Raw genomic sequence first — 69134 nt, 5'->3', positions numbered from 1 at the left:
TTTTTTGGTAAAGTAGAGAGCTCTGGTAGCATAGTGGTTACGAATCGGGCTACTGACCTCAAGGTCGGCAGTTCGAAACTACCAGCAATTCCGCGGGAGAAAGATGAGGCGTCTGCTCCCGTAAAGATGTACAGCCTCAGAAACCCTGTACAGGATCACTATGAGTCGGAACCGACTCCACGGTACTTAACAACAACATTAGAGGGAAAAGTCTCCGGAGAAAGGTATTTTTTGGGGTAAAGCTGAGGGTCATCTTAAAAGAGGAAGAATCTCAACAAACTGGATTAACAAAGTGGCTTCAATAATGGGCTCAGACATGACAACACAGATGAGGATGGTACAGGAGTAAACAGTGTTTTAGTCTGCTGTACATGGGGTTGCTATAAGTTGGAATTAATTTCATAGCACCTAATGACAACAATACTTCTTAACTGATAACTTTGACTCAATGTATAAACTCTGGAGCAGATTTTGAGATTTTTGTTCCCAAAAAAATAATTTTGTTTGTTGCTTTGTTTTTGGACAAGCATGTTGTTCTTTCAATGAATCCTAAATCCTGTGGCTCCTCCCAACACAGTTCAGGTTTTTTTCTGATTAGATGTATTATTTTTACTGAATATGTACATTACATTTATTGGTGACAAAATTATGGCTGAATTCTCTTCCCTCCCTGACTGTCGCGTTTAATGGAATATTTCTATTTTTATTCTTGCCACTTTTGCTTGTTAATCGATACATAAGCCACAAGTCAAGATCCTTTAGATTCTGAATTTGTAAAAAACTGCACTACAGTTTTTTCTCAAGCTTCAACCATGACATAGATCAAATATTTCCAGAATCCATTCAATACATCAAGGCTTGATGTTTTCTGAATCAATCAGTAGATAAAATAAATGACTCATGTGTCCAATTTGTTTTCCCCCAGTTTCCCTTTGTTATTTAACTCCGTTTTCCTTACTGAAGTCGGTAGGGGCAGAGTTATCTGTCTGTGACTATTTCCCAGTATTCACAGTGTTATTGAGATAGTGAAGGAGGACGCACTGATTGAGGCTCAGAAGTCATATGAAAGCTAGATTAATCTTATAGACTCCAATCTCTCCTTTATCAAATATTAAACTTCTATCATATTTTTACTAAAATAAGTTTGTCATATATATATACAAATTCAGTATATCAAACTAAGATGCAGAAGAGCCTCATTTTTATTTTGCAGCCTACTTCTCCAATATTTTCAGGTAATATGTGTATTACTGTGAAACCTCTCAGGCTTTTAAACTTTCAGCATTGTTCAATCATCAAAATACATCTTTATTTCTCCCCCAAAATATTGTTGTCATTGGTGGTGATGGTGGTGGGTGAGTTGAGTCAATAACTTAAATCATAATAAAACTAATATACAGATTGTATACTAAAGCGTCTTGGTGTGGCATTGTAGGCTAAAGCGCTGGATGACAAATTTGGTTTGAACCACAAGGTTAGCAGTTTATGATCACCAACCGCTCCTCAGAAACCCTATGCATGGTCGCTATAAATCAAAACTGACTCGATGTCACTGTACAACAACAACAACAGCAACAACAAAACAATATTAAAGAGTAACTAACTGATTTCTACTTATTTTCTCTTTCACTCATATGTTCATCATGAAAACAGTGATCTGTAATGAGATGCTGTCACATTAGCCAATATGTTATTATTATTATTTCTTTTTGCTGGGATGGAGTTGAGTACATTGTATACACTCAAAGATACTTTACTATTTTTAATTTTGGTTGAATGCATAGCCAGAGTTCCCCTTGATATTTCTTAAATTAAATTATATGCAAACTTTAATATATTATTCATAAAAACTTCACAAATAATTAAATTTATCTATACAAGAGAAATCCATTCTAAAATGTGACATGTCAGATTTTGTATACATAGAAAAATACAAATTACCCTTAAAATCCATTTTATTTTAGAGAGAAAAATTAGAGGTAAACCTTATCATACTTACTCTTTTGTTAGTAAATCAGAATTTCTGTTGATTAATATTAAGACTGCAATATTGAAAGTGGTATTTTTATAGACATTTATGTCTTTACATTCATTGTCAATTCTGCCAATGTATAGAGCTGTCAGCAATTTTCATCCCCAACAAGTTGCATGGGCTTCCTCACAACAGGCTTAGTGCTATTATCAGCCCTCAAGTATTTTATTACTATCTCCATCATTGAATACAGAATATCAATGACTCTAAGAGATGGGTAACATCAAGAACTCATTCACTGTTAGAGGAAATGATATTCTAAAAACATTATGAGAGTAAGAAGTAATTTAACAATGTCAAGCATAACCCTTAAAAAATAAAGCTAAACTAAACAAGCAGTGAAAAAACAAAAGGTCCCTGTTGGCCTATATTCAAGAGTCATTAATGCATTTTCTGACTCTCAAAAGTTGGCACAAAATAAGTCACACAGGTTTCAGGAGGGACTGTGTCCATGGAGATAGGAGGATAGATAACACAATGGTACTAGACTCATGGAAGGAAAATAAGTGTACTATTTAAAACTCATTGTTAATTTTAAAACAAAAAGAAAAAAAACTATGGTATCTACTAAGGCATTTGGAATATTTTATGTATTTATTATATGATTATATGTATGCAGTTATATGAGTGTAAGGCTTCTGCTTACATTATAGAACTTTCTCTTTCCAACCTTTCAGCTCTTCAGATACACTATAACATAATATAATAGTTATAATAATATATAACTATTATTCATAAATGCACAAATATTAACTACAACTTTTATCTAGGTATAAAAATTGCTTCCATTTATTTAAATCTTAATTTATTCTATAATATAACCTCGAGTTCTTTCTAATATTTAGCTATTAATAAAATAGCCCCTCTGATTGTTTTCCTTTTTATTTAACAAATGCCTAATTTAAACTTGCAATATTTATATTTTTCCATAGTTATCAACTATTCTAACAAGAACATCTTCAAAATAACTATTTTACATACATATGAGAATAATTTATAATTTATAAATATTAAAATTGTTATTTCATGTTTATAAATTTGATATAATGTTATAAAACACCCATAGATTTGTTTATGTAAAAATGTTGATAATTCATTTTTAAACATCATTTTATTTTCACGTCTACAAATTTGATTCTTTAAATATGTTTAATATGAATTTTAACATTATAACTATTTAAATATGACAATGACAGCATTTGGCAAAGTTTCATGACTCTTTACAATCAAATTTTTCAAAATTTTAGATTCTCTTTATTTGGTTGAGAGAAACCCCAGTCTTTTGATTGAGTCCCTTAACTTGATTTGTTCCTAAGAGTATAGATAAATGCGTTCAAGTTAGGAGAAATAGTAGAAATGAACAAGGAAATCACTTTATTAACAGTTACTTCTTCCTTTGCTGTAGGATTGATGTAGATAAAAACGCAGGTGCCATAGGTGATGGAAACCATAATCATGTGGAAAGAACAGGTTGAAAAGGGCTTTTTCCTTTGCAGAGGGGGATCTGAATATGGTTCTGATGATATTACCATATGACACAAGTAAGAGTAATATTTAGGGTCAACATGGAACAGTTGATAACTGTTTGTTCTATAATCCATGTGTCTGAACACGAGATTTTCACAACAGGAAATGCATCACAAGTAAAGTGGTCAAACACGTTAGAGTCACAAATTCCAGATTTAAACCCAGGCTAAGTGGTGGAATAAACATAAACCAGACATCCAACAACAGATCATACAAACAATATACGTAATGACCTTATCACCTGTTGCTATGTTATATAAGTATCTAGGAATACAAGCTGAAGTGAATGAGATCTCTAAAAAGGAAAACATTCTTTAAAATAAAGTACATAGGTGTTTTCAGGTGAGGATCCGCAAAGGTGAGTGTGATACTGGTCAGATTCCCAGTTACACTCAACATGTCAGCCAAGAAAGAGAAAGACAAAAATCAGAACCTGCAGCTGGGGGTCATCAGTCAGTCCCAGCAGAATGAATGCTGTCACTGTTCTGTTTCTCATCGCTGACTTCTGACTTCTTTGTAATCTGTATGTGATATTCAAAGAATTTTTTTTTTTTCAGATTCCTTTAAACATTCAAAAATTTTATAGTCAGGATTTTATTCTTCATTATAGTTGTTTTTTTAATGTTTTATTTTCATCCTCTGCTCAGTATTTTAATATGTGATTTAAATAGATTGCTGACTACGTATAATTTTATGGAGCCAACGGCACTTAACAACAACAACACTATTCTTTAACTCTGAAGAACTCTCTTTTCATAAATTTCACCTCTGCTTTGTAGACCTTTAGGTTTTTATTATTATTTTATTTTATTATTTTTCTTTTCCTTCTATGGTTGCTAAGATTCGGAACTGATTCGACAGCACTGATAAACAATAAGAAGAATCCATAACATGAGTCCTGTAGGATAAGCACTGACTGCAAGGTCGGATTGAATTATCAGATCAGTGGTTCACTATGGGTTGGAACCGACTTGTTATTGTTGTTAAGTGCCATCGAATCCATTATGACTTGTAGTGACCCTGTATAGGGTTCCCAAGAAACATTGGATGAGCTTGAACCAATGACCTTGAAGTTCAGACCTACTGCGCAGTCCAGCGCATCAACCCACAGTGCCACACCTGACTCCTGGAATTGACTGGATGGTATTTAACAGCAACATATAAATTTTATACATTTTATTGAGTCCTGGTGTGATGCTTTAGAATCCGCGCTGGACTCCAAACCACAAGATCAGAGATTCAGACCCACCAGTCCCTCCTAGGAATCCCTATAGGGTTGTAATGATTCTGAAGGAGTCCTGGTGTGGCACTGTGGGTTAATATGTTAAACTGCAAGGTCAGTTTGAACCACAAAGTTGGCAGTTCAAGCTCACCACCCACTCCTTAGAAACCCTATACAGAGTTGCTATGTGTCAGAACCAACTGGAAGGCATTTAACAATGATGTTTCGGAAATGACTTGATGACACAAGTAAAAATAATAATATACAGGCTTTAAGGGAACCTTGTGCCATAGTGTGCTAAGCATCAGGCTACTAATTACAAGGTTAGTGATTCTAACCCACCAGGTGCTCCAAGGAAATAAGAAGAGGCTATCTGCTCCTGTAAAGATCTACATTCTCTGAATCTGAGATTCAGGGTGAATCTGAGATTCAGGGTGAATCTGTAATTCAGAGAATGTAGATCTTGTCCCTACTCTTAGGGTAGTTCTTTTCTGCCTTAGAGGGTTTCTATGAGTTCAAATAGACTTAAAGGCAGTGAATTTTCAGTTGGATATAGACTTTAGAGCAAGGAGCCCTGGTGTGTACAGGTTACAAGTTGGCCTGCTAACTGTAGGGTCAGTTGTTTAAATCTACCTGTGGATCTGTGAAAGAGATGAGGTTGTCTACTCCCCTAAAAATTTACAGCCTTGACAACCATATCCAGGGTCTTTATGTGTCCTAACAGAGTGGCACTCACCTACCACCACCACTTTAGAACACATGCCATTATTTTATGGACAACTAACTGAAAGAGAATGTTGCTTATTAAATTATGAATAATGCCAAATGGTATGCTATGGTGGCATCAATTCACTTCAAAAAAGTTAAATGTGAATAAAAAAATATTTTATGACCACTCTTCACCAGTCCACATTGTTAGGTTTCAAAGACCAGGTCATTAAGTGAAAATCAACATTATGCAAAATGGACGATGAGCCCATCAGATTAAAAAATGGAGGATAACTACATTATTAAGTAACTACCAATTGCAGCACATTTGCTGTTGTTTTTAAGAGTGACCAGGTGGGGAAAAAAAAAAAAGAGTGACCAGGTGGGTTCCAACTCATTGCGACCCTTGATAGGGTTTCTAAGTGGCAGTTGGGACCACTGACCTTGCAGTTCAAATCGACCTTGCAGTCCAGTGCTCAGCCTACAGTGCTATACTAGGACTTCATATACTGCCAAATTGCTGAGTATCATGGGACATACAAGTTTACACATAACTTGAACCAGCATGTTGTTGGTTGTTGGTGGTGGCTTGTGAGTTGCTGTGATTCTGAAACTATGCCACTGGTATTTTACATACCAGCAGGGTCAACTATGATGGCCTGGTTTCAGATGAGCTTCCAGACAAAGACATACTAGGAAGAAAGAATGATGAACTACTTCTGAATATTTAGTCAAAGAAAACCTTATGAATAGCAGAGGAACACTGTCAGATATGGTGCCGGAAAATGAGGCCCTCAGGTCGGAAGGCACTTAAAATGCGACTGGGGAAGAGTTGCCTCCTCAAAGTAGAATTGACTGTGATAATGTGAATGGAGTAAAGCTCTTGGGAGAAAAGCCCATGGGAACTTCATCGGCTGATGGGACACAACTCAAAATGAGGAGAAACAGCTGTAAACATCCATTGAAAATCAGAACATGGAATGTACGAAGTATGAATCTGGGAAAATTGGAAGTTGTTAAAAATTAAATGAAATGGATAAACATCAATATCTTAGGTATTAGTGAGTGGAAATGGACTGGTATAGGCCATTTTGAGTCTGTCAACTACATGATTTACTATGCCAGGAATGACAAAATGAAGAGGAATAGTGTTGCATTCATCATCAAAAGGAACATATCCAGATCAGTCATGAGTTACAATGCTGTCTGTGATAGGATAATATCCATGTGCCTACAGTGAAGCTCAGTTGATACCACTATTATTCAAATTTACGCACCAACCACTAAAGCAGTGGGGATGACATAGAAAAATTCTACCAAGTTCTTCAATCTGAAATTGATCAAATATGCAATCAAGATATATTGATCATTACTGGTGATTTGAATTCAAAGGTTGGGAGCGAAGAGGAAGGATAAGTAGTTGGAAAATATGGCCTTGGTAATAGAAATGATGCTGGAAAATGCATGATAGAATTCTGCAAAATCAATGATTTTTTTCATTTCAAATACCTTCTTTAGACAGCATAACAGATGCCTATACACATGGACCTTGCCTGATGGAATACATAGAAATCAAATTGACTACATCTGCAGAGAGAGATGATGGAAAAGCACCATATCATCAGTAAAAACAAGGCCAGACTCTGGTACAGACCATCATTATTCATATGCAAATTCAAACTGAAGCTGAAGAAAATAAAAACAAGTCCACGAGAGCCAAAATATGACTTGAATATATCCCACCTGAATTTAGAGAGCATCTGAAGAACAGATTTGATACATTAAACCCTAAAGACTGAAGACCAGAAGAGTTGTAGGATGCCATCAAGAACATCATATGTGAAGAAAGAAAAAAGTCATTGAGAAGACAAGAAAGAAGGAAAAGGTCAAAATGGATGTTAGAAGAGACACTGAAACTTGCTAGAGATGCTAAAGCAAATAGAAGAAATGAGGAGGTCCAAGAGCTACACAGAAAATTTCAAAGATCAGCCCGAGAAGATAAAGCCAAATATTATAAAAAGATGTGCAAAGATCTGGAATCAGAAAATCAAAAAGAAGAACATGCTCATCATTTCTCAAACTGCAAGAACTGAAGAAAAAATTGAAACCTCGACTTATGTTATTCAAAGATTCTCAGGGCAAATTATTGTATGATGCATAAAGCATCACGAGAAGATGGAAGGAATACACAGAGTCACGTACCAAAAGGAAATGGTTAATGTTCAACCATTTCAAGAGGTAGCATATGATCAAGAGACAATGATACTGAGGGAGGAAGTTCAGGGTGCATTGAAGGAATTGGCAAAGAATAAGGCACCAGGAATTGATGGAATAAAAATTGAAATCTTTCCAGAAAGTGAGGCGAGGCGGCGCAGGAGACACTCATTCATCTCTGCCAAGAAATTTGGAAGACAACTATCTGGCCGACTGATTGGAAGAGATCCATATTTGTGCCCATTCCAAAGAGAGGTGACCCAATAGAATGTGGAAATCATCGTACAATCTCTTTGATGTCTCATGCGAGTAAAGTTTTGCTAAAAGTAATACAGAAATGGCTACAATCATACATTGACAGAGAATTTTCAGAGGTTCAATCCAGATTCAGAAGAGGCTGTGAATCAAGGGATATCATTGCTGATATGTGATAGATCTTGGCTGAAAGCAGAGAATATCAGAAAGATGTTTACCTGTGCTTTATTAACTACACAAAGCCTTTTTACTGTGTGGATCATGACAATCTATGGACAACATAGAGAAGTACAAGTATTCCGGGACACTCAATTGTGCTCATGAGGAATCTGGACCAACATGCAATTGTTCAAACAGAACACGTGAACACTGAATGGTTTAAAATTAAGAAAGGTGTGTGACTAGGTTGTATTCTTCCACCTGTCTGCTGAGCAAATAATCCAAGAAGCTGGATTATATGAAGAACAACGTGGAATCAAGATTGGAGGAAGACTCATTAAAAACTTGCAATATGCAGATGATACAACCTTTCTTGCTGAAAGTGAAGGGGACTTAAAATATTTATTGATGACGATCAAAGAGCACAGCCTTTGGTACAGATTAAATCTCAATGAAAAGAAAACAAAAATCCTCACCACTGGACCAATAAACAACATTTTTATTAGTGGAAAAAAGATTGAAGTTGTCAAGGACTTCATTCTTCTACGATCCACTATCAACACTCATGGAAGAAGCAGTCAAGAAATCAAACGATGTATTGCATTAGGCAAATCTGCTGCACAAGACTTTTTAAAGTGTTGACAAGCAAAGATGTCAGCTTGAGGACTAAAGTGTGCCTGACCCAAGCCATGGTATTTTCAATAACGTCATATCCATGTGAAAGCAGGACAGAGAATAAGGAAGACCATAGAAAAATGAATGCCTTTGAGTTATGGTGTTGGAAGAGAATATTGAAAGTGCCATGGTCTCCCAAAAGAACCAATAGATCCATTTGGAAGAAGTGCAGCCAGAGTGCTCCTTAGAGGCCAAGATAGCCATACTTTGTCTCTCATACTGTGGGCATATTTTCAGGAGGGACCAGTCGTTGGAGAAGGATATCATGTTTGATAAGATGGAGGGTCAGAGAAAAAGAGGAAGACCCCCCAATGTGATGGATTGGTCAAATGACCAACATCAATGGACTCAAGCATGGCAAGAGTGCCCTTCTGCTGTGCATAAGGTCGCTATGGGTTGGTACCAACTCGATAGCACCTAACAACAACAGCAAGCTTAATTTACACACAGTGAAGTAGAAAACCTGAACAGACCCATAACAAAAGAAGAAATTGGTCTGGTCTTCAAAAACCTCCCAACTAAAAGAAGTCCAGGCCCCGATGGCTTCACTGGTGAGTTCTATCAGACATTCATGGAAGTGATGTCACCAATTCTCTTTAAATTATTCCAGAATATATAGGAGGATGGAAAACTTCCTTATACATTATTTGAAGCAAGCACAAGCCTCATACCAAAACCAGGGAAAGATGCCATTAAGAAAGAAAATTATAGGCCAATATCTACAGGGTTGCTATGGGTTGGAACTGACTCTACGGCACTTAACAACAACATCCCTCATGAACACAGATGCAAAAATTCTCAGCAAAATCCTAGCCAACAGAATCCAGCCACATATCCAAACGATAATACATCATTATCAAGTGGGATTCATATCAAGAATGCAAGGATGGTTCAACATTAGAAAAACAATCAATATAATCCACCATATAAATAAGAACAAAGAAAAGAACCACAGGATCCTATCGATTGATGCAGAAAAGGCATTTGACAAAATCCAGCATCCATTCCTGATAAAAACACTCAATGAAATAGGAAATGAAGGAAAATTCTTCCACATATTTTATAGCATATATACAAAACCAACAGCCTACATTACTTTCAGTGGAGAGAATCTGAAAGCCTTCCCTTTGAACGGGAACCAGACAAGGATGCCCGTTGTCACCACTCCTTTTCAATATTGTTTTGGAAGTATTAGCCAAAGCTATACAGCAAGATAGGGAAATTAAGGGCATCCAAATTGGCAAAGAGGAAATAAAACTCTCTCTATTTGCAGATGATATGATCCTATACATAGAAAGCCCTAAAGATTCAGTAAAAAAGCTACTAGACCATCTGTTTAAGAATCTTCATTGGAAGATTCCGCAAAGTGGCAGGGTATAAGATCAACATACAAAAATCAGTTGGATTCCTCTATACCCAGAACGACAGCACTGAAAAAGGACATTAGGAAAGCAATACCATTTACAATGGCTGCCTAAAGGATGAAATATCTGAGAATAAATGTAACATGAGAAACCAAAACAAAACTACAAAACACTACTACAAGAAACCAAAAGGAGACCTACAAAAATTGAAGAATGTACCATGCTCCTGGATAGGAAAATGTAACATTGTGTAAATGTCTATACTGCCCAAAGCAATTTACACATATAATGCAATCCCAATCCAGATTCCAAAGACATTCTTCGAAGAGATGGAAAAAACAATTACAAACTTTATATGAAAAGGAAAGAGACTCAGCATAAGCAAAGAACTGCTTAAGAAGAAGAATAAGGTTGGAAAACTCTCACTCCCCGACCTAAAAATTTATTACACGGCTACAGTGATCAAAACAACTTTGCACTGGTACAATGAAAGATACATTTATCAATGAACCAGAATCAAGAATCCAGAAATTAACCCATCCACATATAGACAATTGATTTTTGACAAAGAACTTAAATATATCACATGGGGGGTGAAATTCTCTTAAACAGATGGTGCTGGTAGAACTGGAATGTGATATGACAAGGATTGAAACAAGACCTTTACCTCAAGCCTTTATACAAAACCCAACTCAGTATGCATGGATTAAAGACCTGAATGTGAATCCCAGAATTATGAAGGTCATCAATGGAAAAATAGGGACAAATGTGAGGGTATTAATTAAGGAAATACACAGACTACCAAAGATTTTGAAAACTACACAAACAAAAGTAGACAAAATAGATGATTGTAACATACTGAAAATTAAAAACTTATGTGCATCGAAAGACTTCACCAGAAGAGTAAAAAGGGGACCCATAGATTGGGAAAAATTTTTTTGCAACGACACATCAGACAAGGGACTCATTTCTAAAATATATAGGAAAACTACAACACCTCTACAAGAAAAAGACAAATAACCCAATTAAAATATAGGCACAGGATATCAACAGACACTTCACCGAGGAGGAGATTCAGGCAGCCAACAAACATATGAAGAAATATTCACAATCACTAGCTTTTAGAGAGATGCAAATCAAAACAACAATGGATATCATCTCACACCAGCAATGACAGCAGAGATCCAAAGAGTAGAGGACAATAAATGCTGGAGGGGATGTGGAGAGACTGGGATGCTTCTGCATTTCTGTTGGGATTGCAAAATGGTCCAACCTCTCTGGAAAGCAATATGGCATTTCCTCAGACGGTTGGAAATAGAAATACAGTATGATCCAGCAATTCCTCTACTTGGTATTTACCCACAAGAAATACAAGCCATAATATGAGTCGATATATGCACACTAATGTTCATAGAAGCACTATTTAGAATAGCAAAAAGGTAGAGACAGTGTAAGTGCCCATCAGCTGAAGAATGGATAAACAAACTGTGGTACATACACACAATGGAATATTATGCTACCTTGAAGAATAACAAGGAAGCAGAAAGCCACCACATAACATGGATGAACCTTGAGGACATTATGTTGAGTGAAATTTGTCAGTCACAAAAGAAGAAATACTGCATAGGATCACTACTGTAAAAAAAAAACTAAGATAAAGAACACACACTAAAGGGGTGGGGGGATTATTTGCTGGGATGTCCTTGAGGGGAGGGAGGGGAAGTTGGAGCACAGGGTAGGGAATAGACACAGGATAGTTTGGGTGCTAGGGAGCTGGGCAATACACTGAAGGGGGAAGGGAATGGAAGAACCAAGCGGATGGGAAAACAATTAGGCAGGTTTGCATGGGCTAAGTGAGACAGAGATAATTAATGATGTATGTACAACCTTGGAAAAACAGGGCTTGGGATACAGGGATTGAGAAATGGTTATAATGAGCAAAAGGGGGAAAATAATGTTAAGATGCTTGGCTGTCTTTTGAATCTTGGTTTACCTGGCATACCATTATAAAATAGATTATTGAGGGAGAGATAAAGGAACAGCCACAAATACCACCATAGAAAGTTTGTAAGTCCATCTTCTGCCTATAACTGATTGGAATACCTAAAATGGGGCTACAATGGCCCAGTGAAGGAGGCTTCCTGTGGAGCTTCTGCATTCATAAGACTATAGATGGAAACCTGAACCCAATCCAGAATCTTCTGAGGTGGGACATTTCCACTTGAAAGGACAAGCAGACCATCCTGGAACGGCTAGAAGAACAGAAGATACTTCTTGAAAGAAAGACAAACAGGAAAAATACAAAGCAAGATAGGAAGTCTGACTGATTACTACAAGAACAAGCAAGTTGCTCACCCAGGAATCATCAAGGCAAGTGATTGGATCCCCTCAGGGAAAACACCCTTCCAAGACTAAGACTTAATGGGAAAACACACTCTGATTGGTGACCACGTTCGTCACCAATAAGAGGAAGTGAGGGAAAAACAGCATTGAAACTGCAAGCTAAGCCCTAGAATGTTTAATAGATCCCTTTGAACCCGGATGGTGACCTGGTTGGCCAGCAGTGTGGCAAGACCTGGGGACTCTTGGGCCCAGAGTCAGTGACGTAGCCACAGAGGATTAGAGTGGACAGTAAAGTGTCCAGCTGATAAGAAGAGAGGGCATATGCATAAGAACACACACACTTGCAGATAATATCCATTTGACCTGGCTTCAATGACTGGATGATCAGAGCTCAGCTAGAAGAAGAAAGAAGAGGAAAAAAGAATAATCTGATAAAATTTGATGAACTTGACCTACACCTATGTATGCAGTAGCTCAAAAGAGGAAACAAATCTTTACAGTGAGGAACATTCCCACCCCCTCCATACACAAAGTAGACAGGGATGGGCAACTTGTATATTGCCTACCCAAATGGGTGTGGGGGCCTACAAAGGCAAGATGTGACTGGCTTACAAGTTTTCAAAAGGGAACCTAGATCCAGGGGGTGTGGAGGAAGGCAGAATCTTCACTGAGTAGTATCCAATTTGTCAGGGCGGGGCTGATGAAAGGAGATGGGGCTAGGTCTCTTGTGATAAAATAGCGAATAATTGTTTTCAAAACTGAATGTGAGGGCTGGAAATGTAAAGGTAGATGTTTTGTGGCAAAGGGAGGGGAGTGATTAACTTTGTAATCTAGGAGCAGAGGTCCCTGGGACCAGCAAGAGAGAAAACAGAGAACGAGACCCTACCCAGAGAAGCAGTGATGCAAGAGATGGAGTCAGTGACAATGACATAGCAAAATGGAGTGGATGCAGACTTTAGATCCAGAGAGGGAGAGGGGCTGTGTGCTGACAACCGGGGGGGCAGGCTTGCAGGGTATACCCTTTGGTTGGTTGATGATGCATGCAGGGGATTGTAACTATGGCAATGAAACTATATATGCGATAGGATGAATGTAATATTAATGTTCTCCCATGTAAACTATCACATAATTCACAATAAAACATTAAAAAAAAAGAAGTATGATTGCTACTAATTTTGTTATGTTTTATATTCTATTTAAAATGTTTGTTTAATTTTGAATAATTTATTTTGTGACTAATAAATTTTATAAGTTTTGTAACAGAGATAATATTTTTTTCTTTGTTTTTTTGTTCTTTTTTTTTTTTTTTGTTCTTCTTGTGGGTTGTTGGGTTGGTTCTTGGGTTGTTGGCCTTCGGTTGGTTTCAACTTCCCCAGTTGTTCTTTGGATTCTTTTTGTTCTTTGTTTGTTTTGGTTCGGCTTTCTTTTGAGGGCCTTTACCATTATTACCTTTGTTTTTTTTAGGATTCTTATTTTTAAAATTTTTTTCTTTTTTTTCAAGTTCCAAATTTTTTTCTTTTTTTTTCCAGTTTCCTATTTAAGTTTCTTGAGTTTTTTGGATTTGTAAGGATATCCTCAGGGGATAAAGTTATGCCAAAATTAATCAGTTGTAAGGAATCATAAATTATAATACATGCCATTATTTTATGGACAACTAACTGAAAGAGAATGTTGCCTATTAAATTATGAATAATGCCAAATGGTATGCTATGGTGACATCAATTCACTTCAAAAAAGTTAAATGTGAATAAAACAAGATTTTATGATCACTCTTCACCTGTCTACATTGTGAGGTTTCAAAGACCAGGACATTAAGTAAAAATCAACATTATTCAAAATGGAGGATGAGCCTATCAGATCAAAATATGGAGGATAACTACTTTATTAAATAACTAACAGTTACAGCATTGTTGCTGTTGTTATTAAGTGCAGTCAGGTGGGTTCCAACTTATTGGACTCTTGATAGGGTTTCTGAGAGGCCGTTGGAACCACCGGCCTTGCAGCTCAAATTGACCTTGCAGTCCAGTGTTCAGCCTACAGCACTACACCAGACCTCCACATACTGCCAAACTGCTGAGAATCATGGGCCAGACAAGTTGACACATAACTTGAACCATCATGTTGTTGGTAGTTGTTGGAAAGTACTGTGGTGTCATTCCGACCCATAGTGACCCTGCACAGGGTTTCCGATTCTGTAAATCTTCACGGGAGCAGAAGGCCTCATCTTTCTCACTCGGAACCATGGGTAGTTTCGAACTGCTGACCTTGAGGTTGGCAGCAGGCTCGTAACCGCTACGCTAACCATCCTAGCCAACATTATTGTGACCTTGGTACTCAGTGTTCACTATTGCTATAATGTTTCACCACTATTGTGAAAAATAGGCAAACAGTAGATTTTTCGTTATCATAAATGCAAAATGTCAGGTAGCAAATAGTTGATAAGTGAGGAGTAGGTGTAAATTCTTGTGGTAATTGTCATTTTATACTGATTATTTTTCTTATCTTTTTTTATTTGCAGTGAAATACTGAATATTTATCTGTCTTTTTAGTCACATTCATTGGAATGGAACTTATTCTGTCTTGTAGGACTTTTGAAAGAATTGGATATTCAATTCCTTTAATTGATTTAATTAATTTCGTTATTTTACCTCCAGTTCATTAACATTCCCAGTATTACTTTTTATTTTCTTTCACATTTATTAGACTAAGTTACTGTCTTTTGGTCTAGCTAACATTTTTGTAAATAATAATTGCATTTGTTGTTGATGTTACGTGTCCTTGAGTCAGTTCTAACTCACAGCAACCCTACACAGGGCTTCTGAAGCGAGGCTGCGGAGGTTGATCCGACGCTTTTACGGTTCAAACCGACTTTGAAGTAAAACAATTAACCCATACTGCTACATCCGGACTTCTTTAAGATTATCGAAATCTTTCTAATTATAATTTTTTTCCCAGTGCTACAAATACTTCAAATATACCCTATTTTTTACATATAGCACCCACAGCGTGCGTAGGAAACTAGTGTGTGCAATTCACTACGTTATAAATAGCAATTCGTTAGAAGGAAGAATTTAATTTCCAATGATTATATTTGTGCCATTTTTCAACTTTTTACCTCTCTTTATCTTATGATGAGAGAATTCAAATTTCAAAGGGTAACTTATGGTAAATGTATTAAATACACTGGAGAATTCCACCCATGATTTACAAACTTCAAAGCAGCAGACAATATTTTTCAGAAAAATAAATTTAATCTTTCTTTTAAAATGAGATGAGAAATAATCCAAATTTTTATCATGAGTGCAATCATTTGACAGTTTTGACTTTGTGTTCTCCCTACGTTGATCCTGAGAGTTTAATCCAAAATCCCTGGGGACGTAATAGAACCCCTTCACTCCAGTCTTATCCTTCAGTCTATCTTCTTCTGAGAAGCTGCACTCAATTTACAGACCATCACTCTCTTTTTAATTGCTTCATTCTTTCTGACACCTTTATTTACAACTTCCAAATGTTATAGATACAGATGCAAAAGAACACTTTACATTTATTCACCATTTCTATATTATTGTAATAGCAATAGTTCATGTTTCCTTGATTCTCTATGTTCTCAATACTGAATGTACAAATATTCTCTTTTTAAATTCATGTTCATATTTTAACGTTATTCCATTATTCATATTATTTAGAGTCTTTGCATAAAATTATTTTTATTTTATATGCTTGGATGTCATTGGCATTTTTAAAGTAAAACAATTGTTTTACCCTATATTTTCCCAACTAAAGTAATGGTATTATTTTTTCTTAAAATGTACTATTATGAAGTTGATTTAATTCCACAAAATGAGTTTTCAGAAACCTATTTACATATTGCCTTTATAAAGTGCAAATCTGTTTCAGATATTACTTTAGAAAACAAAGAGATTGGGATGATCACAGATCAAAGAAGCTATTTTGAAGAAATTATTGAGAAAATTCATGTACCTGAAGTGCAGATTTTTATTTTTTATTTTTTATGAAAAGGTAAATATAAACTTCAATGATAAAATGTCTGGGACCATTTATCTTTTCTTCTAAAATTAAAAATATATATATACAGCTTTTACTTTGCAGAGATCAATAAAAGTCTTTTAAATGAGTCCCTAAAAGCTTTCTTAACTTGATTGTTCCTGAGAGTATAGATAAATGGGTTCAATGTAGGTGAAACAGAAGAAATAAGCAGTGAAACCATTTTATTGACAGTCACTTCTTCCTTTGCTTTAGGATTCATGTAGATAAAAATACAGGTGCCATAGGTGATGGAAACCACAATCATGTGGGAAGAACAGGTTGAAAAGGCTTTTTTCCTTTGCTGAGCAGAGGGGAATCTGAATATGGTTCTGATGATGTTACCATATGACATAACTACACAAGTAAGAGTAATATTTAGGGTCAACACGGCACAGATATTAACTGTCTGTTCCACAATCCATGTGTCTGAACACGAGATTTTCACAATAGGAAATGCATCACAAATAAAGTGGTCAAGTACGTTAGAGTCACAAAATTCCAGATTTAAAACCAGGATAAGTGGTGGAATGATTACACATAAACCAGACATCCAACAACAGATAATGAGAATCCTACAGACTCCTCTGCTCATGATGGTCACATAATGCAAGGGCTTGCAGATGGCCACGTAGCGGTCATAGGACATGGCAGCCAGGAGGAAAAATTCTGTTACTGCACAGAGGTCAGTAAAAAATGCTTGGATCATACAGGCATTATAGGTAATGACTTTGTCACCTGTTGCTATGTTATACAAGTATCTAGGAATACAAGCTGAAGTGAATGAGATCTCTAAGAAGGAAAAATTCTTTAAGAAAAAGTACATAGGTGTTTTCAGGTGAGAATCCACAATGGTGAGTGTGATAATGGTCAGATTCCCAGTTACACTCAGTGTGTACGTGAGAAAGAGAAAGACAAAAATCAGAACCTGCAGCTGAGGGTCATCAGTCAGTCCCAGCACAATGAATGTTGTCACTGTTCTGTTTCTCATCGCTGACTTCTGACTTCCTTTCAATCTGTATGTGATATTTATAGAATATATATTGTTTTTTAGATTCCTTTAAATATTCAAGTATTTCACATAGTCAGGATTTTATTCTTCATTATTGTTGGTTTCTTAATGTTTTATTTTCATCCTCTGCTCAGTATTTTGACATATGATTTAAATAGATTGCTGACGATGCACTATTTTATGGATGGCAATGATGCTTTTGTCTCTGGAGAATTCTTCTCTACTCACAAACTTTATCAAAAAAATTCACCATTGTTTTCATATCTTTTCTTAACATTTGGCTCTTAAAAAATTTAATATGATATTTTTAGACAATCAGCCATTTTAAAACAAGGAGTAAGGAAGAATAAAGATGAATTGATGCATTTTAATTGTGGTGGTGGTGGTTTTCTGATGTGGAGTTGGTTCTGACTCATAGTGACCCTGCATAGGGTTTCTGAGGCTATAAATCTTTATGGGAGCAGAAATCCTCATTTTTCTCCATGGAATGCCTAGTAATTTGGAACTGCTGAGCTTGCTTGAGGTTAGCAGCCCAAATTGTAACCACTATGCTTCCAGGGTGCCTTTTAAAATTGTGGTGTTGGAGAAAAACATGGACTACCACAGGGATGACCAAAATTGTCTTGCATGAAATACATCCAAAATATTCCTTTTGTGTAAAATATTTGGGACACGCTATTAGGAGCGAAAAGTCCCTGGAGAAGGTTTTTTTTTTGGTAAAGTACAGGGTCATCTCAAAAGAGGAAGAGTCTCCACAGACTGGATTAACAAAGTGGCTTCAACAATGGGCTCAGACATGCCAACACAGATGAGGATGGTACAGGAGTAAACATTGTTTTAGTCTGTTATACATGGGGTTGCTATAAGTTGGAATTAATTTCACAGCACCTAATAACAATCAATAATTCTTAACTGATAACTTTGACTCAATGTATAAACTCTGGAGCAGATTTTGAGATTTTTTTTCCAAAAAATTTTTTTTTTTTTTTGCTTTTTTTTTGGCCAGGCTTTTTTTTTTTTCATTTATTCTTAATTCTTTTGGTTCTCCCCACCCCGTTTCGTTTTTTTTCTGATTAGGTGTATTATTTTTACTGAATATGTACATTACATTTATTGGTGATAAAATTATGACTGAATTCTCTTCCCTCCCTGATTGTCCAGTTTACTGGAATATTTCTATTTTTATTCTTGCCACTTTTGCCTGTTAAATCATACATAAGCCAGAAGTCAAGAGCCTTTAGATTCTGAATTTGTGCTATACTGCACTACAGATTTTTCTCAAGCTTCAACCATGACATAGATCAAATATTTCCAAAATCCATTCAATACATCAAGGCTTTGATTTTTTCTGAATCAGTCTGCAAATAAAATAAATCACTCGTGTGTCCCATTTGTTTTCCTCCCAGTTTCCTTTGATTATTTAACTCTCTGTTGTCCTTACTGAGGTCAGAAGAGGCAGAGTTATCTGTCTGTGACTATTTCCCATATTCACAGTGTTATTGAGATAGTGAAGGAGGACACACTGATTGAGGTTCAGAAGTCATATGAAAGTTACATTAATCATATTGACTCTAGTCTGCCATTTAGAAAATTAAACTTCTATCATATTTTTACCAAGTTTGTCATATATGTATACAAATTCAGTATATCAAACTAATATGCAGAAGAGCCTCATTTTTATTTTGCAGCCTACTTCTCCAATATTTTCAGGTAACATGTCCGTTACTGTGAAACCTCAGGCTTTTAAACTTGAGCATTGTTCAATTATCAAAACATATCTTTATTTCTCTCCCAAAATATTGTTGTCATTGGTGGTGATGGTGGTGGGTGAGTTGAGTGAATAGCTTAAATCAGAATAAAACTAATATACAGATTATATACTAAATAGTCTTGGTGTGGTATTGTAGGCTAAAGTGCTGGATTACAAAGTTGGTTTGAACCACAAGGTTAGCAGTTTAAGCTCACGAACCACTCCTCAGAAACCCTATGCATGGTCGCTATGGATCAAAACTGACTCTATGTCACTTTACAACAACAATGACAACAACAACAAAACAATATTAAAGAGTAACTAACCAGTTTCTACTTAGTCCGTCTTTTACTCAGATGTTCATAATGAAAACAGTAATCTCTAATGAGATGCTCTCACATTAGCCAATATGTTATTATTTATTTTTGCTGGGGTGGAGTTGAGTACATTCTATACATTCAAAGATACTTTACTATTTTTAATTTTGGTTGAATGCATAGCCAGAGTTCCTCTTGATATTTCTTAAATTAAATTATATGCAAACTTTTAATATATTTTTCATAAAAGCTTCACAAATAATTATACTTATCTATACAAGAGAAATCCATTCTAAAATGTGACTTTTCAGATCTTGTGTACATAGAAAAATACAAATTATCCTTAAAATCCGTTTTATTTTAGAGAGAAAAATAAGACATAAACTTTATCATACTTACTCTTTTGTTAGTAAATCAGAATTTCTGTTGATTAATATTAAGACTGCAATATTGAAAGTGGTATTTTTATAAAGATATTTATGTCTTTACATTCATTGTTAAGTCTGCCAATGTGTAGAGCTCTCAGCAATTTTCATCCCCAACAAGTTGCACAGGCTTCCTCACAACAGGCTTAGTGCTATTATCAGCCAAGTATTTTATTACTATCTCCATCATTGAATACAGAATATCAATGACTCTAAGAGATGGGTAACATCAGGAACTCATTCACTGTTAGAGGAAATGATATTCTAAAAACATTATGAGAGTAAGAAGTAATTTAACAATGTCAAGCATACCCCTTAAAAAATAAAACGTAAACTAACAAGAAGTGAAAAAAACAAAAGGTCCCTGATGGCCTATATTCAAGAGTCATTAATGCATTTTCTGACTCACAAAATTTGGCACAAAATAAGTCACACAGGTTTCAGGAGGGACTGTGTCCATGGAGATAGGAGGATAGATAACACAATGGTACTAGACTCATGGCAAGAAAATAAGTGTACTATTTAAAACTCTTTGTTAATTTTAAAACAACAACAACAAAAAACTACGGTATCTACTAAGGCATTTGGAATATTTTATGTATTTATTATATGATTATATGTATGCAGTTATATGAGTATAAAGCTTCTGCTTACATTATAGAACTTTCTCTTTCCAACCTTTCAGCTCTTCAGATATACCCATTGTTTTATAACTATTATTCATAAATGCACAAATATTAACAACTGCAACTTTTAACTAGGTATAAAAATTGCTTCCATTTATTTAAATCTTAATTTATTCTCTAACATAACTTCAAGTTCTTTCTAATATTTCACTATAAATAAAATGGTCCATCTGATTACTTTCCCTTGTATTTAACAAATGCCTAATTTAAACTTGCATTATTTATAGTTTTCCATAGTTATCAACTATTCTAACAAAAACATCTTCATAATAATGGTTTTATATATGTATGAGAATAATTTATAATTTATAAATATTAAAATTGTTATTTCATGTTTATAAATTTGATATAATGTTATAAAACACCCATAGTTTAGTTTATGTAAAAAAGTAGATAATTCATTTTTAAACATCATTTTATTTTCATGTCTTCAAATTTTGTTCTTTAAATACATTTAATATGAAGTTTTACATTATAACTATTTAAATATGACAATGACAGTTTTTGGCAAAGTTTCATGACTCTGTTTATAGTCAAATTTTAGATTCTCTTATTTAGTTGAGAGAAACCCAAGTCTTTTGAGTGAGTCCTTGAAATGTTTCTTAACTTGATTGTTCTTGAGAATATAGATGAATGGGTTCAAGTTAGGAGAAATAGTAGAAATGAACAAGGAAATCTCTTTATTAACAGTTACTTCTTCCTTTGCTGTAGGATTCATGTAGATAAAAACACAGGTGCCATAGGTGATGGAAACCACAATCGTGTGGAAAGAATATGTTGAAAAGGTTTTTTTTCTTTTTCCTTTGCAGAGGGGAATATGAATATGGTTCTGATGATACTACCATATGACACAAGTAATAGTAATATTTAGGGTCAACACAGCACAGATAATAACTGTTTGTTCCATAATCCATGTGTCTGAACATGAGGTTTTCATAATAGGAAATGCATCACAAGTAAAGTGGTCAAACAAATTTAAACCCAGGCTAAGCAGTTGAATGATGACACATAAACCAGACATCCAACAACATATAATGAGAATCCTACAGACTCCACTGCTCACGATGGTCACATAATGCAAGGGCTTGCAGATGGCCACATAGCGGTCATAGGACATGACAGCCAGGAGGAAAAGTTCTGTTACTGCACAGAGATCAATAAAAAACACTTGGATCATACAAACAATATAGATAATGACCTTGTCACCTGTTGCTATACTATGCAAGTATCTAGGAATACAAGCTGAAGTGAATGAGATCTCTAAAAAGGAAAAATTTGTCAAGAAAAAAAAATAATTGTTTTCAGGTGAGAATCTACAATGGTGTGTGTGATAATGGTCAGATTTCCAGTTACACTCAGCGTGTAGGTGAGAAAGAGAAAGACAAAAATCAGAACCTGCAGCTGGGGGTCATCAGTCAGTCCCAGCAGAATGAATGTTGTCACTGTGCTGTTTCTCATCGCTGACTTCTGACTTCTGTGCAATCTGTATGTGATATTCAAAGAATTTTTTTTTTTAAGACTCCTTTAAATACTCAAAAATTTCATACTCAGGATTTTATTCTTCATTATTGTTGGTTTTTCAATGTTTTATTTTCATCCTCTGCTAAGTATTTTAACCTGTGATTTCAATAGATTGCTAATGCTGTACAATTTTATGGAGCCAACGGCACTTAACAACAACAACAACACTGTTCTTTAACTCTGAAGAACTCTCTTTTCACAGATTTCACGTCCACCTATAGACCTTTAGGCTTTTGTTATTATTATTACTATTATTTTTTTTTCTTTTCTTTTCCTTCTATGGTTGTTAAGATTCAGAGCCCATTTGACAGCACTGATCAACAATAAGAAGAATCCATAACATGATCCCTGGTGTGCTGCTGTAGGATAAGCTCTGACAACAAGGTCGGATTGTCTTGTAAGATCGGCTGTTCACTATGGGTTGGAACTGACTTCTTGTTGTTATTCTTAAGTGCAATTGAATCGGTTCCGACCCGTAGCAACCCTGTATAGGGTTCCCAAGAAATAGCGGATGAGCTTGTACCAATGACCTTGAAGTTGAGACCTACTGTGCAGTTCAGTGCATCAACCCACAGTGCCACACCTGGATTCCTGGAATGGACTGAATGGTATTCAACAGTAACATATAGATTTTATGGAGTCCTGGTGTGGTGCTTTAGAATCCGCACTGGACCCAATCCACAAGATCAGAGATTCAGATCCACCAGTCCCTCCTAGGAATCCCTACAGGGTTTTTATGATTCTGAAGGAGTCCTGGTGTGACACTGTGCTAAGCTGCAAGGTCAGTTTGAAACACACAGTTGGCAGTTCAAACTCACCACCCACTCCTTAGAAACCCTATACAGAGTTGTTATGGGTCAGAACCAACTGGAAGACATTTAGCAATGATGATTTGGAAATCACTTGATGACACTTAGCAACAATAACAACATACAGACTTTAAGGGAACCTTGTGCCATAGTGTGCTAAGCATCAGGCTACTAATTACAAGGTTAGTGATTCGAATCCACCAGGTGCTCTAAGGAAGTAAGAAGAGGCTATCTGCTCCGTAAAGATCTACATTCTCTAATGTATTCAGAGAATGTAGATCTTGACCTTACTCTTAGGGTAGTTCTTTTCTGCCTTACAGGGTTTCTATGAGTTCAAATTGACTTGAAGACAGTGAATTTTCAGTTGGGAATAGACTTCAGGGCAAGGAGCCCTGGTGTGTATAGGTTACACATTGGCCTGCTAACTGTAGGGTCAGTTGTTTAAATCTACCTGTGGCTCTGTGAAAAAGATGAGGTTGTCTACTCCTCTAAAAATTTACAGCCTGGCAACCATATCCAGGGTCTTTAATGTCCTAACAGAGTGGCACTCACCTACCACCACTTTAGAACACAGCTTGAGGTCTTTGATTTAAAACAAGGTTTTATATGTTGGTTTGATTTTAGGACAAGTCTGTTTTATTCGTTTGAACAACCCACGTTTTATTTTTAACTTTGTGCATGCATTGTTTGTACTGAGTCTTCATTACATTCAATATTTACATTTAATGACAATTGCCTCGTCTTCTACCCTTAATTTTCTTGTCAAATGAATTATTTTATCTCGATTTTTGCTACTTTTCCTAATAATAAATAGAATCTTGATCTAGAAGACAAAACACTTTACATTCAGTGCTTGTAATAAGCTGCCCTACAAATTTTTCTCTGGCTTTAAACAAAAATTATATTAGTAGAGACATAACTTGTCATCTGTCATGTTTCCTGTATATTACTGTAAAACCTTATCAAGCCTTTTAAATTTTGAGCACTGTTCCACCTTGAAAACATACTTCTTTCTTTCTCCTAAGATATTACAGCTTATTATAGAATCAGCGTTCATAAACTTATTCAGAGCTGCCATTGACCATCCAATGAGGAACAATTGCCTGGTGCAGAGCTGGTGTTCTGTAAGTGCTGTCATAGGGAGGAATGAGAAGTTACACACAAAAATTTACTCATCCCCCCTCCCCCGACACCAACAGGACAACGCCATCTACAACTATAACCTATAACCATAGGAGCCATACCGTCATCCACTCTGACAACTTCTGTCAGGAACAGGTCCCCAAGTCTACAAGTTCTGCTTGTGCATCTGGCTGTCATGTGACATGCTGTACCACTTGCAGTGGTGGTTGAGGTTGTCCAGGACAACTCAGGGTTGATGCAACCTGACCTTTTGAACCATAACCAGTCACACAGAAAGCTGCAACTGTCCGTCTTTCTCATCCACTACTTGATAGCCTTTGATTTCACTTTCACTGTCCTTGGGATGAGTGTAGAAGCAATTACTTTCTAGACCTTCTTGGAAGAGCTTTAAAAGCTTCTTAGCCTCCCCCTGAGCAGCACACATATAGTGTTCTTATTTCACTTAAACTGTCATCTGCCACACTTGAGCTTTGACTCACTGCAGTATCATGAGAAACTACACTCCATGGCACCATTTGTGGCCCTAGCACCTTTCTTCTCAAAAATGTTCCCCAATGAGAGCAAAGCCTCCTCAAGATTCCAAAACATATCCTCTACCACATTTCAGTCATAAGACGGTGTCCAAGTCTTCAACATGGTGGCCACAGCAGCCCTCCACTAGTGGAAGTCTGTTCCTACATTCACTTTGGACTTAGTTGAATCTTGCTGATTATACCAGTTCACAGATCAGCTCCAGGCAAGTTTATTTTGGATTAACAGAGGCCTATAAAAACTATACAGGAATTCACAAAGGGACTCTGATAGTGGCTGGTTGGACAATTGTCTTTCAAGATCCAACCTGAAGGTAATCCACACTTTCATCCAGTCCTGCCTGGGCTAATAGAGGTAGCATGGGAAATAATGCAGTCTACCAACTGTTATATAACTAACTGAAATAAGTGGGTTACATGACGCATGTGGGCCCCAAGATAGATGGGGTAAAGCTTTACACAGGCCGCTTACAAGGCCATTTGCAGAGTAAACAAGGCTACCTACATGGCCATGGGTAACCAATGAGATTATCAAGAGGCTATTAGTAGGCTACTACAAGGCTATGAAGAAGCAGACATCCTGGTATGTGAGGGATGGTTCCAGGAGCATACATACTTCAATGACACTGGCCTATCAGATCCCTTTAAAGTGCTAGTGTGAATATGAGGATAAACACTGTACTAACCACAAGGTTTGTAGTTCAAACCTACCAACCAGCCAGAAACCCTACACAAGGTAACTATGAATCAGAACCCACTGAATGACACTTAACAACAGCAGCAGGTCTCCTTGTGTTGAATTGTGCTTCCTTTCTGAAGACACCCTGAGGAGACTAAGTGAAAAAGTGGAAAACCCCCAGTGAAATGGATTGGTACAGTGAAACCAGCAATGGTTTAAGTGTAGCAATGATTGTGACACTGGTGCTGGACCGGGAAGTGTTTTATTCTGTTGTACATAAAGTCACTATGAGTTAGTACTGACTCCACAGCAGCTAAGGACAACAAATGAGACCAAGACAAGTGTACTACTTAGAGAACTTGTTTTATTGATTTTAAAGACATATTTAAACTTGTTTTGTTTGAAATTACTCATGCATGTATGAATGGGAACTCTAGTATCTGTACCTTTTGACTACTCTTGTATATCTAAAATTAAAATAGCATCTAATGAGCTATATTTTCAATAAGTATTTAATATAATGTTCATATAATTGTAAATATTTCATGTGACATATATGGATGTATTACAGGAAGAAAAGTATAGAAATATATGATCCAGATTATTAGTAATCATTATCTCTTTTTAAGGAGTCCTGGTATAGCGCTATGGGTTAATGTGCTGCACTGCAAAGCCCTTTAGTATCAGAGGCTCTTGATCACATGCTATCTTTTGAAATGGTTGAACATTGACCATTTCTTTTTGTACAGTGTGTATTGTTTCCATCGTCTTTTGATGCTTTCTGCATCATTCAACATTTTGTCCATAAAAACCTTCAATATTGCAAGTTGAGACTTAAATGTTTTCTTAAGTTCTCTCAACTTGAAGAATGCTGAGTATGTTCTTCCCCTTTGGTTTTCTAACTCCAGTCTTTTCACATTTTATTATAATATTTGACATTGTCTTCTTGATCTGCCATTTGAAATTTTCTGTTCAACTTTTTTACCTCCTCATTTCTCCCATTTGCTTTAACATTTCTACAATAAAAAGCAAGTCTTAGAATCTCTTCTGACATTCATTTTAGCCTTTTCCATTTTTCTTGTCTTCTTAATGACCTTTTGCTTTCTTCTTATGTGATGTTCTTGATGTCATCCCACAACTCTTCTGGTCATTAGTATCTAATTCATCAAATCCATTCTTGAGATGATCTCTAAATTCACATATGGTATGTTCAAAGTTGTATTTTGTCTATCATGGACTTTTCACATTTTCAGCTTCAACCTGAACTTGCATATTAGCAAGACAATATGCCCTTGGCCTTGATTTGGCTGCTTATATTGAGCTTTTCCACCATCTTTTCCCACAGATGTAGTCAGTTTCATTTCTGTGTATTCCACCTTAACTTTTAAACAGTGATCTCATACAATATTTTTCCTTTTGTAACTGACTAGTTTCACTCAGTATAATGCCCTCCAGGTTCCCCCATGTTTCACTGATCCAGCATTATTCTTAAACATTGCTTCTTATTCCATTCTGTGTATATACCAAAGTTTGTTTATTCATTCTTTCATTGATGAACATTTAGCCTGCCTCCATCTTTTTGCCATTGTGAATAGTAGCATGATGAACATAGGTTTGTATGTCTCTACTTATGTTATGACTCTCTTATTTCTTGATGATATATACCAAGTAGAGGGATTGCTGGGTCAGATGCTATTTCTATATGCAACTTTTTGAGAAAGTGCCATACTTTTTTTCACAGTGGTTACATGATTTTATAGTCCCACCAACAGTGTATCAGGGTCCCAGTATCTCCACACCTTACTAGCAATTTTTTTTTTAAACTTTGCTATCAGTGCTGGAGTAAGATAATGTCTCATTATGTTTTAATTTGCATCTCTTTGGTGTGACACTGTAGGATAAGCACTAGAACACAAGGTCAGTTTGAACTGCAAACCCTATGTAGGGTCTTTGAGTAAGAACCAATTTGATTACACTTAACAACCTTAACACAATGGCTAATGATCATGATTATTTCTTCATAGTTTTTGGATGCCTGAATGTCTTCTTTGCTGAAGTGTCCATTCATTAAACATTTTTTAGTTGAATTATTTGTTTTCTTATTGTTGTGTTGAAAAGGTGTTTATAAATTTTAGAGAGTTGTCCCAGGTTTGATATGTCACTGTAAAAAAAAAAAAAAAAAATCCAGTCTGTGGATTCTCTTTTCACTCTTCTTATGAAATCTTTTGAAGCACATAGTGTCTAGATTTTAGGAAGACCCAGTCATCTGTTTGTCTTCTGTTGTTTCTCTGTTTGTAGTTATGTTGTATAGTGTATTTATGCCATATATCACAATACCTAAGATTACACTTTTTCATTGATGATCTTTATAGTTTTAGATTTTACATTTAGGTATTTAAACGATGTTGAATTTATTTTGTATATCCATGAGATATTGGACTTGTTTCACTCTTCCACAAATGTATTTACAGTTTTGTTAACATCATGTATTGAAGAGACTATCTCTTCCCATATAAAGTATTCTGGACCTTTGTTAAATAGACCATATATAGATGTATTTAATTTTGGATAATAACTTTGTTCCATTGATCTGTGTGTGTTTCATTATACCTTCTTTTTTTTTTTTTAATGTTTTGTTGTGAATTATGTGATAGTTTAAATGGCAGAACATTAGTTTTATATTCATATATCGTTTCATTGCCATGATTACAATCCCCTCTATACATCATCAATCAACCAAATGGTAGCACACAGCCCCTCTCCCTCTCTGGGTCTAGAGTTCCTAGCCACCCCATCTCTCCACATCATTGTCTCTGCTTCCATCTCTAGCGTCACTATTTCTCTGGGTAGGGTCCCCCTGTCCGCTCTTCTCCCTTGATGGTCCCAAGGACCTTCACTCCTGGACTGCAAAGTCAATCACTCCCCTCCTTTTGCTACAAAATGTCTATCTTTACATTTCCAACCCTCACAGTCAGTCCTGATAACAATTATTCACTATTGTACCACAACAGACCTATCCCCATCTCCTTTCCTCAGCATTGCCCAAACAGATTGGATACTGCTCAGTGGAGATTCTACCTTCCTCCGCGCCTTCTGGATCTAGGCTCCCTCTTGAAAGCTTGTAAACCAGTCACTTCTTGTCTTTGTCGGCCACCCCCACCCCATTTTGGGTAGCCAATGTCCAAGTTGCCCATTCCTGTTTACTCTGTGTATGGAGGGGGTGGGAATGATCCTTGTTGTAAAGATTTATTCTTTCTTTTGAGCTGCTGGATCCATAGGTGTAGGTCAAGTTCATCAAATTGTATCAGATTATTCTTTTTTTCCTTTTCTTTCTTCTTCTGGTTGAGCTCTGATCATCCAGTCATTGAAGCCAGGTCAAGTGGGTATTATCTGCAAGTGTGGGTGTTCTTATGCATATGCCCTCTCTTCTTATCAGCTGGACGCTTCACTCTCCACTTTAGTCCTCTGTGGCTATGTCACTGACTCTGGGCCCAAGAGTCCCCAGGGCTTTTTCCCATTCTGTGGGTTTTTTGCTCTTTTGGTGAAGTCTTTTGATGCACATAAGTTTTTAATTTTTAGTATGTCCCAGAGTCCTGCTGTGGTGCTATGGGTTAATGAGCCAGACTGCAAAGCCATTTGAACTGTAAGGTCAGCAGTTCAAGCTCACCAGCTGCTTCTTGGAAAACTTATACAGGGTCACTTCCTTTCAAAGAACCAGCTTCTTGTCCTGTTGATGCTTTCTATAGTTTTCCATCTCATTTATTTCTGCTCTTATCTTTATTATTTATTTCCTTTTAGTGACTTTAGATTCCCTCTATTGGTCTGTTTCTAATTGTTGGGGATGCTGTGCTAATGTGTTAATTTTGGTTCTTTCTTCTTTCTGGATATGCACTTTTATCGCAATAAATTGTCCTCCCAGCACAACTTTCACTGTGTCCCAAAGATTTTGGTATGTTGTGTGTTCATTTTCCTTTGTTTCTAGGAACTTTGTGAATTCACATTTAATTTCTTCTTTTATCCAGTCACTTTTCAGTAAGGTGTTGTTCAGTTTCCAAGTATTCGACTTTGTTTCCTTGGTCTTCTTATTGTTGAGTTCTACTGTTATAGCACTGTGATCTGAAAAGATGTTCTGTAGTATTTAGATGTTTGTAAATTTATGGAGGCTTGCTTTGTGACCCACATGGTCAATTCTGGAGAATGTTCCATGCGCACTGGAGAAGAATGTATATTGTGCTGTTGTTGGATTGAATACTCTACACATCTATGAGCTTAAGTTGGTTGATTGTGTTGTTTAGTTCCTCTGTAACTTTGTTGAGTGTCTATCTGGTTGTTCTGTCCCTTTTTGAAAGTGGCATATTAAAATCTCCCACTATAATTGTAGATTTATCTATTGTTTTCTTCAATTCTAGTAACATTTTCTTCATATATCTTGATGCTCTTTCATTGGGAGCGTAAATATTTATCATGGTTATTTCTTCTTGCTCAGTTGACCGTTTGATCATGAGATAGTGGTTTTTTTTTTTTTTTTTTTTTGTCTCTTATACTGGTTTTTGTCTTAAAGTTTACTTTATCTGAGATTAGTGTTGCCACTCCTGCTTGTTTATTGTTGCAGTTAGGTTGGTATATTTTTTTCCATCCCTTAACTTTTGGTCAGGTTTTGTCTTTCTGTGTAAGGTGTGTCTCTTGCAGGCAGCATATTGAAGGGTCTTCTTTTCTTATCCATTCTGCTAATCTCTGTCTCTTCATTGGCACATTTAATCCATTGACATTCAATGTAATCATTGATAGGTAGGAATTAATTGCTGCCATTATGGTAATGTTTTGGTAGTGCTGTTCATTGTTTTGGTCTGAGTTTGTGGGTTTTATTGTTGTTGTTGTGCTATTTCTTGTTGGTTTCTTCTTAGTTTTCATGTTTTGCTTGGAAGTTCATTTTCATGGTAAATTGTGAAGTATTAACTTTCTTTGGGGTTACCTTATTGTCTATTAACTTTTCTTTCCATTTGAAATAATCCATTGCACCCTGTAATCTACCTGGCATCCTTACCACCTGGATCTCTGTGCCTATATTTATCCCTTCTTTGACACTGATATTATTTTGATCTTTGGTTCACCTCCCAGCTCCTTTGAATTTGTTGTTGAATTTTTGCTCTGTCCTGGGTTCTGTTATCTGTCAACTGAGTTCCAGTTGTGTCAATCTCTTGTTTGTTGTCTGTTTTTGTTGGTCTTCAGGCCAAAGAACTCCCTTTAGGATGCTTTGAAGTGCTGGATTGGTTTTGATAAAATCTCTTAGATTCTGTTTATCCTGGAATGTTTTGATTGCACCATCATATTTGATTTATAGTTTTACTGGATAGACAATTCTTGATTCACATTTTTTTTCTTGTAAGTTTTGTATGTGTCTCCTCACTGCCTTCTGCCTGCATGGTTTGTGCTGAATAGTCAGAGCTTAATCTGATTTCCTTGCCTTTGTAAGTGACATTTCTCGTCTCCCTGGCCACCTTTAGGATTTTCTCCTTGTCTTTGATTTTGGAGTGCTTCATTATTATATGTCTTGGTGACTTTCTTTTGGGGTTGATCCTTCCTAGGGTACATTAGGCTTCTTGAATGTTTATCTTCTCATCTTTCAAGATGAATGCCAATAATTCTTAAGTTGTTCCTCTTCATGTTATCCAGCATGAATCTTAGACTCTCTTCAGATTTTTTAAATCTGTTTTTCAGCTTGCTCTTCTATCTTAGCAATATTGAGAGATTTGTCTTCCAGTTACTCTTTTTTTTTTTTTTGGTCTCAGTTATTCTTGTCTTTTTTTGGACATGTTTTGAGATAGTTTGTTGTGTTTTAGATCTTTTTTTTTTTTTCAGTCATTTCCAGTAGTTATGTCCTTTTTTAAACGCTTAAATGGATGTTTGTTGTTATATTATTGAGCTTAATTGGTGTCTCCTGGTGGATATGATCAGGAGATTGTGTTCCCTTTTCTCATGTAATGTTTAGCAGCTGTTATTGACTCTTGTGTCAATGGTGGAAACTTATGGGGTATGCTTATTTCTTGGCTACATGATTGTTGTCTCTTTTTGTGTAATGTAGGGAGAAAAAGCTCTTATGTCATTGTCTCTGCCTCCATCCTTGGCATCACTGCTTCTCTGGGTAGGCTTCCGTTCTCTGCTCTTCTTCTTTGAAGGTCCCAGGAGCCTCCACTCCTAGACTGCAAAGTTAATCCCTCCCCTCCCTTTGCCACGAAACAGCTACCTTTACATTTCCAGCCCTTACAATCAGCCCTGATAACCATTATTCACTATTGTATCGTAAGCGACCTATCCGCATCTCCTTTCATCAGCCCCAACTAGACAGACTGGATACTACTTAGTGGAGATTCTACCTTGATCCACACCCTCTGGATCTAGGTTCCCTCTTGAAAACTTGTAAGCCAGTCACTTCTTGCCTCTGTAGCCCTCCCATTCTAGGTAGCCAGTGTCCAAGGTGCCCATCCCTGTCCTCTTCATGTGTGGAGGGGATGGGAATGATCCTCGCTGTGAAGATTTGTTCCCTCTTTTGAAATATTTCTTCCATAGGTGCAGGTCAAGTTCATCAAATTGTATCAGATTATTCTTTTTACCCTCTTCTTCCTTCTTCTGGTTTAGCTCTGATCATCCAGTCATTGAGGCCAGGTCAAGTGGGTATTATCTGCAAGTGTGGGTGCACTTATGCATGTGACCTCTCTTCTTATCAACTGGATGCTTCACTCGCAACTCTAGTCCTCTGTGGCTATGTTACTGACTCTGAATCCAAGAGTCCCCTGGACTTGCCACACTGTCGTTCAACCAGTTCTCCATCCCAGTCCACAGGAGTCTATTGAGCATTGTAGGACTTAGCTTGCACCTTCATTGCTGCTTTCCCCTCACTTCCCTTTATTGGTGATGAACGTGGTTACCAATCAGAGCATGTATTCCCATTGAGTACTAATCTTAAAAGGGGGTTTGCCCTAAAGGGGACCTGACCACTTGCCCTGATGTCTTCTGGGAAAGCCACTTGTTGTTCTTGTAGTAATCAGTTGATCTGCCTATATTGTTTCGTATTTTTCCTGTCAATCTTTCCTTCAGGAAGTATCTTCTGTTCCTCTGGCCACTCTAGGCTGATCTGCTTGTTGTTTCAAGCAGAAATTTCCCCTCAGATGATTCTGGATGCTGTTCAGGATTCCACCTATGGTCTTGTGTAATGCAGAGGGTCTGCAGAAAGCCTCCTTAACTGGGCATGTTGTAGCCCGGTTTTAGATATTCCAATCAGTTATAGTCAGATGACAGACTTACAAGCTTTCTATGGTGCTATTTCTGGCTATGCCTTTCTCTCCCCCTCCAGTTTCTGTTTTATAGTGCTCTTCCATGGAAACAAAGATACAAAACACAGCCAAGCATCTAATTAACATTAGTTCCTCCCCTTTCCCCATTCAAACCATGTTTCAATCCCTGCATCCCAGAGCCCTGTTGTTCCAAGGTTGAGCATTCATCATTATTTGCCTCTATCCCACTTCAGCTTCACATTCATCCTACCATTTCATTGCAATGATTACAATCCCTTCCATGCATCATCAAATAACCAAAGGCTACACCCCACAGGCCCACTGACCCTGGCTATCGGCAAACAGCTCCTCTCCTTCCCTAAGTCCTGTGTCCCCAGCCACTCTATCTGTCCACACCATCATCTCTGTCTCCATGACTAGCCTCATTGGCTCCCTAGGTAGGGTCATACTTTCCGTTCTTCTTGCATGATGGTCCTAGGGACCTCCACTCCTGGGCTGTAAAATCAATCAGTGTCCTCCTTTTGCCAAAAAAAAACCCAAAACAGAAAAAAAAAATCTGCCTCTACAGTTACAGCCCTCACAGTCAGTCAATCCTGACAGTAGTTATTCACTGTTGTACCACAAAATCTTATCCCCATTTCCTTTCATCAGCCTGGTCCCAACAGTTTGGAAATAATTCATTGGAGGTTCTGCCTATCCCTGCTCCATCTGGAACAAGGCTCCCTCTTGAAAGCTTATAATGCCTTTATAATCACCTGCCCCCATTATGGGTCTGAATAGTTTCCTGCCCTCCCCAAGGCATTCCAGTCAGTTATAGGCTGAAGACAGGCTTACATGTTTTCTGTTATGATATTTCTGGCTATCCTCCTCCCTCAAGTGTCTGTTTCACAATGGTAGGCAAGTGAGACCAAAATTCAAAAGATAGCCAAGCATCCTAACATTATTCCTCTTTTCCCCTTTCAAGCCATGCCTCAATCCCTATATCCTCTTATTCCAAGGTTTTGCATACATCGTTATTTACCTCTTTCCCACCTAGCCCATGCGAGCCTGCCCAACCATTCTCCTGTCCTCCTTGTTCTTGTTTTTCCCCTCCCCCTTCTTATGTATTGCCAGCCCCCACTCCCAGCTCCCAGGCTCTCCTGTGTCTATTCCCTACCCTGCACTCTTTCTTCCTTCCCTCCATCCCCACCTCTCATCCCATACATCCCAGTGATCAACAATTTTATCGATAGTTTTTTTCCCCCCCTTTTGAGTGGGTTCTTTTTCTTAGTCTTTTACAATAATGGTCTTATGCAGTATTTCTCCTTTTGTGATTGACTAATTTCACTCAGCATAATGTCCTCAAGGTTCATCCATGTTATATGATGTCATGCAGCTTCCTTGTTTTTCTTCAAGGTAATGTAGTATGCCATTGTGTGTATGTACCACAGTTTGTTTATCCATTCTTCAATTGATGGGCACACACTGTCGCCATTTTTTTGCTATTGTAAATAGTGCTGCTATGAACATTGGTGTGCATATATCTACTCATGTTATGGCTCGTATTTCTTGTGGGTAAATGCCAAGTAGGGGAATTGCTGGGTCATAAGGTATTTATATTTCCAAACTTCTGAGGAAGTGTCATATTGCTTTCCAGAGTGGTTGGACCATTTTGCAGTTCCACCAACAATGTAGGAGGGTCTCAGTCTTTCCACATCCTCACCAGCATTTGTTGTCCTCTGCTTTTTTGATCTTTGCTGTTATTGCTGGTGTGAGATGATATCTCATTGTTGTTTTGGTTTGCATCTCTCTGATGGCTAGTGATCGTGAACATTTCTTCATATGTTTGTTGGCTGCCTGGATCTCCTCGTTGGTGAAGTGTCTGTTCATGTCCTCTGCCCATTTTTAAATTGAGTTATTTGTTTTTTTCTTGTAGAGGTGTTGTAGTTTCCTATATATTTTAGAAATGAGTCCCTTATCTGATGTATCGTTGCAAAATAATTTTTCCCATTCTGTGGGTTCCCTTTTTACTCTTCTGGTGAGGTCTTTTGATGCACGTAAGTTTTAAATTTTTAGTATGTCCCACTCATCTATTTTGTCTGCTTTTAAAAATGTTTGGTAGTCTGTATATGCCCTGAATTAGCTCCCTCACATTTGTCCCTGTTTTTTCATTGATGACCTTCATAATTTTGGGATTCACATTTAGATCTGTAATCCATGCTAAATTCATTTTGTATAGGGCATGAAGTAAAGGTCTTGTTTCAGTCTTTTGCATATCACTTTCCAGTTCTGCCAGCAGCATCTGTTGAAGAAACTATCTCCCCTGCCCCCATGTGATATATTTAGGTACTTTGTCAAAAGTCAGTTGTCTGTATGTGGATGGGTTAATTTCTGGATTCTCGATTTTGTTCCATTGAGTAATGCATCTTTCATTGTACTAGAACCAGGCTGTTTTGACCACTGTAGCCATGTAGTAAAATTTGAATTTGGGAAGTGAGAGACCTCCAACTTTGTTCCCCTTCTTAAGCAGTGTTTTGCTTATCCTGGGTCTCTTTCCTTTCCATATAGAGTTTATAATTGTTTTTTGCATCTCTTTGAAGAATGTTGTTGGAATCTGGATTGGGATTGCATTGTATGTATACATTGTTTTGGGCCGCATTGACATTTTCACAATGTTAAGTCTTCCTATCCAGGAGGATGGTACATTCTTCAACTTTTGTAGGTCTCTTTTGTTTGCTGTTTTTTTTACCTCTCTTCCCCTTATCAGTGAGCAATGTGGTCACCAGCCGGACAACATGCCTGCTCATGTATTCCCCTTGAATCTTAGTCTTGGAAGGGAGTTAGCTCTGAGGGGATCTGACCACTTGCCTTGATGGCTGGCTCCCAGGCGAACAGCTTACTTGTTCATGTAGTAATCAATTATACTGCCATTATTGTTTCTGATTTTTCCTGCTGGTCTTTCTTCACGAAGTATCTTCTGTTCTTCTAGCCACTCCAGGCTGGTCTACTCGTCCTTTCCAGTGGAAATTTCCCACCTCAGACAATTCTGGATGGGATTCTGCTTTCACCTATGTTGTTGTTGTTGTTGTTAAGTGCCATCGAGTCGGATCCGACCCATAGCGACCCTGTACAGGGTTTCCGAGGCTGTAAATCTTTACGGGAGCAGAACGCCTCATCTTTCTCCCGCGGAATGCAAAAGATTGACCTTAGGTCTCTTTCACTGGGCAATTTCTAGCCCCCTTTAAGGTATTCCAATGAATCAAGCTGCTAACCTCAAGGTCGGCAGTTCAAAACTACCAGCAGTTCCATGGGAGAAAGATGAGGTGTTCTGCTCCCATACAGATTTAGAGCCTCAGAAACCTGTGCAGTTGGAACTGACTCCATGGTACTTAACAACAACAACTATCAGTTATAGGCTAAAGACGGGTTTATAAGTTTCTATTGTGATGTTTCTGGATATTCCTTCCCCCTCCCCAAGTGTCTATAGTAGGCAAGGGAAACCAAGATTCAAAAGACAGCCAAGCATCTGAATATTATTCCCCTCTTTAGCCCTTTCAAACCATGCCTCAATCCCTGTGTCCTGAAGCTCTGTTATTTTTTAATGACTTGATCAATGTCTTCTTTTGTTTTGGGTTTGTTCAAGTTTTCTACTTCATTCTGAGTAAGTTTGGGTAGATCATGTTTTTTTTAGAATTATATCCATCTCTTCTAAGTTTTCAAATTTGTTGAAGTACAACTCTTCATAGCATTCTGTTATTATCCTTTTTATTTCATTTGGTTCTGTTGTGACATCGCCCATGTGGTTTCTAATGCGAGTTATTTGTGTCATCTACCTCTTTTCTTTTGTTAGTTTTGCCAGTGATATGTCAATTTTATTAATCCTTTCAAAGAACCAGCTTCTTTTCCTGTTGATTATTTCTATAGTTTTTCAGTTTTCCATCTCGTTTATTTCTATTCTTATCTTTATTATTTCCTTTCTTTTGGTGACTGTAGGTTCCCTCTGCTGGTCTGCTTTTGATGGTTGGAGGTGCTGTGTTAATGTGTTAATTTTGTTTCTTTTCTCTTTTTGGATGTGTGCATTAATTGCAATAAATTGTCCTCTCAGCACTGCTTTCGCAGTGTCCCAAAGATTTTGGTATGTTGTGTGTTCATTCTCATTTGTTTAAAGGAACTTTGTTAATTCACAGTTTATTTCTTCTTTTACCCAGTTGCTTTTTAGCAGCATGTTGTTCAGTTTCCATGTATTCAACTTTATTGCCTTGGTCTTTTTATTGTTGATTTCTAGTTTTATAGCATTGTGGTCTGAGAAGATGATCTGTAGAATCTTGATGTTTGTAAATTTATGGAGGCTTGCTTTGTGACCTAGCACATGGTCAATTCTGGAAAATGTTCCAGCACACTGGAGAAGAATGTATATTGTGCTGTTGTTGGATTGAATGCTCTGTATTCCTCCATGAGGTAAAATTGTTTGATTGTGTTCTTTAGTTCTTCTATAACTTTGTTGAGTTTCTTTCTGGTTGTTCTGCCCCTTTTTGAGAATGGCATGTTAAAATTTCCCACTATAATTGTAGATTTATCTATTTCTTTCTTCAATTCTAGTAAGGTTTGCGTCATGTATCTTGGTGCTCTTTCTTTGGGAATGTAGATATTTACTATGGTTATGTCATCTTGCTCAATTAACCCTTTGATCATGAGATACTTTATTGTGGATTGAGTGGAAGTTTACAAAGCACATCATCAGTTTCACATTCATCCATTCATATAACTTGTTTCATTACATTGATTATAATCCCCTTCATATACCATCAGTTAAAAGCATTTCTTTCTATCCACTTTAGCTTTTTAAAAAACACACAAACAAAAAAAACCCACACAAGCATTAATCATATATAATAATTTATATCTCCAAAGGGCACATTCTGCAAGTCTGCTCCTGGCCACCAGTTCTTAGTCCTTCTCTTCTTAGTTGATAAATCTAGAGTCTTCAGCTGCACCTCCTCTCCCTGTCCCCTTCTCTGCCTCCATCTCTGGTGCTGTTGCTTCTCTAGATAAGGTCCTGCACTCTGCTTGTGTGCTTTTTTCTTGATGGTCCAAGGATCCTCTGTTTCTGCACAGTAAGATTAACCACTCCCCTTTTTTTTGTTACAAAACTTCTACTTTTACAAGTGTGACAGTCGCGATTAGTCATGATAACAGTTATTCACTATTGAATCTTACGAATCTTATCCCCATCTCCTTTCACCAGACCCAACTAGACAAGATGATAACTATTCAGTGGGGACTCTTTCTTAAACTAAGCTCCCTCTTGAAACCTTGTAAGCCAGTCACTTCATGCCTTTATTGTCCCCTCATTTTAGGTAGCCAATGTCTAAGTTGGCTGTTGTTATCTACCCTGTATACAGAGTGGATAGCATTGAAACTTGAAGACTCTTTCCCTCTCTATTGGTATTTAGAGTAACTACCGCTCTGAGTATAGGTCAGGTTCATCATGAAGATGTATCTTTCTGTCACTGTAGCTATTCCAGTCTACTTGTCCTTTCTAGTGGGAATGTCTCACCTCACAAGGTTGTGGATGGGACTCAGGATTCCACCTAAGTCCTATACCCTGTAAAGGCTTTGCATGAGGCCTATTTCACTGGGCAAGTTGCAGAACCCCTTTTAGGTATTCCAATCAGTTATAGGCTGAAGGCGGGCTTACAAGTTTTCTCTAACCATGTTTCCCAACATTCCTTTCTATCCCACTCAAGTGTCTATGTTACAATAATAGGCAAGGGAAACTAATATTCATAAGGCAGTCAAGTATTTTAGTATTATTTACCCTCTTCAAGCTATACCTAGATCCCTCTATCCCAGAGCCCTGTTGTTCCAAGGTTGAGTATGCATCACTATCTCTGTCCCACTAGGCCATGCAAACCTGTCTCAGTGTTCCTCTATCTATGTTGTTCTTCTGCAGGTGGCATTAATGGTATTTCTCAATGATTTTTGCATTCTCACCTTTCTTTGAAATGGGCACAAATGTGGATTTTTTTTCCTATTGATTGGCTAAATAGCTGTCTTCGAAATTTCTTGGATTAAATGAATGAACGTCTCCAGTGCTGTATTGGTTTATAGAAAGATTTCAGTTTGCATTCTTTCAATTCCTGGAGTCAATGACGTCAGTGTAGATTGGACTTGTTCCTTTCATATTACAGGTTCTTCAGGTTCCTTTTTTCAATTTTTAGTTTTTATTGTGAATTGAGAGATAGTTTACATGGGATAACATCACTTTTACACCATCGTTTTATTACAATGATTATAATCTCCAGTCTCCTCTGTGCATCATCATTCAACAATATTTGCTATTATTCTCTCTGCTTTTTTGGGGTGTGTGTGGGCTGTATGTATGCAAAAACACTCAGGAATATACAATCATTTTAACAACCAGAGGGCACAAGCCTGCCTCCTGACCATAAGCACTCAGTCTTTCTCTTTCCATGAGTCTAGAGTCCTCAATTGCTCTATCTCTCCATGTCCTCATCTCTGCCTCCAACTCTGGTGTTGCTGCTTCTCTGAATAGGGTCCCACATTCTTTTTGGGCTCTTCTCCCTTGAGAGTCTTACTGTCCTTTGTTTCTGGACTTTGAGATTGACTACTCCCTGTTTTTGTTACAAAACTTCTACCTTTACAGTTGTGACGGCTGCAATTAGTCATGATAGCAGCATTTTGAAATGAGGTGAGGTCAATGTACTTCCTACTCTTTGGAATCCATTTAGCAAAATTAATCAGGTGTTCTTGCTGGATTGAAGAGAGATGGGAAATGTCTAACCACGGACTTCCTAATTGTATAAGCAAAATTCTCATTATGCTTAGACTTGGGGTACATTCCTATCCATCATTCCCTGACACATGTCAACTGCAATGTCAAATCCAAAGCTTCAAAGTAAGAGTCCAGTTCCCAAAAAAACAGTGATAGCATAACAATGTAAAACTTTATATTATCTAGAGTATATCAGCGTTAAATTAGTGCTGCTAAAACAACACATGGAGGATTTACAGTAACATCTGGAGGTTCCTTCTAATGTACATATAAATAGAACCAGGGAAGCTTTTTATATTACCTAATCATTTTATGGCCTTATAGATTTAATGAACAAAATGAAAACTGAATCCTCATTCCACACCCCATGGTTTATCTCTAGATAAGATAAAACCTTTTCTTTTTTTTAAGTAGAGTTGTGAGTGTCCATATTTCTTTGTCCACATTTAAGAAAACCATCTCTTAATTTTTGAATGTTGCATCTTTTCATCTTGTACACGAAACAACTCCAACTCATATAATATTGGCATTCATCATGTCATAAAACCCTCCATGAGCTCTTCAAATCAGTGAAATTTTAGATTTTCTGTGTCAATAAAATAAGAAGTGAAAATAGTAGATATGATGAAGATCTGATTTTTCCTTGCGATGCTAGACTGGTAGCCACCATTTGGATTGGCTTTAGAAGATGGGGAAGTAGAGCTGTTTCTTGGCCTGAGTCTCTTTAACAGTAGAAGTGTAGAAGGGAGAGTGAGACCAGGATGATACTGGCTGCACATGGCAGGGGACGTCCATTTCCCTTGGTGGTGGCATTAGGTGAATTTGTAGTAGCTGTGAACTAGGAGGAGGAGTTACTTTGAAGTACTGTAGGAATTGTTTGATTTTAATAAATCTGAGTGGGGAGGAGCAGTGCCAGAAGCAGCAACCCCAGCCCGAGCCTGGCTACCATCGCTCTGCCCATATCCACTCCGTCGGTGCGCAGCGCAGCTCTCAGGGTGCTGGAAGCACAGAAAACCGCTGCTAGGGACTAGGGATGGGTTGGCAAGATGGGGTCTCCCACACACTCTTAATCTAAACTTTCTCTTGAAAACTTGTAAGCCATTCACTTCTTGCCTTTATTGCCCCCCTCCCCTGATTTTACATAGCCTTTGTCCCAGTTGACCATCCCTATCTACCCTGTTTACAGAGGGGATAACATTGTTACTTGATGTGAAGACGCCTTCCCTCTCAGTTAGTATTTTGAGCTACTACATCCATAAGTATAGAACAAGTTCATCAAATTGTAGCAATTTACACTTGTTTCCTTTATCAAAAATTGTTTTTTTTTTAAACATCCTCTAGTTGAGTTCTGATCATCAAGCCATCAAGGCTAGGTCAAATGGGTACTGTCTGCAAGTCTGGGCATTCTTGAATATCACAGGTTCTTGATGGATAGCTTTAATATTAGGGCTAACTTTTGAATTGTTTAACACTGAACAACTCTTTTTGATATAATGACTTTATGTGTTTACTCCACCTTCTTTTGATGCTTCCTGGATCAATTCTTCTTAGGTCTTTTTTATGCTTTCCCATGCATGTTGCTGTTATTGTTGTGTGCTGTCTAGTTGGTTGCAACCCTTAGCAATCCTGCATAGGTTTTCCAAGGCATGGTTGGTGAGCTTCAGCTGCCAACTTTGTGGTTCAAACCAACTCTGCAGTTCAGAGCATTAACCCACGGCACCACAAGTGATTAAATATACTATGGTTGGTTCAGGTACACCATAGTCCTCAAAGAGACATCTTTACTCTTTATGACTTTAAAAACGTCTTTTGCAGCAGATTTTCCCAATAAAATACACTATTTGACTACTTGACTACTACTTCCATGGCCACTGATTGTAGATCCAAGAAACCAAAAATTTTTAATTTTGCATTATAATATATTGGGGTTTTTTGTACAAACATATTTCAGTTTTCTTTGTTCTGATCTAGGTCAATACATATTTTAAGTTTATCTTACTGTATCTTATGCATACAATTATGAGTTGTTTATAAGATTTAATTACTAGAGGTGACTCAAAATAATTTTTTGTGATTCTTAGCAAAACTGGAATTCTGTTGAGAACTGTATTTCATTTTATAAATTAGCTTTGGCTGAGTTCTTATAATCCTGATGTTAAATCTTTGTATCCAAGAATAAGATAACTTTTGTTTTCTTCAGAACTTATTTTATATCTTTAAACCAATTTTTCCATATAGAGAGCTATGCTTTTCTTTTCAATGACACTCCTTTCTTACTACTGTGATTGGCATAGATTTTCTTACTTTGTCATTTAGGTATTATTACTATATAAAAAATAGGCTACTAATCTTTAAATGTACTTTTATTTTGAATACTTTTCTCAATTCTATGATTTCTCTGTTGTTGTTAAGTGATATGAGTTATGAGTCAGTTCAACTCCTAACAATCCTGCATAGGATTTCCACAGAACAACTGGAGAGTTGGCCTGCCAGTCTTGAAGTTCAAACCAAACGGATGGTGGAGTGCTTTTCCTACAGAGCCACATGTTCTCAATAATGTTAGTAAAATGTATACCTATTTACTTTGAAACAAAAAAGACGTAAGTTTAAAGACATAATTTATTTTATTGCTACTCAGAAAAATTGCTGCTAATTAAACTGTGATACAATGCTAAAATGTCATGCATTCTAAAACGTCATTTTTGGAGTTAAAAATGTCCGTATTAAAGTGTTTAAAAGTAACACTTGTATTTTCTTTAGTATTGTTGTTGGCAAGTGCCATCAGGTAGGTTCCAATCCATAGTGACTCTGGATAGGGTTTCTGAGGAGAAGCTGGTGAGCTTGAACCGCCAGCCTTGCAGTTCAAATTAACCCACAGCGCCATGCAGTGATAAATTTTATTTGTAGTTTATTTACTTTTTAAGTTCCTCAAAAAAATGTTGACTAGTGAAGAGGTGGTGATTACGTGGAGTCGGTTTCTACTCATAGCGACCCTGCACAGGGTTTCCGAGGCTGTAAATCTTTACCGGAGCAGAAAGCCTCATCTTTCTCCCTAGGAACAGCTGGTAGCTGACCTTGCGGTTCACAGCCCGATATGAGAGTCCTGGTGTGGCTCTGTAGGTTAATGCGGCAGACTGCAAAGCTGTTTGAACTGCAAGGTTGGCGGTTCAAGCTCACCAGCTGCTCCTTGGAAACACTATCCAGGGTCGCTATGGGACGGAACCGACTCCATGGCACTTAATAATAACAACGACAATGAAGAAGTGATTACAATCTAGTGTTATTTCAGTCTCTTAAACTAGATTTATTTTACTCAAATATCATAATACCGTTTTACTGAGGATTCTTTGTAACAGCTATTAGATATTTAAAAAAAAATTTCTAAGCATCTCTTCATGCTTTCTTATGGTACCTATCCTTTATGATTGATATAAGATGAGAATAGAGTCTCCAAAACATCGTTTTCCTTTATTACTAAATTAAACTCTTCTTGGCCACACTCTATTTTTCTTTTAATGTGTAGCTAGCATTAACTTGTTTGTACTCCATATAGAAAGTTTCTATTTATGTACCTAAATAGCATTGTGATATTTTATTTTTCAACTGTCTAAAATGGTTTAATGGGATTATTTAGGGTTTTTTAAAGTTAGTAAGAATGGTTTTTGAAGGAATTTGGTCCTGTTTCTATTTTATAAGCAGAACTATATTCACTTTCCCCATAAATTACAAGGATATTGTTATAAAAAATTACATTTCTTAATTTCTAATTTACCAAGAAATTTGAACTTATTCCGATTTGTCTATCTTGCTGTAGAACTGAATATATATATATAGTTTTTGTTAAGTATTATCGAATTGGTTCCAACCCATAGCAACCCTGTATAGGGTTTCTGAGGAGCAGTTGGTGAACTTGAACCTTGCAGTTCAAACCAACTTTGAAGCCCAGTGCATTAACCCACAGTACCACACCAGGACTCTGTTATATATATTTGTTGTTGTTGGTAAGTGCCATTAAGTCAGTTCCAACCCATAGCGACCCTGTATAGGGTTTCCAAGGAGCAGCTGATGAGCTTTAACCACCGACCTTGCAATCAAACAACTTTGCAGGCTGGCACATTAACCCACAGCACCACACCAGGACTTCGTTATATATATATTTTAAATCTATTGTGTATTGATATTTATTCACGTCATATTCCTTATTTTTAATATTGAATATGTTACTTACTTTATTTTCTCCCTTAATTGTATGTGTGTGAGATTTTATCATCTGTATTTTATACAGAATCAGTTTTTGTATTATTTTATCTTTTTATTGTCACTGCTTTTAATTTTATCTTAAAATTTCATTTTCCACTTTTATTTTATTGTATTTGTAATTACTTAAGATGAATATGGGATCCTCTACTTTAAGTCTATTAAAAAATTTTAATAGTGATAATAGATATTCAAGAACATAGATTTCTCCTAAGTACCTCTGTGTTGTGCTATCTCTATGTAAGTACTTGCCATTTTATTGCTTACATGATAGAGTGTAATTTTAGTTTTGAATTTTTAATCAAAATGTTATCTAGCTTACATAATTAATTTTCAATGATATATATGGTAGTCCTGGTATGCCACTTCAGGGTAATGCACTGGACCACAAGATCAGTTTGAACTGCAAGGTCAGCAGTTCTTTACAAACTAAAAGTCTTTCATTTTAAAAGAAAAGAAAAATATAGAACATAAATACTTGAACCTATCTCATTTTACAGTTTATCAATTCATTCTTTGGTTTTAGTTGAAAGAGTCCAGATGGTAAAGTAGTGAATCCTAGACTGCAGTTTGAACCCAACATTAGTAAAAAGATGTGGCAATCTGTTAGTGTAAAGATTGTATATAAAGCCTTCAAAACCCTGTGAGGCAGTTCCACTCTGTCCTGTAGGAAGGATGGCTGTGAGTTAGAATCAACTTGATGTAAATGGTAGTTTGTTTTTGTTTTTTCGCTTAAGTTTCTAAAATTCTCCTTCCCATCAGGAGTGTGTTATTGTATTTTTCCTCAAATAGCATGTCCCCATAAATAATTCACATACATGCAAATACAAATTTGGGCTTAGAGCACCCATGCATATACCCCCATGTTTCATGACATTTAGGCCTCAGTAACCCACATTCAATAATCCAAAATATACTTTTGATTATATTTGTATAATAAAGACTAAGTCTAGTCATCTTAGTTTCATGATCAAGAAGTGATGGATGAAGTTTGACAGTACCCCAGTAAAAAATAAACTATTGAAACTGTGAGTTAGTTCTGGACCAATTTGTGGTAGGATCTGAGAGCAGTGAAGTTATTTATAGCTTATCTTTGCCCAGGCTGACCAGTTGGACACATCTCATCCAAGTGAGGATGCACAATACCTCTATACTTATGACCCTCATGCCTATCCCTAGACATTCTCATGGACAGGAAATTGAAACAGACCAGTATTGCAGCCAGCCACCTGGATGGCAAGACAGAATGTGTATTGCTGCTGCACACTAGCCTCAGGCACCTGAAGGACCACTCCAAACCAGGGTGCGCAGATACCTCTAACCTCCTAGGCTGGGGTGAAGCAGAGAAGGGATCCTGCCAGGAAATGGACTGCTTTAGAAACTGGAGGGTAGGCTGATAAAGATCTGCTTCCGAAAACCAAACCTCCACATCAACTGGCACAAATAAGAAGACTTAATATTAAATCCATTGGACAGAAATTAAAATTAAAGTCAGTAGCATGTAGAAAATATTGGTATTGTTGTTAAGTGCTGTCAACTCGGTTCCAACTCATAGTGATCCTGTATGGGTTTCTGAGGAGCAACTGGTAAGCTTGAACTGGCGAACTTGCAGTTTAACTGACCTTGTGGTCCAGTGCTTTATCCTACAGCACCACACCAGGACAGTGCACTTATAAAAATAACGCACAGGGATTGTGCAGCATGGAAAATCGTGTAATGTGTGCATTATTTGCATAATAATATGGTTCTCAGGTCATCTTAAAGGGTCCAGATAATGCTGTAAGATAGGCACTGAACTGCAAATAACAAGGTCTGTGGTTTAAACCCACCAGCCACTCTGCAGAAGAAGCATGAGGCTGTCTGCTTCTGTGAAGAGTTACAATTCTGGAAACTCTTGGGAATGTCATAGCCCAAGCATGGGCTGGCCCCATGGTGGTTGTGGGTCACTGTCCACTATGAGTGGGAATAGAATGGGAGGCAGTGAGTCTAGTCATCTTAGCTTCATGCTGTTTTGTCAATTCTAATTTCTTTCATCACATTATTATATTAATATTCCATATCAATGTGAATTGGTATGGAATATTACCAGGATACGCTGAACATCGTTTTTCAAACTCTATCACATTTTCCTCCAACCTATACTACATTTGTTGTTCTTGGTAAGTACCATGGGGTTAATTTCGACTCATAGCAACCCTGTATAGGATTTCCAAGAGCAGCTGGTTTGTTTGAACTGCCAACTTTGTGATTCTCAGCCCAGGGGTGCTCTACACCTGGAGTTCATACCACATTTAGTGTCCTAGTATGGTGCTGTAGGATGAGCACTTGATTACAAGGTTGGTTTGAACCACAAGGTTCAAACTCACCAGCCACTCCTCAGAAACCGTATGTAGGGTTGCTATGGGTCAGACTGACTCAACAGCACTAAACAGCAACAGCAATGGACTTTGGTGTGGTGGTGCAAGAAAACTGCAAGGTAAACAGTTCAAATCCACCTGCTGCTCTTTGGAAACTTTATATAGGGTTGCTTTGAGTTGAAGCCTACTTGAAGTCACTTAACAAGAATAGGCTTCGAAGTCCTGGTGTGGCACCAGGGACTAAGCAATGAACTCACAAAGTTGTCTGGTCAAAACAATCAGTCACTCCTTAGAAACCCTGTACAGGGTTGCTATGAATGGGAACCAACTTGAGAACACTTAACAACAACAACAACAACAATAATAGGCTTTAGCTGCTGTTTTCAATTCCCTCTTCATCTGTGGGACCTAGAGCTTTCCTTTATTTACTATAAGTAAATAATGGAGTCCTGGTGTGGCACTGTGGGCTAATGCATCAGACTGCAAAGCCATTTGAACTGCAAGGTTGGTGGTTCAAGCTCACAAGCTGCTCCTCGGAAACTCTATATAGGGTCATTTGGGTTGGAACCAACTTCACAGCACTTAACAACAACAAGCTAAATAATGAAAATAATAGTTACTAAATTTTGCATGTTTTTACACTGGTAATATTTTCCTGGTATTTAAGTCTATTGCATTTTCTTAGTGCTGAAATTATAATGCATTCATAAAAAAAACATTGCTTTTAATCACTGTATTAAACATTATTTATAACTTCTAGCCTTATAATAGTATCATGTTGGATGTCATTGTTAAATAGATTTGAAGTAAAGGATATAAATAGTAATACCAGTAAACTTAGGAGAGCAGTTGCTTCATAGGTTAAGCACTGGACTGCAAACCATAAGGCCTGCAGTTTGAGCCCGCCAGTCACTCAGCAGGAGAAAGATGTTTATCTTGCTGTTGTAAATGTCTCTGCTCTTGAAAAGATTTAAAAGTCTTGGAAACCCTATGCATGGTAGAAACCAGCTCCATGGCACTTAACAACAACATCAGTAATTTAAAGCAGTTTTAAATATGTTAAATAAATATGTCAATAAAACTGGATGAGAAATTATTAAGATACAACTATATTAAAATTTTTATCAGAAAAATTGGAGATTATTTATCTTTACATGTATATTCATCAAATACTGTTTTTTATATTACTTCTTTGAGAGAAATGCAATTCTTTTGATTGAGTCAATGAAAGCTTTTTTCACTTGCTTATTTCTTAGGGTGTAAATAAATGGGTTCAACATAGGTGATATAGAAGATATGAGCAAATACACACCTTTATTAAGCGCCACCTCTTCCTTTGTTGATGGTTTGACATACATGAAGATGCAGCTGCCATAGGTAATAGAAACCACAATCATGTGGGACGAACAGGTGGAAAAGGCTTTTTTCCTTTGCTGAACAGAAGGAAATCTTAGAATGGTCATGATGATATAAATATAGGATAGAAGTACACACAAAAGGGTCATGATGAAAGTCAACACAGCACACACTAAAATAACTTTCTCTATAAGCCACGTGTCAGAGCATGAGATCTTTAGGAGGGGGGTGGCATCACAGAAAAAATGATCGATGACATTAGAGTCACAGAATTCCAGGCTTAGACCAAGGCTAAGTGGAGGGATTATGATTAACAAACCAACCGTCCAACAACTGATGAGAAGCCTGTTGCAGACTCTGTTGCTCATGATAGTCATGTAATGCAAGGGTTTACAGATAGCCACGTAGCGGTCAAAGGACATTGTGGCCAGGAGAAAAAATTCCGTTATGCCAAAAAGGTAAGTAAAAAATATTTGAATAGCACAAGCATTATAGGTAATGATTTTGTCACCAGTTGATATGTTGTACAAAAATCTAGGAATGCAAGCAGTTGTGAATGAGATTTCTAAGAAGGAGAAATTTTGTAGAAAAAAGTACATGGCTGTTCTAAGATGGCTATCTATGAGGGTGAGGAGGATAATGGTCAGGTTTCCAGTCACACTCAACAGGTAGGTAAGAAACAGAAAGATGAAAACTAGAACCTTCAGTTGTGGGTCATCAGTCAGTCCCAGCAAGATGAATGTTGTTATTGTACAATTTCTCATCATGGCTTCCTGACTTTTTTCTCGTCTGTATAAAAAATTCAGAAACACTTAAAGAAGTGAAATCAATAATCAGCTCTCAATAGTAGTTAAGCAAGCCAAGGAAATGAACACGACCATCTTAAAGTGATCACTTTCTCTATGTGATCATATAATTTTAAATTGTATACATATAAGTGGTAAATATCTTTTCATGTTTGCTGTATTTTCTAACAGAATAATTTTCTTTGTTCATGATTCTCTTTTCTTATTGTACTATCAATGAGTTCTGAAAGCCTTTGATAAATATTTTATGAGATTTTTAAATTCCAAGGTTACTTGTTATTTTTTGTATGTTTTCTTGAAATTATAGAGTTTTGCACAAGGTACAACCATAGTAGATGAAACTGAGATGATGTGCTGAAGGAAATCTTTGCAACCTAACTATTGTCTCATTATCTCAAGTCATGACCTCTTAGGGCATCTCTGAGATACTAAACTCAATCACTCACATACCTGTCAGTATTAAGTGTTCTAAAAATCTTAGGATATATATATATTTTTTTCTTTTCATTATAGTAGTACATCCATGATACTCAGGTTTTTTTTTTTTTTTTAGTCCTTACAAATTAGGAATTGAAAAAGCAATTCACCTTAATGTGTAACTGGCTCATTTTTGTTTATCTTAACATGCAAATGAATAATGAGAAGAATATCAAATGAGACAATGACATTATCTACGTGAACTTCTTTTACTTGAGATTGATAGTCCTATTTATGTGTGCATCTTTTTGTTGTTATTGTCAAGCTATAATTTAAGGTAAGGTATGTTTTTCTTTCCTTTGTATAAAACACTATTTATATTAACTAATATATAAAAAAGAACACATCCACATTTGTATCCATCTAAGTATAATTCAAGGAGTCCTGGTGTGGCGCTGTGGGTTAATGCGCCAGACTGCAAAGCCATTTGAGCTGCAAGGTCAGCAGTTCAAGTTCACCAGCTGCTCCTTGGAAACCCTACTATATAGGGTCACTATGGGTCGGAACCGACTCTACAGCACTTCACAACAAGTATAAATCAAACAACATATTTCACTCTGCAAATGTTCTACAAAAGAGTCTTTAAAGTGTTACAAAAACAACAACAGAAAAGCAAAGATATCACCTTGAGGACTAAGCACTTGACCTAAGTCATGGTGTTTTCAATTGCCTCAATTGCATACAAAGTTGAACATTGAATAAGGGAGACTAAAGAAGAATTGACACATTTTATTTAAGGCAAAGAAGAATTGCATATGCCATGGACTACTAGAAGAACTAACAAATCTGTCTTGGAAGAATTAAAGCCAGTATGCTCCACAGAAGCAAGGATGGGGAGACTTCAACCCGTGTACTCTTGATATGTTAACAGAAAGAATCAGTCCCTGGAGAAAGATATCATGCTTGGTAAAGTACAGGATCAGTAAAAAAGAGGAAGACTGAGTGAGATGGATTTATACAGTGACTGTAGCGATGGGCACAAGATTTGTATGTATGCACATGATTGGGCAATATTTCTTTTTGTTGTGCAGAGGGTCTACTCAAGTGTGTCAAACAACAACAATAACAAAATTATAATACAATTTCAAAATGATGTGTAAATAAATTTTTGTTTCATTACAGAATGGGGAAACTGGCACTAACAACTATTATTTTATAAAGGCAAATATATTTTTACATAGAATTATATGACCATTTATTACAAAGACAATTGAAAAGGAAAACTTTACTTACTCTTATGGTAGGCAATCATTACTTCAGAGTGGTTGTCTAACAAACCTAGTTTTTAAGGTTAAAATTTATCTGTGGCTTTCTAGTCTATTGTTCATAATTCTAATCTATATTCACATGAGGCCTTGGAAATACATGGACCTCTCTCTTATTAATCACTAAAATTTTAAAGATATTCTTCACAAAGGACTTTAATTATAAACCTATGAAGTACTTTCTTATACTGTCTATATCTGAAAATGAGAACCGGTTCTGAGTATTGAGAATTATCATGAATTCTCTAAGATTATGGTGGTGGTGGTTATGTGCCGTGGAGTCAGTTCTAACTCTGAGATTATAAAGGTGTTGATATGCTGATTTCCCTGGGTTGTTCAAGGTTTATGCAGGTTTGCTATTTGTTTTGGTTAGTAAACCTGTAGCTAAAGGAATAAAATTGTTCTTGGCGTCTCAGTTCGAAAAATCACTGTGGAATCTGTTCTGGAACATCTTGGCAAAATGCCTAAAACACAGTGTGGGATTGGTATTCTCAGAGGACTGAAGTTAAAACAGCTTAGAAATTAAAACAGAGACAATAAGAATCAGATGAGTCAGTATAATTAATTTTGATTTATGTTTATACCACCTAAAGCAGTTTGAAGATCAAAGAATCCTCACTTACTCTTGTGTTTACCTATTATTTGAAAAAATAAAATTCTTTTATCAGTCAGATAAAATGTGTATAATCTTATAGTTTAGGGATAACTATTAAATTTTTGAAAAAGACCCTTTCAGGTTATAATTCAACAAATATATTTCTATGTATTGTATGTAACAACTAGAAACACTTGAACAAAAGGCCTACTACATACAATTGTGAATAAACTGTCTTGCTGTTGTTACTGGTTGCCATCAAGATGATTGGGACTGATGACAACCTCAGGAGTGCAAAGTAGAACTGTACCAGTGGATTTGGAAAGCTGTCACATTTCAAAACAGATTGTCAGACCTCACCCTCAAGGCTTCTCGGGTTGGGCTTCAGGGCCACTCTATTAGTTTGTTTGTTGTTGTTAGGTGTCATCAAGTCGGTATCGACCCATAGTGACCTTATGCACAGCAGAACGAAACACTGCTGGATCCTAACTCAACCTCATTACTGTTGCCACGCTTGAGTCCATCGATGCTCCCTCTTGGCCAATCCATCTCGCTGGAGGTCTTCCTCTTTTTCTCTGACCCTCCACCTTACCAAACATGATAGCCTTCTCCAGCGACTGGTCCCTGCTCACAATATGTCTGAAGTATGAGAGATGAAGTTTGGCTGTCATAGCCTCCAAGGAGCACTCTGGCTGCACTTCTTCCAAAATGGATCTATTGGTTCTTTTGGCAGCCCATGGCACTTTCAATATTCTCCTCCAACACCATAACTCAAAAGCATCAATTCTTCTACAGTCTTCCTTATTCACTGTCCAGCTTTCACATGCATATGAGGTTATTGAAAATACCATGGCTTTTGTCAGGCACACCTTAGTCCTCAAAATGACATCTTTGCTGGTGAACACTTTAAAGAGACAACCACGTAGTTGTCAGCTTCAAAGTGGCCGAACCAGTCCATTTCAGCTTACTAATGCCTAAGATATCAATGTTTATGAGCGCTTAAATATTTGCACCATCAACGTATGTTGTTGTCATTTATTGCCGTTGAGTCACTACTAACTCATACGATCCTTTGTTGGGTTTCAGAGGAGTGGTTGGTGTGTTTGAATCACTGACCTTGCGAATAATTGTCCAGTGTTTATCCTATAGCACCACACTAAGACTATCAAGGTATGTTGTTGTTGTTAAGTGCCATTGAGTTAATTCTGACCCATATTGGCCCTTTATAAGGTTTCTGAGGAGCTCCTGGTGAGCTTGAACCTCCAACCTTGCAGTTCAAACCAACCTTGCAGTCCAGCATATTAACCCACAGCGCCATATCAGGACTCTGACTGTCGCATTTTTTTCGCTGGTGACTTTCACTCTCGGGGTGTCTAAAGACTTAGTTCCACCACGTCACCGTTTCTCAGTCCTCCAATGAGCATTCACTTGTTTTTATGTGCCGTAGAGTCGGTTCTGACTCATAGCGACCCTGTACAGGATTTCTGAGACTATAAATCTTTACGGGAGCAGAAAGCCTCATCTTTCTCCCATGGAACAGCTGGTGGTTTCGAACTGCTGACCGTGAGAGTAGCAGCCGGATTCATAACAACTATGCTACCAGAGCTCCGTAGAAGCTCTTTTTGGCAAAACGAAAATATACTTCAGAAAGAAATGTGGGCTTGTCTGTGTGAGTGGAGAAGACCTGGTAGAATTGGGGAGCATAGATTAAGTCAAAGCTACTGCAAAGTCAGTGTGAATCACAAGGTCAGAGGTTCAAGCTCATCAGTTGCTCCTCAGAAGCCCTATACAGAGTAGCTATGGGTTGGGGCCAATTTGATGGCACTTCACAACAGCAGTGGAAAATGGGGATAAAAATATATGCAAGTAAATAAAATCACAGCTAGCCATGCATTCATTACTAATCATAACATATAATACACTGAGAGGTATAACTAACTCAACTATCAGTATCTGAGTATTGAGAAAAGCAGCTTTCTGAAACTCAGTTTCCCCATAATGTCTTAGAAACCATATGTGCATGTGTGTGGGGGAGTGGTTTGCATTTCTTTGATCTCTTTTAAGGAATTATCAGAAATATATTAAATGGTACATTCTTAAATCTTAGTCAATGATAACTATGATCATCATTGTTTTTAATACATGTTTTCCAGGACACTGATATTAAATATTAATTTCTATCTCTAATTTGTAGTAAGTTACATTATGCTATTCTTTTCTATTTAGTTTGTAGTCTAAAGTATGCAGTTATTTTTATCTCTTTTAGCCTTTTCCAGTTTAAATAGGAGTTATCCTTTCTGTTATTTATTTTACTATAGATGCTGTTGATTTTACTAATGTTTATTTTTTCAGTGATCAAAATGGACTATAAGATACTATTTTAAATCAGAAATTGTAATATGTGGCATGTACTCTGAGGGACGGAGGAAGCATGGGTAAAATACCCATAGAAATATTATCTCTTTAAGTGCAGAACGAAATGAAAAACATTTCTAGAAGAGGTGGTAGTGGTGGTGGTTGTATGCTGTCTATTCAATTTCAGCTCATAGCGACCCATAATAGGGTTTCCAAGGCTGCATATCTTTACAGGAGCAGAAAATCATCTTTCTTCCATGCACTGGCTGGTGGATCTAAACTGTTAACCTTGCTGTTAGCAGCTCAGTTCATAACCCACTTCTCTACCATGGTTAACAATTCCTATTCCAAAGGGAAGATATGAATAACACACAAAAATTGATTCTGCTGTGATGCTACCTGTATCAATTTTTTGTGTGTTATTCACAACTTCCCTTTTTTTGAGATTCGATATCCCATTGATTAGTTGATTTTATTAATCCTTTCAAAGAACCAACATCATGTCTTGTTGATTCTTCTTATTATTTTTCTGTTTCCTGTTTTGTTTATTGGTATCTAATATTTACCATTTATTTTCTTCTGGTGGCAGTGGGCTTATTTTGCTGCTCTTTTACTAATTCTTGATGTTGTTAGGTTAATGTGTTGATTTGGGTTCTTTCTTCTTTTGAGATGTATGTATTTATTGCTATAAATTGCCCTCTAAGAACTGCTTTAACTGTGTCTTGTAGGTTTGGGAATGTTGTATTTCATTCTCATTTGATTCAAGAATATTTTTTATTTCATTTTTAAATTTTTCTCTATCATCCAGTAGCTTTTGAGCAGGGTATTATTCAATTTATTGATTTCTAATTTTATATCAATATGATTTGAGAATATTCTTTGCACTATTTCAGTGTTTTAAAGTTTATTGAGGCTTGCTTTGCTGTGTAACATATGGTCTATTCTAGAGAATGCTGCATATGCACTGGAAAAGGATGAATATAGTGGTGTTATTGGGTTGAGTGTTCTGTATAAGTCTATGAGGTTAAGTTGTTTAATGGTGTACTAAAATCTGCTGCTATTAGTGTAGGACTTTTTCTTTCTTCAGATCTATTAAGAGTTTGATTTGTGTGCCTTTTACAGGGAGTATACTATGTTTCTTATTGTTATGTCCTCTTGTTCAATTGACCTTTTAACCATGAAATAATGTCCTTCTTTGGCCCTAATGCTGGTTATTTGCATTAGTGTCTATTTTACCAGAGACTGATATTGCCACTCCTGCTCATTTTTTATAGCCTTTGCTTTATGTATTTTTTTCCAGCCTTTGTTTTTCAGTCTATTATTCTGTGTGTCTTGAGGACAGCATATTAAAGGATCCTGTTTTCTTACGAATTATGCTACTCTGTTTCTTGACTGCTGTATTTAATCCATTGACATTCAGTGTAATTATCAGGTATGAATTGACTGCCATCAGTGTTGTTTTTTGGTAGTACTACTGGATTCTTTGTTCCATATGTTTTTCTGTGCTGAGTTCATTTGGTGTGTGTGCTTTCTTATAATTTCTTCATTGCTGTTGTTTTAATGTTTACTAAATCTTTATGGTTTTCCTTTTTCTTGTTTTAATGTGCAGGTGTATTAAATTTCTATGAGGTCACCCTGCAGTTTGTTAATTTCCCCCTAGTTTAAAGCAGTCTGTTTTATCTTTAAATTTACTTGGCATCCTCACCAGTTGTTAAGTTCTATAACTGCACTTTTCGCTCTTTTTACTTTGCAGCTGTCTTTATTATAAATTGATATCTCTGGTTCTTATGTTCAGTCCTGTAGGTTTATTTTGCTTTACTTCTATATCATTGGAGATCTGGTGTGGTGCTATAGGGTAACCACTTGACCACAAGGTTCATTTGAACCTCAAGGTTGGTGGTTCAAACTCACCATTCCTTCATGGAGAACCCTACACAGGATCACTGTGATTTGGAACTGACTTGATGGCACTTAACAACAATAACAATATCAAAGGAGCCCTGGTAGGGTAGTGGATTATTACCTGGACTGCTAAATGCAAGGGTAGTATTTTGTATCTATCAGTCACTCCATGGAAGAAAGATGAGGTTTTCTGCTCACATGAAGATTTACAACTTCAGATATCCTATACAGGGTCGCTATGAGTTGCAACCAGTTCAGTGGCCACAACTAACCAACCAACTTCTATATCTGGGTTAAGTTTTGGGTGGTATTGCTGTGGTATGTAAATGTTGGGTTGTTGTCTACTGTTGTCGATTCTCAGACCAAAGAACCTCCTTTACTTTTTTTGATAAAATTGATCTGGTTATCACAAATTTCTTTAATTTCTGTTTATCTGAAAATGTCCTAAAATTGCCATTATATTTGAGGTACAGATTTGCTGGGTACATGATCCTTGATTGGTAACTACTTATTTCAGAGTCATTGTTCCATGGTTTCTGCTGAAAAATCAGAGCTTAGTCTTACTGGCTCTCTTTGTAGGTAATTTGATTTTTTCCCAAGCTTCATTCAGGATTTTTTCCTTGACTTTGACTTTAGAGTCTGATTATGATATACCTTGATCATTTTCTTTTGGGATCTATCCTGCGTGGAGTTTCTTCAGCAGTTTGAATGCTTATCTTCTTGTTCTTCATAATGTTAGGGAAGTTTTCTTCCAACAACTGCTTGACTATTTCTTGTGTGATTTTCTTTGTCTTTGCCTGTTTAAAAATTGTAATTATCTGTACGTCATTCCTTTTCATGGCGTCCCACATAAGTATTGACTTTCTTTGGATTTTTGCTTACCTTTTATAATTGTTCTTCTAGCATACTAATTTAAAAAGATTTGTCTTCAAGTTCACATATTCAGGCTTCCATTGATTTAACTCTACTCCTTTTTCCTCTCACTAAATCATCCATTTATAAAATCATAGCTTAATATTCTAGTTTTCTGTTTGCAGAATTTGTATTGTCCCCAATATTTTATCTATTTTGTTTGTTCATTCTTGTAGTGTTTTCTTGAATTCTTCTTGCTTTCTTCAACCTTCTCTCAGTCTATTGAAGGTACCTAAATATCATTATTTTGAATGATTTCTCAGGTGATTCCAATGCCTTTTTCTTCCTCACACATGTTTTCTGTCTTCCTCTTGGTTGGTCACTTGTTTGAGCTGTTCTCTCTTATTTCTTCATGTGAACAAAAATTGTCTGTTGTCTCTGAGTCCTTGCATGTTGTTGTATTTGTATTTAATTGATGATGTATGTTGTGTGTCTTTAGGTAGTTAGCAACTGCCTCTTGGCAGGTATGATTAGAGAATGGATGCTTGTACACAGTTCATTGTTTACTCCTTACATAGATCAGTTTAGTGTGACTTTGGCTTTTATTGGCTAGTATTGGCTCTTTCCCAGTGGGTGGAGCTGCAGACCATATGGTTGAGTCTGGGTTGTATAGCCATGGTTTCTGTCTCTTGTTGAGTGGGGCAAGAAGAGAAAACACAGACATAAGAGAAAAATAAACAAAAAACAACCCATCATGCAAACAAATGTAAGAAAGAAGAAAATAATGCAGAAGAAAACAGAAAAATGAAAACAAAACAGGCAGCATCTTGAGAAAAATAATATAGTAACAAAAAAGAGAAAAAGTGAGCGAGAACAAAAAAATGGGAAGAGAAAAACAGAAAGAGGGATGGATAAAAGAGAAAGAGACTGGAGAGTACTAAAGGAAAATACATAGCAAAAAATAAAAAAGAAAGAAAGGAAAGCAATAATCAGGGGGAAGAAAAATGGTAGAAAAGAAGAAACACTGAAAGTGAAGGTTGATATTGTTGTTAGGTGCCTTTGAGTCAGTTCTGACTCATAAAAACCCTATGTGCAACAGGATGAAACATTAACTGGTCCTTTACCATCCTCACAATTGCTGTGTTTGAGACCATTGCTGCTGTCACTATGCCAATCTATCTGGTTGGGGATCTTCCTCTTTTTTGCTAACCATCACATTACCAAGATGTCCTTTTCCAGGAACTGGAACCTCTTGATGACATTTCTGAAGTCTGAGCTATCATGGCTTCTAAGGAGCCTTCTGGCTGCATTCCGGCAGTCCATGGTACTTTCAGTATTCTTTTCCAACACATTATTCAAATGCATAAATTCTTTTACGGTTTTCTTTATGCATTGTCCAAATTTCACAGGCATATGAGACTGTTGAAAATACCAGGGTTTGGGTCAGGAGTACTTTAGTTTAGTTCAAGACATTGTCATCTTTGGTATTAAACAATGTTGTAAATCTTGTATAGCAGATTTGCCTGATGCAATATGTCATTTGATTTTTTGACTGCTGCTTTTATGAGAGTTGATTGTGGATCCAAGCAAAATGAAGTCTTTGGCAACTGCAATTGTTTCCACATTAGTCTTGATGTGACTTATTGGTCCAGTTGTGATGATTTTTGCTTCCTTTACATTGAAGTCAATCCATGTTGAAGGTTGTAGTTTCTGATTTTCACCAGCAAGTATTTTAAGTCCTCTTTACTTTCAACAAGCAAGACTGTATCATCTCTACAACATCAGACATTCGGCTATTCTCCGTGACCCGCATGGAGAGATTAAACCTCAGTAGGGGTGATGGGAGATTAGAATAAAAAGGAAGACACAAGACACAAAGGAAAATAAGCAGTAGACCACCGGCTCAGCCACTCCCAACACATTCTCCATATTACAGGTTGCTGATGAGTCTTCTTCCAATCCTGATGAGACAATTCTTTTTCACATAATCCAGCTTTTGGATTATTTGTTCAGCACAGAGATTGAATAAATATAGTGAAAGAATACCACATTGTCACAAGCCTTTCCTAATTTTAAACTATTCAGTGTCTTCTTGTTCTGATTGAATGACTGCCTCTTGGTCATTGTGCAGATTCCTCATAAGTAAAATTAAGTATTTTGGATTACCTATTTTTCATAATGTTATATCCATAGTTTGTTATTATCCAAACAGTTGAATGTCTTTGTATAGTCAATAAAACACAAGCAAACATCTTTCTTATAGTCTCTGCTTTCAGTCAAGACCCATGTGACATCAACAATGATATTTGCAGTTCTATGTCCTCTTCTGAATCTGGCTTAATTTCTGGCAGTTCCCTGTCAGTGTACTGTTGCGGCTGTTTTCTTTATTATTTTTTTTAAATTATCTTCAGCACAGTTTTATTTGAAAGTGATATTACTGATATTCTCTGATTATTTCAGCTTTCCTTTGGGCCACCTCTCTTTGAAATGGGCACAAATATGGATATCTTCCAGTCAGTTGACCAGATAATTATCTTCTTGGCATAAATAAATGAGCACCACCAGTGCTGCATCAGTTTGTTGAAAGATTTAAATTTATATTCCATCTGTTCTTGGAGCCTTGTTTTTCACCAATGTCTTCAGTTCTGCTTGGACTTCCTCCCTCAGTACCATTGGTTCTTGATCATATACTATGTCTTGAAATGGTTGAACATAGACCATTTATATTTAGTACAGTGACTTTTTGTTTTCCTTCCAACTTATTCTGATGCTTTCTGCATCATTCAGTATTTTGTTCATTGTTATTGTTGCTGTTACATGCCACCAAGTCAGTACCTATTCATAGCAACTTTATGCACAACAGAATGAAACACTGACCAGTCCTGCACCAATCTCACAATGGTTGCTATGCTTGAGCCCATTGCTGCTGCCATTGTGCCAATGAATCTTGTTGGGGTTCTTCCTCTTTTGGGCTGACCTTCCACTTTACCAAGCATGATGTCCTTCTGCAGGGACTTGGTTTTTTCCATAGAAATTTTCAATATTGCAAGTCGAAGCTTGGATTTTTCTTCAATTCTTTCTGCTTGGGAAATGCTGAGTGTGTTATTCCATTTGGGTTTTCTAACTTCAGGTCTTTATACAATTCATTGTATTAGTTGACTTTGTCTTTTTGAACTGCCCTTTAAAATTTCTGTTCAGCACTTTTAAGTCATCGTTTCATTGTTTCTTCCATTTGATTTAGCATCTCTATACTGGAGAGCAAGTTTCAGCGTCTCTTCTGACATCCATTTTCATCTTGTCTTTCCTTCCTGTCTTTTTAATGACCTTTTGCTTTCTTCCTGTTTAATGTTCTTGATATCTTCCCACAGTTCTTCTTGTCTTTGGTCATAAGAGTATAATGCATAAAATCTGTTTTTGACATGGTTTTTAAAATCAGGTAGTATATGTTCAAAGTTATATTTGGCTTTTGTGGACTTGTTTGATCATCTTAAGCTTTTGTCTGAATTTGCATATCTGCAATGATAATCTGTTACATAGACCTTCATTTGGGGATGGAGCAGAATTCAAAATGAGGAGAAACAGCTACGAATACCCATTTATAATTGAAACATGGAATGTACAAACTTTGAATCCAGGAAAATTAGAAGTTGTGAAAACTGAAATTAAACACAAAAAGATCAATATCCTAGGTATTATTGAACTCAAATGGATTGTAATGGTCATTTTGAATCTGACAATCATATGGTTTACTATGCTGGGAACAACAAATTCAAGAGGAATGGCATAGCATTCATCATCAAAAATAACATTTCAAGATCTATTTTGAAGTACAACATTGTCTGCTATAGGATAATATCCATGTGTTTACATGAAGACCAGTTAATATCACTCTTGTTCAAATTTATGCACCTAAAATTGCCACAGAGATAAAAACTACTCGAATTCCAAATGCAATGCACCGAGGGACCTACGGGAGACCACAGTCAAGCATGGCTGAGGTCTCGAACGATAGTCCTCATGGGTTTTTATTGAAGCGGGCAAACAGGAGCAAGGGAAGATGTGAGAAAGTGGAATTGCATTCCTTCTGAGTAGGGAGTGGAGGGGAAGGGACATGCTGACCTTAACAAGAAGTTTTTTTGTGCATTCTGCAAGATTAACTGCAGGTGCTGTCAAACTGTGTCCACTGTATCCAGCACATATTGTTTTCAGTATGGACACCAGCATGCTCTCTGGTTTTCAACAGAAAACCACCCCACTGGCTGTTGCCTGAAACCCTGGTTATGGCCTAATTCCAAGAATCCCTACATAACACTAAGGACATTGATGATGAAATTGAAAAATTCTATTAAATCCTTCAGTATGAAATTGATAAAAAATGAAATCAAGATGCATTAATAATTATTGGTGATTGGAATGCAATGTTGGAATCAAAGAAGAAAGATCAAAGGATCAGTAGTTGCAAAATATGGCCCAGGTGATAGAAATTATGTTGGAGATAGCACTATATAATTTTATAAGACCAATGATTTACTCAGTGCCCAAAGCTTAGTTGGGGATAGCTGGTCAAGAGAGTTATCACAAGTCTAGACCTGGTCAGTAGTGTCTCTACAAGTCTGGTCAGGGATTACCTGAATCCAGGGCCAGAGTTGGGGCAGACAGCACCCAACTCACATTGCTGTGGTTCACAACTGCATGGGTCACCACTTTGTGGCTCTGAGCACCTGGAGAACAAGAATTCACTGGGGTGGATGTGGGTCATGGTTGGCCATGCCTCAGGTCACTAGGGTAATATGGGGAACAAGAAAATAATCACACCTGTCTTGCCATCTCTGCACTGTCAAGTTACATGTTCTTCCAAAGTCACTTGCAAAAGTTCAAGATGGCTGTACTGCATCTTGCTTGCCAACACATCGCACTTATCTCCTTTTTCTTATAACATTTCTTCAGCTTCTTCTCCCAGTGAAGGCTAGTCCGGGGCTGGTGAATACCGGCTTTGCCAGTCTTACTTGCTGCCAGTCATTTATATGCTCTGTACTTCCAAGTTCCTGTCTGCTTCCAAAAGCCACTCACAAAACATCAAGATAGCCAAACAGCTGACATGGTACACCTGCTGGTCTCCTTTTTTGCCACGTCTGTTCATCTTCTTCTCCTAGTAAACATTCAATCCACTTCTCTATAACTTCATCAGAAACTCAGGGTTCCATGACCATCTGCTTCATTGTTGTTTTCATTTTTATATTCTGTTGTATAATCTGATTTTCTATATGTATTCAGATTTCATTATATTAGAATGTGTTCTTTTCTGTGTGCATAGAATGCTAGTTTTATGATCACATCTCAATATCTGTTTCATGCTTGCCCCTCTTTGTCCTAAAAAAGACTATTTCATTTTCCACTTTATTGTAAATTTCCATTGAAAATGCTAGCTTAAGTTCATTCACATGCTAATAATTCCTTTGGTAATATTATGCACAGTTTACAGTTTTCAGATTTTTAAAAAAAGTACTCTTGCAGTTTATCTTACTATTTCTTGAGAATAGTGGTGAAAAATATATGGGTAAAAATTAAGCATGTGGGTGTGTTTGTCTGCAAAATTGGTGGTTACGAATCGGGCTGTGAACCTTAAGGTCAGTGGTTCGAAACTACCAGCTGCTCCGCGGGAGAAAGATGAGGCTTTCTACTCCCATAAAGATTTACACCCTCGGAAACCCTGTACAGGGTGGCTATGAGTCGGAACCGACTCGACGGCACTTAACAACAACAACAAGTTTGGAGTAAGATCTGATTTGTTTCCATGGAAAATCTCTTAGTGAGAGATGTCACCTAGAACAAATGTTTCATAAAGAGGGAACATAATGAACAAGTTAGAATATGTTTTAGTTGCAAGGTCAATAAGGTTTGGACACTTAATCTGAGTATGAATTTAAAGATTTAAAATAGATTAGAAATATGATGCTCATTAATCCAATGTGTGGAGACCTGGTGTGACTCTTCAGGATAGGCACTCAACTGCAAGGTCAGTTTGAATCACAAAGTTAGCAGTTCAAACTCACCAAATACTACTTGGAAACTCTATGCAGGGTCACTGTGAGATGGAACAGACTCGTTGGCATTTAATAGCAACAATAATTCCAATATGGAATACCTGGTATTGTATGGTGATGTAGAATAAAGCAGTGGACCACAAGCTCACCTTAACCACAAGGTCAGCAGTTCAAACTCACCAGCCATTCCTTGGAAACCCTATATAGGATCACTATAAGTTGGAACATACTAAACAGCACTTACCAAAGAAAACAAATTCCAAAGTTTCTTAGTTTTTTTGTGATTAAACAATTTCCTCACAATATATTGTATATCAACACCTTTTCAAAATAAAGTGACAATGGATTATCAACAAATCAGTATAAAGACTTAAAATTAAAACTTAAAATTAGTTCTGAAAGCTTATTATCAAGTTCTATACTCATACAATCAAATACCGTAAAACACTTTACTGATCTGTTCTGGTTCTTTAACCATGACACCAAACTTCCCTGATAACTTAAATTCACAATTTTAATATCTTCCTTTTTCTCTGAGAGAAATGCAACTCTTTAGATTAAATCATTCTAAACTTGTTTCAAATGAAAGCTATTGCCACAGAGTCAATGTTGACACTTAGTGGCACTGTAGTTCAGAGTTGAAATGGCCTATTATATTTTCAAGTTTACAAATCTTTACAGAATCACTGTGTGGCTCTGTAGAAATGTTTTCTAAATGATGTTACTTAAACCTTCTACACATACTTCCCATTTAAAAATTAAAAATTGAATTTCCAAATGGCAAGGAAGTCAGGTAGATTTCAAGATAAAACAGACTGCTTTAAGCATAAGAAAAGCACAAAGTCAAAACTGTCAAATTATTGACTCATGATGAAAGTTTGGATTCTATCTAATCTAATTTTAACCTAATGATTAAACTTTTTTTTTTTTTTTTTTTTCTGGAAAATATTGTCTGAACAACATCTGTAAAAGTTACTCTGAGTTAAGAAATAAGAGTGAAAATGGAAGCCCACATCCTGATCACATCTACCTGGAGGCAATCAGAAGGCATAAAAAAATACTAAAATCTATACTCAATTAAGCATTAAGGCCACAGATAAACACTAAACATGTTCAAGAAGCAAACGCAGATGACCATATCAGCACATGTCCAAAAACAAAATAGTTTATCAGAGACAAATGACCTAAAGGTAGGCCTGAGCTCCATCTGGAAGGATGGCAGGCCTTGGAAATGCCTGAGAAGGAATTCAGAAAAGTGAATATAAAATGTTTCAAAACTTTACAATGGAGTTGAGAAAAATAAGGAAGAAGTCAGGAAAGCATTACAGGACCACTCAAATAAGAGAGATACAACAATGGAAACAATTCAAAACTACAGAAAGAGGTCCAAACAATCAATAATAGAATATCAGTAATAGGCAATACACTGAAAAGGCAAAGAAGTAGAATTGAAGAGATGGAAGGCAGAACCAGAGAGCAGGAAGACAAATATCTCAATACCACTAAGATTGTTGTTGTTGTTGTTAAATGCTGTTGAGTCGGTTCCAACCCATAACGACCCTGTACAGGGTTACCAAGGGTGTAAATCTTTACGGAAGTAGAAAGCCTCATCTTTCTCCTGCGGAGCAGCTGGTAGTTTCAAACCGCTGACCTTAAGGTTCGCAGTCAAATTCGTAACCACTACGCTACCACTAAGATAGATGAGCAAAAAGAAAAAAGGATAAAAAATTCAGAAGAAGGTCTAAGATTCATGAAGAAGAAAAACTTAAGAATTATTGGCATTGCAGAACAAGAAGAATCATACAAGTCCACAGAGGAAATAGTTGAAGAACTGATGGAAGAAGTTTTCCCTAACATCCTGAAAATTGAAAAGAGAAACATTCCAGAAGCTCAACAAACCACAAGAAGGATAGATCCCCCCCAAAAATCACTGAGACATATCAATATCAAGCTTTCCAAAATGAAAGATAAGGAGACACTCCTGAAAGCAGCTAGGGAAAACAGAAGTGTTATATACAAAGACAAGCAAGTTAGATTAAGCTCAGATCTCTCAGCAGAAATCATGCAAGCAAGAAGGCAAAGGGGAGACATATATAAATCCCTGAAAGAAAAAAACTGCCAACCAGGAATCCTTTATCCAGCAAAGCTATCAGCCAAATATGATGGTGTAAGCAAAACATTCTAGGAAAAACAGAAGCTAAGAGATTTTTCCAAAGCAGACTCTGCACTACAAAACATCCTAAAGGGAGTTCTGTGAACTGAGAACCAACAAAAACAGATAACAACCAAAGATTGACATACGTGGCAGCACCTCCCAGAACTAAATTGACAGAAGGAAGAGTCGAGAACAGACAAAACTATAAGAACAAATGCAGAGAATCTGGGAGCTCAGTCTATGATCAAAACAATTATAATATAAAAGAAGGTAAACACATAGGAACAGAGATCCAGATGGTGAGAAGGTCAGGTAGATTACAGGACAAAAAAGACAGCGTTTAATGGAGGGAAAAGTTAATGAACTATAAGATAACCTAAAAGAAAATTAACACTTCACAACATAAGAAGAAAATGGAAATATTAAAACTATGAGGAAAGTCACAAGAAAGAACACAAAAAGCATGAAATCAGCAAAGGAAGACACACAGAACATAGAAAGCAGCAACACCAAACACAAAAAAACATAATGGCTGCAATTAATCCAGCTCTATCTATAATTACACTGAATGTAAATGGATTAAATGCACCAGTAAAGACACAGAGGGTGGCAGAATTGAAAAGAAAATAAGATCCTTCAATATGCTGTCTGCAAGAGACACATCTCACACACCAAGACAAAAACAGATTAAAAGTCAAAGGATGTAAAAAAATGTACCAAGCTAATTGCAATCACAAGCAAACAGGAGTGGCAATACTAATCTCTGATAAAATAAACTTTAAGGAAAACCAGCATAATAGATAAAGATGGACATTATCTCATGATTAAAGGGACAATTGAACAAGATGACATAGCATAATAAATACCTAAGCTCCCAATGAAAAAGCTCCAAAATACATAAAGCAAACTTAAATAGATTTGAAGAAATAGATGAAACTACAATAATAGTGGGTGATTATAATACAATGCTTTCAAAAATGGATAGAAAAACTGAAAGTAACTTGACAAAGTTACAGAAGAACTCAACAATACTATCAGCCAACTGGACCTCTTAGATGTGTACAGAGCATTCAGCCCAACAACAGCAAAATACACATTGTTTTCCAGTGCACATGGAACATTCTACAAAACAGACCAGGTCTTAAGCCACAAAACAAGACTACATAAATTTACAAATATCGAAATACTACAAAGCATCTTCTCAGATCACAATGCTATCAAATTAGAAATCAACAACAGGAAGACCAAGGAATAAAAGTCAAATACATGGAAACTGAATAACACACAGCTGAAAAATGACTGGGTAGTAGAAGAAATTAAACGTGAACTCACAAAATTCCTAGACACAAATGAGAATGAAAACACAACATACCAAAATCTGTGTGACAAGGCGAAAGTGGTGCTAAGAGGACAATTTGTTGGAATAAATGCACACATCCAAAAAGAAGAAAGAACCAAAATTAACACATTAACATAACATGTACAACAATTAGAAACAGACCAAGAGAGGGAACCTACAGCTATCAATAGAAAAGAAAAAAATAAAGACTGAAAAAGAAATAATAAAGAAGCAATATATGAGATAGAAAACAGAAAAACTATAGAAAGAATCAACAGGATAAGAAGCTGGTTCTTTGAAAGGATTAACAAAATTGACAGGCCATTGGCAACACTAAAAAAAGAAAAGAGGAAGCAGACACAAATAATATACATTGGAAACCACATGGGCAATGTTACAACAGAATCAAAGGAAATCAAAAAGATAATAACAGAATACTATGAAAAGTTGTACTCCAATATACTTGAAAGCTTAGAAGAGATGGATTCATTTTTAGAAAAACACGGCCTACCTAAACTTACACAGAGTGAAGTAGAAAACCTGAACAGACCCATAACAAAAGAAAAAATTGATCAGATCATCAAAAAACTTCCCAAAAAGAAGTCCAGGCTCAGATGGCTTCACTGGTGAGTTCTACCAAACATGCAGGGAAGTGTTGTCACTAATTCTACTGAAATTATTCCAGAATTTAGAGAAGCAAGGAAAACTTCCTAATATATTTCATTAAGCAAGCATAATCCTCTTATCAAAACCAGGGAAGGACATCACTAAGAAACAAAATTATAGAATAATATCCCTCATGAACATAGATGCAAAAAATTTTAACAAAATCTAGCCAACAGAATCCAGCAGCATGATTCAAGATTAGAAACACGATCAACGTAATCCTCCATATAAATAAGAAAAAAGAAAAGTACCACATGATCATGTTGACTGATGAAGAAATGCATTTGATAAAATGAAACAGCCATTCCTGATAAAAACACTCAACAAAGTATGAATTGAAGGGAAATTCCTCAACATAATTAAGAGCATATATACAAAACCAAAGCCTTTATTACTCTCAATGTAGGGAAACTGAAAGCCTTCTTTCTGCAAACAGGAACCAGACAAGGATGCCCTTTGTCAACACTCCTATTCAATATCGTGCTGGAAGTCTTAGCAAGAGTTATACGGCAAGACAGGGAAATTAAAGGCATCCAAATTGCCAAATAATACATATTAGAAACCACATGGTGGATGTCACAATGAAACCAAAGGAAATCAAAAGGATAATAACAGAATGTTATGAAAAGTTGTACTCCAACATTTTGAAAACTTAGAAGATACGGATATATTTTTAGAAAAACACAACCTACTTAAACTTGATGCTGAAGGAGGAAGTCCAAGGCATTGAAGGAATTGGCAAAGAACAAGTGACCAGGAATTGATGGAAGAAAAATTGAAATCTTTCAAGAAAGTAAGGCGATACATGAGGCACTCACTTAGCTATGCCAAGAATTTGGAAGACAATCATCAGGCCGACTGATTGGAAGAGATCTGTATTTGTACCTATTCCAAAGAGAGGTGACCTAATGGAATATGGAAATCATTGGACAATCTCTTTGACATCCCATGCGAGTAAAGTTTTGCTAAAGGTAATACAGAAATGGCTACAATCATACATATACAGAGAACTTCCAGAGGTTCAAGCCAGATTCCAAAGAGGCTGTGGAATGAGGGATATCATTGCTGATGTCCAATGGATCTTGACTGAAAGCAGAGAATATCAGAAAGATGTTTACCTGTGCTTTATTGACTGTGCAAAGGCTTTTAATTGTGTGGATCATGACAAGCTATGGACAACACTGTGAAGTGTAAGTATTCCGGAACACTTAATTGTGCTCATGGGGAATCTGTACCTGGACCAACAGGCAGTTGTTTGAACAGAACATGGGAACAATGAATGTTTTAAAATTGGGAAAGGTGTGTGACAAGGTTGTATTCTTTCACCATACTTATTCAACCTGTATGCTGAGGAAATAATCCGAGAAGCTGGATTCTATGAAGAAAAATGTAGCATCAGGATTGGAGGAAGACTCATTAACAGCCTGCGATACGCAGAAGATACAATCTTTCTTGCTGAAAGTGAAGAAGATTTAAAACATTTACTGATAAAAATCAAAGAGCACAGCCTTCGGTATGGATTACATGTCAATGTCAAGAAAACAAAAATCCTCACAACTGGACCAATAAACAACATTCTTATCAATGGAGAAAACATTGAAGTTGTCAAGGACTTCATTCTACTTGGATCGACTATCAACACTCATGGAAGCAGCAGTCAAGAGATCAAACGACGTATTGCATTTAGCAAATCTGCTGCACAAGATCTTTTTAAAGTATTGAAGAGTAAAGATATCATCTTGAGGACTAAGGTGTGCCTGTCCCAATCCATGTTATTTTCAATAACCTCATATGCATGTGAAAGCTGGTCAGTGAATAAGGAAGACCGTAGAAGAATTGAAGCTTTTGAATCATGGTGTTGGAGAAGAATATTGAAAGTGCCATGGGCTTCCAAAAGAACCAATAGATCCATTTTGGAAGAAGTGCAGCCAGAGTGCTCCTTAGAGGCCAAGATGGCCAAGCTTCATCTCTCATACTTTGAACATATTGTCAGGAGGGACTAGTTGCTGGAGAAGGATATCATGTTTGGTAAGGTGCAGAGTCAGAGAAAAAGAGGAAGGCCCCCAATGAGATGGATTGACCAAGTGGCAGCATCGATGGACTCAAGCATGACAACAGTAGTGAGGTCGGCCCAGGATTGGGCAGTGTTTCGTTCTATTGTGCATAAGGTTGCTTTGGGTCAGTACTGACTCGATGGCACAGAACAACAACAACAACGTAAACTTACAAACAGTGAAGTAGAAAACCTGAACAGACCCATAACAAAAGAAGAAATTGATCTAGTCATCAAAAACTCCCAACCAAAAGAAGCCCAGGCCCAGATGGCTTCAATGGTGTGTTCTAACAAATATTTAATGAAGAGCTGTCACCAATTCAATTCGAATTATTCCAGAATATAGACAAGGATGGAAAACTTCTTAATACATTTTATGAAGCAAGCATAACCCTCTTACCAAAACCAGGGAAAGACGTCACTAAGAAAGAAAATTATAGGTCAATATCTACAGGGTTGCTATGGGTCTGAACTCACTCGACAGCACTTAACAACAAAAACAACAACATCCCTCATGATCATAGATGCAATGATGATATGATCCTATACGTAGAGAGCCCCAAAGACTCAGTAAAAAACTACTAGACATCATTGGAAGATTCAGCAAAGTGACAGAGTATAAGATTAACATATAAAAATTAGTTGGATTCCTCTATACCCAAACCAACAGTGCTGAAACGGACATTAGGAAAGCAATACAATTTACAATAGCTGCCCAAAGGATGAAATATCTGTGAAAAAAATGTAACCAGAGCAAAAAAAGAATTATACAACAAAAACTATAAAACACTACTACAAGAAACCAAAAGAGACCTACAAAAATTGAAGAATGTACCATGCTCCTAGATAGGAAGACTTAGCATTGTGTAAATGTCTATATTGCCCAAAGCAATTTACACATATAATGCAATCCCAATCCCCAATCCAGCTTCCAAAGACATTCTTCAAAGAGATGGAAAAAACAATTACAAACTTTATATGGAAAGGAAAGAGACCCAGGATACACAAAGAACTGCTTAAGAAGAAGAATAAGGTTGGAAATCTCTCACTCCCCAACCTAAAAATTTATTACACGGCTACAGTGATCAAAACACCTTTGTACTGGTACAATGAAAGATACATTGATCAATGGAAGAGAATCGAGAATCCAGAAATTAACCCATCCACAGATAG

General features: G+C 36.8%; 2 protein-coding genes and 1 pseudogene across 2 annotated transcripts; all 3 read right to left on the bottom strand.

Moving 5' to 3' along the window:
• Window positions 1–16598: 16598 nt before the first annotated feature.
• On the bottom strand, window positions 16599–17534 carry LOC102819094 (olfactory receptor 6C2-like). The gene has a single exon (XM_006859572.1). The coding sequence runs from the start codon at window positions 17532–17534 to the stop codon at window positions 16599–16601; it is 936 nt and encodes a 311-aa protein (XP_006859634.1).
• Window positions 17535–21283: 3749 nt separating this feature from the next.
• Window positions 21284–22191, bottom strand: LOC102835775 (annotated as a pseudogene).
• A 25089-nt stretch (window positions 22192–47280) lies between these two features.
• On the bottom strand, window positions 47281–48216 carry LOC102835403 (olfactory receptor 6C2-like). Its single transcript, XM_006859383.1, has one exon. It carries the CDS (start codon window positions 48214–48216, stop codon window positions 47281–47283), a length of 936 nt encoding a protein of 311 aa, XP_006859445.1.
• Window positions 48217–69134: the final 20918 nt, after the last annotated feature.

The sequence above is a fragment of the Chrysochloris asiatica genome, unplaced genomic scaffold (assembly GCF_000296735.1).
Source record: "Chrysochloris asiatica unplaced genomic scaffold, ChrAsi1.0 scaffold00033, whole genome shotgun sequence".
Taxonomy (NCBI): Eukaryota; Metazoa; Chordata; class Mammalia; order Afrosoricida; family Chrysochloridae; genus Chrysochloris; species Chrysochloris asiatica.
This window is presented reverse-complemented; position numbering and strand designations above follow the sequence as displayed.

Excerpts from the sequence above, each read along its gene's own strand:
- LOC102819094 (XM_006859572.1), bottom strand. The coding sequence starts at position 17,534 with ATGAGAAACAGAACAGTGACAACATTCATTGTGCTGGGACTGACTGAT.
- LOC102835403 (XM_006859383.1), bottom strand. The coding sequence starts at position 48,216 with ATGAGAAATTGTACAATAACAACATTCATCTTGCTGGGACTGACTGAT.